We start from the raw sequence: 63,876 nt of genomic DNA on the forward strand, positions 1-63,876 counted from the left end.
TCGATTAGTATAACGTGGTGTTTTGTGTTTGCTGCGTGTTTTTCTCCTGTCACTTGACACTTCTGCGTTGCCAAAATAATCACAAAACTGAGACAAGCCAAGAACACCATCATGAAAGTGAAGGACTTCATTTAGATGGTTAATATCCGGGAAGTGCCCGTTTTGCGGTTATGCCCGTAACACTGCCGCGGTGCCGGGGTGTGACTGCGAGCTAAGGGCGTACCTGGGCTTTGGGCTCAGCGAGGATGCCCACACGTCGGCTTCCACTGGTGCCGCCCCACTCCCATACAGGCCACAGTGAGCGTTCATCAGCAGGGGAGTTAGTGCTGTAGGGAGTCAGGGAGACTTCTAGGCAGAGAACCATCAGACTGGGAGGTCATTCCCGGATAGAGGCCAGCTCTCAGCGAGTTCCCACCACGGCCTACTTTTCAATATGGGATCCAAGTTTTAATTTCGCGCAGGTAGAGGTCGGCTTTCACGCTGTGGGTCAGTGCGCAGGAGCGGGCTTCTGCTCGCCAGCAAAACTGAAATTTGAGTTCCTGGAGGGATCCAGGAGGCTTCCGGGGGCGCGGGGCAGCGGGGGGCGTGGGTGCCTGGTCGCCTCCAGCCCCGCTGTTGCAGAATCCAGGGGGTGCATCCCCCTTTCCCGATTCTTGACGTCAAGCTCCGACCGCCGCGAAGCCCGGCAAGGGCGGTGGAGCGCGGAGGAAGGGTGGCAGCGAGGAGAAGCCATTGCAGCAACAGCTTGGAGGAGGGAGCTGGACATCTCCGCCGAGAATCACAGGGGGCGGGAGCCCGAGGAGGGGAGGCAGAGGACCTGCCCGCTCCGGGAGCCGCTGGGTTGCTGCAAAGAGGGGCGGGGAGAGGCGGGGGCGCCGCCTGTACCGCGCTGGCTCCAGCGGTGCCCGCGGGGAATGTGACATCAGCAGCGCCGGGCGCTTGTGGCTGCAGGAGGCATCTCGCCTCGGCTGCGCTGTGCACACCTAGCCCCGGGGAGGACGCAGACCCGGGCAGGCGGCAGGGATGTCGGCGAAGGAGAGGCCAAAGGGCAAAGTGACCAAGGACAGCGTGACCCTCCTGCCCTGCTTTTATTTCGTGGAGGTGAGTTGGCCCAGCGCCTTGGCATAATGCAGATCCTCCGCGCGGCTCCGGAGCCAGTTCGGGTCCCGGACCGTGTTGGAGGCGCGCAGACCGCGCCAGGGTGCGCGCTGCTGCCCCCAAATGCCCGCCTCTCCCCCTTCCCCCCAGCTTTCTCGGGAGCTTCCCCGAGTGTGCCTGCGAGTGCCTGCCGGCCAGGGGTGATTACCACGAGCGATGCCGCTGCTCGGTGGCCTGCAGGCAGGAGATACCTGTGGGAGTGAGTGTGGGGCTAGTGCCCTGGCCCTTCTGCACTGCCTATGTGCACAGACTGGTCCGTGGCCCAGAGGGGCCGTGACGCTGATATTTCGAGATCTGTGTCCTCAATCTGCTAGTACGTTATCTAGAACTCTGTGAGCTTTCTGTAGGAATTGAAATACACACGGCCATGCCCCGGGTGTGTGTGTGTGTGGGGGGGGTGCATGAGGGCCGGAGATGTTTATACAGCATTAGGAGTATTGATTGTTTCATTACAAACAAAAACAAAACCGGAAAGCCCTTCCGCTTTTATAATTACTGTGGTGCTCACATCTGCTTCTAAAATTGGGTCCATATCTCTAGGCATCCATCTATTGGCCCTTTGCCATGGTTAACAAAAATTATATACATATACACATGTATATGTATATATGTATATGTATGCATAATAGTTTAAAACTAAGTGACATCATCTGATTTTGCAAGATTTGTACATGTGTATTTATTCTCTGCTGAGCAATATTATACATAAGCAGTTAAAATGCTGGTGTATTCATAATGAACCTCTAACTTACCAAAATGCAGCATTTAAGGGAAGAACAATTTATGGGAGGGCTATGAAGATTGACAGTTACAGTGATTCCATGCACTGTGGTCCATTGCATTAGGAAGACATTTTTAAGCAAGAGGTTTATTAAATCATAGGTAGAAAAAAGATGTGAAAAGATTGGTAGGTTTACTGAAATCATACGGTTTTAAGTATAAAACTATATTCTGTGTAAGTAGAGTCTGGATTGCATAGAGAATTTTAAGACTGTTGCTGAATTGTAAATATCCTTCCTTGGCCGTCTTTTCAGCTGAATATGGAGGTTTTGCACTTCTAAGTACAGATAGTAGGTTCTGTATTTGATGACTGCAAGGCTTTTCTGTGTTGAGGGATAGTCGTTGCCTTGAAACTTGGGACAAGAGACATTGTCAGATTGTTTTTATAGATAACAGTGTATTTGCAAGTTTCTCTTGGGTCTCACAATTTTACAAATGGTTTCAGTGTTAAGAAACATGTATGTGATTTGCATAAGTCTCAGAGAAATGATGGGTGACTCCTTCATCCATGACCCATAGAAAAGAAGGATAAAAAATTGACCTGTTTATTTAGTTAATTGATTTGCTAATTTTTGCTCCTCCTGTTTTCACAAGGGATTTTGAGGCCATGGTTTAGATAATTTCGTTGAAAGCAAATGAACAATTTTCTCAAGAAAAAACAAATGTGGCAGCAGAAGATTCCATGATAAAAAAGGTAAAGGGGTAGAGAGACAGGCTCCCTGCCTGTAAGTTCAACCCTGTCAGGCCACTTGTATGGCTAGTCTGCTGTGGTTTTGTCTGAAGACACTTTCATGCACGTCTAGACCTGTTACATCTGTTTAGGAGAAATCGGTTAATTGCTGGCTTCCACCTCCAGGACACAGCACATCTGAGGTCAGCTAGAAGCTGACCACATATGGATAGTAGCTATATGGCTTCAAGGAATATACTTTCATGAAAGAGGATGCCAGCCAGAGAATTAAGGATATGCCTTTAAAGAATCTATGTGTGGACTTTTCAGATACCTTTAACAGGAGTACATTACCTTTTAAACTAAAATTTTAAAAGAAAAAAGATGCCTCTTAATGCATTTTAAATGGGTCTCTAGGAACAAACATCTCACAGATGTGAGTTCTTTTCCATGAGTGTGGAAATAGCCCCAAATCATTACATTCACTTTGACCCATTCAGATGCCTTCTACAAATTCCTGAGCAGGGCAAAGTACAGAACGGTTCCTTGACGATCAGTCATGGAGTTGGAATGAGCATTTATGGCGTGATGTCTTAGGGGTAACAGATTTCAAAGGGAAAGATACAAAATTGGACTGCAAATTGTCTCTCTGAAACTTAAATGCTTGATGAACCACTGAAGAGCCTCTAGAAAATGGGAGAAGACATTAGTACACCAATTACTTAAGGGGTTGACAGAATGCACTACTGAACTCCTTTGGAATGACTCATTCTGAAGCCAGTGAGAATGAGCTTTGTATCTCCTTTGGAGGCTGAAGAAATATAGCAAGAATTAACGTGTCAGTAAAAATGCTGGAGAGTAATGGCACTTTGCTTCGCAACATATTCTCCTAGACCTTAGTAATTAAAATGCAAAAGTGAAACGTGAGTGAATCTTTCATCACATATCAACCCAAAGCACACATTTCAAGCCTTTTCTGTTACTTCAGACAATAAGTAGCAAAAAGAGGTAAAAATGACCAGAATTTGAGGAGAAAACCATCTCTGGGTCTCAAGTCAGTGACATCATGGACAAGTTAAACTTGGCCTTTCTTCCAGAAGTTCGAGCTGTTTTAAATTGCTGCTCATCATGGTAGGTATGAAATGTGAAGAAGTTAACTAGAAACTGAGGGGCAACTTTCATTCAGACCAGAGGGGGCTGAAGTCAGGTTACACTGAATGATGGCAGGAAAAACGGCACCATGGTCTTCTGGGAAAAGCCTGGGCCTTACAGACAGGTGGACCTGGTTCATGTACTACCTACGCCACATACTGCTTGGATAATTCTGGCCAAGGTACTTCTCTCATTCTCAGTGTCTGCATATATAATAAAAAACTATGTGATGCGATATCAAATATATATTGATGGGTAACAGAAATGATAATACTCACATCTTACAGTATCTTATGAGGTGAAAGTATGTAATACACCAGACATCATTTCTGAGCCAGAGTCGGCACTCAGGACGCACCAGTCTCTTCTGCAGTGTCAGGTATGGACAGTGTGGGCTGGGCTGATGTGTTTGGTCGCTAAAACCAAGTCTTCTTGGCCCGGTTCACCACCAGACTCCATGTTAAGCAAACGTTAAGGTAATGGATAGAATTAAGCTTTTCTTACCTCTTTGGTTTTATGCTACCAACTGTTTATGCTGATAAAGGGGTTTATGGTTGACAGTAATTAAATATATCAGTATCACATGGTAATTTGGAAAACACTAGATGATTTCCAGCACAGTACCTCACTTTATGAACAAGTTTGACAGTTCTGTTTTGCATTGTTCAACTTGGGAAAAGAAAGGTCAAGTTATGAACGGAACTCTCAAATAAGGTGAACAGAAAAGCTGGCTGTCTGTGTGCCTAATGCATTTCCTTTACGCAGAGCGTTACAATGGTCCCACCTGTATTCAGACTCACAATTCTGTGCTCATGAGTCATCCTGTTCCAAGATATGAGTTCACATTGATTTGGTATGTAATATAAACAAATTGTAAATTACCCTTTAAACCGAAAAGATGTAAGTTCTTAATAAGTAAATGGGGAAAAAATTCTTTTCATTTAAACATTCTGCTTTGTGGCATACATTGTTTATTACTAATCTAATGTTTACTTTCTGGGGGTAAAAGAACTATGTTTGACCTATATGCAGAGATATTTTTATAGGGCTAGAGATGCAGATGGTTTGAAAATTCTTGTTTTTCATACACACACACATAAACACAGACGGAGTAGGGGCATCCTCTCCCCATTAAATGCAAAAATCACTGTATCTGAAGCATTACAGCAGGCCTGAAATTATGCAGAAAGTTTTCATTAATTCAAATGTTGCACTTAACAATGGGTGTGTTTCAGGATTTTGTTACTGCAGGTTGATTACTACAGTTTAGGGTCAGTAACTAGACGGTGTGGAGGAGTAAAAGCCATTGTTTCTCTGTTACCATCCTGCCCAAAGAAGTTCAAAGAGTCTCTGTTTAAGCAGAAAAACCCTAGTTAGGTCAGTCTGAACATCATACCTAGACATTAGTGTGTCTTGACAGAACCTTAACATGATTTTTACTTTTTCCCACTGGAAAGTATCACAATATCTTAATTGTAGCAAACATGAATTCACAAGATTTCTGTTCCAGCTCAAGATCTATGTGAAAATTATATAACTCGTTTGATCTTCTTGCTGGGAAATCTAGCTAGCTGATTTTTACATAAACTTAACGTCAGTAGGAAGTACAAAATCACAACATTCTGCATCACACGTACCAAAATAGCAACTGCAGGTTTTTCCCTTTGCTGGATGGCATAGATAGTCTGCTCAAAGAGGTAGTCCAAACCCTGCCAACAGAGATGAGCTGACAAATCTTTCCTCCTCTTTTACAGTCACAATGTGCAAAGCTCTTTGGTGAAAAACAAAAAGGAAAGAGAGACGATAAAAGAGCCCTAAGTTTTAGGAAGACTACATGAGGAAGGACATTTCCACAAACACCACGACCAAGTGCTGAACATGGAACCTGCTGTTAGGGAATTCTGACTGTTCCTAGGTTCCATCAGGATCTTGCTGTGTCTCCACAGTCAAGTAGTCCTGGTCTGACTTTTCTGTAATAGAAAAAAAAAAAAAAAAAGGTGACTTCTACCAACCTCAAAGGGATAATAATAATAATTCTAGTAACAACAAGGAATGGTCAATTTCCAGCCCCCTTTATATGACAGACCCTGTGCGTACATTATATTTAATCCTGAGAACTACCTCAGAAGGTAGTATTAATTGTATTAAGGTAGTGTCAAGAAGGTAAAATCAAGAAGACTGTCATGATTTTTTAAATCAGCAAACTGTAACTCAAAGAACCAAGTATCTTTCTGAGGACACAGCGACTAAAGGAAGGAGCCATGATTTGGGTGCGGGTCCATCTCCAGCTCGCTCTTGCGTTGTGGTTCCATGGCTCCACCTCACACGTGATTCTCATGATAACACTGAACCTAACGAAGGAGGGGGGTCAGGAGACCTGCCTCTGCCGTGACTTGGCGAGCTTAGCTCTGCGGTATCTGCAGGCAAGTACTTGGAAGATGTCATGACGGGGTTCTGTCTGAGTCGTAGAGTTTTTCTCTTCATTCAGCTACTGAACGTGGCTTTGTTAGTGCCATCTCCTGCTTCAAGGAACTGACTTTATTCTGACACAGAGGTTCAGCTGGCACAATGACTGTCTACCTAAAAAGATGCTTCCCTTGGGAAAGCACGAATGGTACCCCTGAGGTTCTCGTGGAGGGAGACTCAGTGCAGAGCTGTGGGTGGAGCTGGAACTGGAATACAATTGAGAAGAGTAGGCTGTGTGGGTCTATGAGAATGATGGCGTTTGGAGAAAAGAACAGACAGACAGAAAGCCTGGGCCAAAGAGGATTAGGAGAAAAAGCCTGAGAAAAACGTAAGGTAGGAGTGAAGTACATGTGAGGGTACTGGGTATCTCATCTGTGAGCGAGCCATGGAGATTAGATTCCTTTAGGCATTTGAACTGTCTAAGTTGGCTTGTTAAATAGAAAGCATTTATGGCACAATTGTTACTGTTTGCTTTGGGAATGTGTTACAGATACTACGCAAAGGGATTTCCTCCCAGCATACATACACACACACACACACACACACACACACACACAACAGGCTAATTCTCGCGCAACCTCTCAACAACAACAAAAAGTGAGGCAATGTATTATTACAGAATGACGTCTAATCAAATCATGTAGTCCAGGAACATCTTGTTTGATTCTTCCGTCACAAGTGAGAAAATGGTGGCTTGCAAAAGTCAGCTGTGTTACCTAAAAACACTATGGTTCATGTCATATCAGAAATAGAACTCAAGTCTCCCGACTGCTGTTCTCAGCCTTGTTCGCAATTATACCATTTCTATAATTCCTTATATTAGAGAGTTTCCCCCTGGATTATAACACTTAAAATACAGATCATTCTAATTCTACATGCATACAAATTGTGCCTGCTGTTTGAAAGTTCCATCTAAATACCTAGGGTCCACATGGCATAGCACCACATGGCGTTAACACGTTATGAATGGATTTTCTGCTTTTCCAAATTGTTAGGCTCTTTGAAAAGCACGGTTACAGTTAAAGAGCACACAATGGGGAGTGATGTTTCTCTTTCTCATTGCCTAATTGTCCACCTATAATTTCACAATGACTTCTCTGGACATGGGGTCCCTGACAGACAGTATAGAAAGAGGAAACTTTGGGAGGAGTGAGGATGTAAGTCACACCATTAGTAACAAAATCACTTTGAACTTTCTATTATGGTTTAATATAATTTTTTCATACACATTATCTCATTTGATCCTTTAAATACAACTGAGGAGTAGCTATTAAGTCTATTTTACAAATTAACTGAGACTCATGGAGGTCCGAGAACTTGCCTGAAATCCAGGTGGTGCTGGCCTCCCCTGTGCTACAGTGAGAGAAACGTTTGTATTTAAGCTATGAAATGTCTAATTATGAACATCTCTAGATGGTCTTCTAGAATTAATCAGCTGAGAAATGGGCTTCCAGATAACTATAGAATGGAGTACTCTCCTCAGTCAAGTGGATTTTGGAATGTGAAAGCCAGGGACAGAAATGCTAATTTTGACATAATTAATGTTGAGGTGTTTTTGTCCTGGCCGTAATTAGACACTGAATCAATTGCCTCTTAGGTCCATCACTGTTTGGTTGTTTTTTAATCACAAAACATTTATGTTAATCAGCATAAAGGAGAATAATTGCTTTCTTATTTGCTATAAAAAGTTGGCTTCTGTACATTCTTCTAAAACTGGCATTAGACCATTTAGGTATAAATTAAAGACAAGGGGAAATACGAGTAATTAAAGTCAATGCATTTTCAGGAAAAGGTAGACAAGGTGTCAGTCCATCCAGCGGACTGTTGATTGGGAGTGAGACCCTGGAAGTCTGTGTGGATATGTTGTTTACAACTTAATGTTCTCACCAAAAGCTCGTGCTGTAGGAGTGCCTTGGAGGTAAAACTGCTACTTAATACAGTTCTAATTATGCTTCAGAAACGGGGCCTTCACGGATAGTCTAAAAGAGACCAGTCTTACACTAAATACACTCTAAAAGGGGGTGCCAAGATAAAAGCCAGGATGTATTCTGTTTGTTCTGTCATGGCAATTTATTGAATTTATTGAATAAATATTTATTGATTGCTTACTACGTGCCTTTTGGTTAAATTAATGGAAATAATATGGACTCATTACTGGTGTACGTCCTCATCTCTAGTAGAATTTCAGTAAAGATTCGCTGGATGGAGTAAAGCAGGACTCGTAGTGATGAACATATATTTTTCCTTAACTTTCTTTTCCCAGCCAGAGGAGACATTTGTATTTTTTTTTAAATTTCTACAACAACTTTATTTTGAAAAACCCGAGGGCACTACTCTGTCATCTGAAACGATAAAGGATTGAAATCAAGTTTTAAGTGTTCCTGAGACAGGTAGGAAAAGTAAACAGTCTCACCCTACAACCTTATGTATGTCACAAAGTGGTTTTGACCAGAATAAACCAAGTCAAAGACTGAATAAAACACTGGGTTTATAAGAGATGAAGTGAGGCCCCTAGGAGCCAAAAGACGGTAAATGAGTCTGCAGGTTATGTTTCCTCAACCTCAGGTTCCAAACCAGTAAGTACTTGTAAAATAAGCGGTGATAAAGGCTAAGATTAAGTCAATCTCCAAGGCCTATGAGTCCTTATGCCTTTTTTTTTTTTTAACATTTTTTATTGATTTATAATCATTTTACAATGTTGTATCAAATTCCAGTGTAGAGCACAATTTTTCAGTTATACATGAACATATATATATTCATTGTCACATTTTTTTCTCCGTGGGCTACCATAAGATCTTGTATATATTTCCCTGTGCTATACAGTATAATCTTTTTTATCTATTCTACAATTTCTTAATTATACTTACGCTCATTTTATCATCTAGAGCATATGCATTATGTGAGATTTGAGACTTCAGAGACAGACATCATTTAAACAAAGAACTTAGAGTTTTAATTTTCACAGAAAATTATTTTAGTTACACAAGGAACATATGACAGCAAAGACCATTTTTTGTGGGTATGGTAGGGCAAGCTATTAGATACTAATTTTTTAGTAATAAAATGTGCTTCTTTGTCATATGTACTTGTATTCCATGTTACACTGTATTTGTTTTGTATATTTGTTCATGAGTTTTGGATGCATCTCATAATGAAACACATAAAACAATCATGTTTAATTTAAAAATACTTTTAGGATGTTGGAAAATAAAAGTTATTAATGTCCCACATTAACAGCCCTCCTTCCATATCACTTTATTCATCAACCCCTTGCACAGATACATTCAAATAAATAAAGTCTTCAGCAGCCTTGCAAAATCTTTCATCTTAAAGGTGGGCTCATAATGTGCATTTAAGTATGATCTAAGCGTGTAGGAGTCAGGCTGGGAAGGAGAGAGTGATTCACGAGACATTGTTAAATGCTCATCTCCAAAAGTAGATTGGAAATCCCTTCTCTGGGTAATTTACAGCACACATGAAATATATCAGGTACATAGTATATACCCAATAAATGTTTGTTAAATAAATAAATTATTACATAATAGAAAATATAAACTTCTATAGTGCTTAAATGAAATGGTTTAAGGGTAATTTTGATAACCTGAATTTAGTAAACAACTCAAAAAAGTAATTTAAAAATACTGATGTCTCTAATTCAATAATTTGTATGTATATAAATAAGACTGTCACATTAAATATCAAAATAAGAAATTTATTTCTCTTATTCCACATCTGAAATATAGAATTTTTAGTTAATTTCATTTCTCTGACATTACTGCAATATTTCCCCCTTTCATTCCTATCTTTTGATATTAATAAATACGTGTCGGATCCCAAAGGTACTATATTCTTTTATAAGACTGGTCAGACAAAAATATAGATGTTTTTTCTGTGTGAGCAAAATAATCTCATTAATAGTGAAAATACTATTTAATCTGAGTATTTTAAAATCTTACTTTTTAGGAGACATCAAAAAATATATGCACAATACCCCTCACAGCAGAAATTGTAGACTGACAGTCATGGTATACAAAGAAAAAAATGTAGTTTATATTAATTTATTTTTTGCTATTTTTCAGTGTCTTTGGGAAGGTAAGCTCGGTGGTAAAAAATGTGAGCAGGAGGCAGTAGGTATAATGACTACAAACATGAACTCAGGTGCTAGATCTCTTGAGTTTATAATCTAGTGGATAAACTGTATAATCCTGCACAAATCATATAATTTTCTGTTTCAGTTACCTCGTCTGTAAAATGGGGATAATAATAGTACCTCCATCAAAAGGGTGTAGTGAAGATTGGATGAGTTCAGAAAAGTCAAGTATATACTTTAAATGGTACCTGCCAAATATTAGTAGCATTGAATTTTGATTTGTACCATATTTTTAAAACACAGGTATATGTTCTAAGGGTAAAGAAATTACAGCCGTAAGGAAAAATTTCAAAGCAAGTACTTTTAAGAATTGAAATGCAAGTCCCCAGCCTTAGGTCTTAGTCTCTAATTAGATTCAAAGAACAAAATGCTTTCCAAGACAATACACATGCTTCAGTGTCTAATTATATAAGAGGAGCAAATCAGGACCTGAGGTTAGAGCTGGTGACTACAAAGCTTACTACCCCAAGCCTAATGCTAGATCAATATTCAGGTGATGAAGCAGTCACGTACCATTATTTTAAACTTTACTGTTGGATCATTGAGTGACCGTAATTAGTCTTTTTAGAGCTGTAAAGACGTAATTTATACTTGGGCATGAAAACATAGGACACAATTTTCCCATTAAACTTAACATTATATTAGGTCTGTTTGCTCTTCTCTATTAATTACCATTGCTATTCCGAGGACTTGATTTGAGTTTCTTGTGTTTTTTAATGTTAAAAAAATATTAGAAATCTAGATATTCACAGAAGAGGGGTTTTCCATGGTGGAAATAAACAAGGATCTTTTTACTTGGGGATTGTTCTTTTGTCATGCTAATTACACTACAAGAATTGTGTAAACATTTGACATTTCTGTTCAAATCATCCACCCAGGCATTAATTTATTTTACACTGAAGATACCCGGTATGTTGGGTCCTTCCTGTGGACAGAGACATGAATGAGAGAATCCCCTGCTCTCAAGGGTCTTGCCATCGAGCAAGAGAGAAAAGTAAAGGAGCAACTGCCCACCCATGGCAGTTGCTGTGACAGAGGCATTCAGCGGGCCACCTCCGTGCAGTTGGAGAAAGCCGTCCAACGAAAACGCGACAGGAGAGCTTTAGATGTGCCCGATTCCTGACATTTGTATTCGAAGTCATTCACTAAGGGAAACAGAAGTGAAGATAAAAGCAGACCACATCCAACATATAATGAAGGGGTCTTCTGATATTAACAAAAAAAAAACAAATTAAAATAACATTGGAGAAAACTTCCCAGGGTAGAACGTCGGAGACCTTGGGCTACTATACAATGAGGAGTATGATTTGAAAGTGCCTGCCACCCCTTCGCTCTTAGTGTCATGAAACCCCATGTACACATGGCCCGCTCTCACGTCTGTCCTTTAAAGTGGCTTTTCCGCTGAAGCCTGGGGCCATCCTTTCCTGAGAAGCCCCAGACTGGTGCCAGATGGCGACATGTACCAAAGTGGCAGCAGGTGCCGTGGGGCTGGTGCTTCCAGGAATGGAACAGATCGGGTTTCAACGGCTGGCCTGTACTTAGACTCCAGGCATGCTGTTTAACTTAACTGGAGCAGGGGCTTCATCTTAAAATTTATCTAAAAATCCCCAGGGAGGTTGTGAGTATTAAATTAGGTGATTTATGGGGAAATGTCTAAATAAAAAGTCAATAAACGTTCTTTTCTTTTTACCTAAGAGTAGGAGCTCCATAAATTCTTTTGGTAACTGAAAGTCAAATGAGCTCTAGAAAGGAGAGATACTAGACTGGAGAAGCAGTTTCATGTTTGAGTCATAAGGAGATGCTGGCAGAGGAACCGTTTAAGAGTATTTAAGAATTAAGAGCAAGGGTGGCTTTTTTCAAACAGCACATACCCTCTGCAGCATCCTCTTCCTGTCTGGGAACCGCAGCCATTGTAGCAATGTCGGGAGGGAGAGTGGGTGGAGATCCATGAGCAAAGCAGCTTAGCTCATATTTCCTGGACTAGAGCAGCTGGGTAGGAATCTGGGCGCTCCACTCACCTGCTCTGTAACCTGTCTATGTCTCAGTTTTCTCATCTGTAAATTGGGCGTGCCAATAGATGCTTTATAAGGTGTAGATTGCAGTGAACTATTATCGAACTTAGCACAGTGTCTGGCACCTAAAACCTCAACACATTCTGCATATTGTTAAGAAATTGTCCATTTTTTGTTTATTTGATGGCAATGCCCTGATTTCTTTTGATTTAATTCAATAAATATTTTCTGGACACCTAAAATATTCAAGACACTGTGTGAATTACAAAGGTCTCACTTTGAAGTAACAGAGCTTAAGAGAAGGGCTAGTAATATGCAAATAATAATTACACTTTAAGGCAGAATAACAGGAGCTACAATAAAGATACGTATGGTGCCCACGAGGCAGAATCTTCAGTCCTGAATGGAGACCATGGGGAAGGCTTGTGGGAGAAAAAACTGTGATATCGACTTCTACAAGGACAGTTTTTGTGGGAAACAGACGTAAAAATGTAATATAAAGCAAAGACTAGAACATGCCTTTTTGGGTCATAAGTGTAATGGGGACTTAGGCTGTTTGTGGGTTGACAGAGTGCACGGTAGTTATAAAGCCAAATTAAACAAGACAGGAAGATCGACGCTGTAATATAAAAGGCCAAAGTGTCATTTTAGGAAATTTGCACTTTATTTTGTAATTAGGGGGGCACTATTAAAGGCATGATTAGATGTGAATTCCAAAAAAATTAGCCTGGAAGTATGGTGGAGGATGAAATGACTTGAGGGGAAATAGAGGTTAAAAAAAAGAATCTAGTACATTATATATGGTAGTGAGAGTGTGAAAGAAATGAAAGGAATGTTTCTTACACCGTGACAGCACCTGGAGAATTTTAGAACTAGCTGCAATGTAAGAAGCCCCTCTTTCCACTGATAACAAATAAGGCCCAGGAAGGTTAAGTGACTTGCTCCAAATCCCAGAAACTAGTGGAATAAATGAAGGGAGAATGGATTTTGCTGATTCTGAAGCCAGCGTTGGTTTCCCCCAAACACACTGCCCCGTTTTTACGTGTATCTGTGCGTGTCTCATCAGCCACCTCCATCCTATTTGTGAAAACTAGTTTAGATTTCTAAACCTCGAATAATGTTATAGACTCATTCTGCCCTACTCTCAGTGACACTACAAGTGTTAATGCGCTTTTTATAGACTATATTTTTGAGGTTGATTGTAGTTAATCCAAATATGCTACAGTTAGAGTGAAGACAGTTTAATAAACCATAAAGCTCTAAACTCTGTTATTATTACTACTATTGTCAATATTTAAAGGGAGCATTTATCTATATCAGCTAGAAGGCAAAAAATACTAAGGAATGTCATTAAAGACTGAGCTGTAGGAAATGGAAAATTCTGTCCTATTTCTTGACCAATGGCAACCTACTTCTTGCCATAAGCTTTAATAAAATTACTTTGATCTGTTAATATTTCTTCCGGTTTGAATTTCATTTCAATAAAACATATTAATGTTTTAAATGTCACATTTTATATGATGTGGGATTACTTATCAGGATTGGTTCCCAGTCCTCCCATTTGAAATTTGTTATTAATATAACGAATGTTCTTTTTCTCTGAGATTCTCTCTTGTACATGAATGATACGAAGAGACACAGTTACCTCCTTTGGTTCTTATGACATTATTCATATCAAATCAAAAAGTTAATTTAACTTTTGAACTTTCTTGAGCAAGTGTTGCTCTTCTGCAAGTGGAGGTGATGTTGCAATCATCCTGTATCAATGACTTGCGGCTTTCTACCTGTAGCCTTGGACTCCTTCAGAAGCCCCAGGTTAGCGTCTTACTCTTTTCTTAACAGCTACATTTGGATAACTAAGAGGCACCTCAGTTTTAATATTTCCAAAACAGAACCTTAGATTCCTCCTACTCAAGGATTTCCCAGCCTTCCTCACCCCAGTAAATGACACCAACAAGCCCCAAGTCCTCGAAATCAACCTTAACTGTTTTCTCTCCGATAGCCAACCTGTCAACAAGTGCTGTCATTTCTGTCTCCAAAGTTATATCCAGAATCTTCCAGCTTCTCTGTATCTCAGGACCACACCCTAGAGAGAGCCGTCATCGTCTCTTGCCTGGATTACTGCAGTTGCCGAGCATCCTCTAGCAGTTAAGCGTCAGGAGCGCAGGGTGTTTCCTCTGTTTTGTTTACTGTTACGTTCCTCACACTTAGAGCAGTGCCCAGCACATACCTGGCACTTGATAAGTATTTGCTGGGTTTTGAAGAGCCTGCTAAATATTTCATGCTGCTTCTACTTTTGACCCACCACAATCATTCTCAACCCCAAAGCCAGAGCGATCTCTTAGTAAAATATATTTCAAGGCTTACTATACCTTTCCAAAGTATTTCCAAACATACTTTGGAGAAAATACTAACTCCTGCCGTGGCCTGTAAGTCTGTGCAAAGTCTGGCCCCAAGTCCACCTCTCTGACTTCATCGTATATCACTTCTCCCTTCTGACTCCGCCTTTTACCTGGTTTTTATGTGGTTAGTTCATTCTTGCCCATCCTAGTCTCTGTTTAAATGACACCTACTTAGGTAGGACTTCCGTGGTCTAAAACAGCAAACTGGGCACTCAGTTACCATAGCCCCCCCTCTTTTATCTTCTTTATAATATTATAATTTGAATTTTTTTATCTGCCTTCTTCAGCAAGAATGAAATCTTAATCAGAATAAGGACTTTGTATTTGATCACAGCTGTATTCCCCAGGACCTAGAACAACGCCCAGTGCTAGTAGGCTCTCAATAGATAGTTGTTGAATGATTAAATAAATAAGCCATGAATATCACGTATGGTACATGACTCCTTGTGACCGTGATCCCACCAGTTTTTGAGTGTCTCAGAGGACTCTGAATTCATCAAGACTATGAAAAAGGAAAAGAATGGAATTGACGTGTCTCCCTGTAGGCTGGGAGCAAAGCGAACTACCCCAATGAGAAATAAAGTGTGTTCCTGTTATTAACATACTAATAACAAGTAAGCTTTCTGACCCAGATAAAATGTCATGATAGATTCCATACAATGTTTCTCTAAAATTGATGTATACTGTAGATTTGTCTCTTTCAAATTGGCATCAGAAAAATCAATATTATCTAGCAAATGTCATCTTTTGAAACACATTTCTTTTGTTTGCCCTGTCCTCTAAAACTGTCATAATCTTCTCTTTAAAAATTGCTCTATTATTTTTACTCACAAGTTTCCTGGCAGATGGTAATTATAAGAATCAATCTTTTCTTCTTGAAAACCATTTCCCTAATCTTCAGATAATTTCCCTCCTCTGTATTGCTGCATAAAAGTAGCATGGTTCACACTATTTTTTTGGCTACAACATAACTAGAAAATAAAAGTCCTAATGCTTGACTATGTAGACCTATTAAAATCTCTATTTAAATCTCATTTTAAATGCAGTCAAAAGATGTCTGTGTGATTTTTATTATATATATGTCGATTCTAAATCTATGCCAAAACTAGCACATACCGTCTGTTAAATTTCTTACGTTCGAAAGAAAGTTCTGTTGTTGAGCAATTCAAAAGACCAGAGATATCTCTGAAGACAAGATGTTGGGAGCAAACATATAATTTAATTCATTATACGTATGATCTTTGATGGCCAAGCCCACGCCTTGTTTGCCTTATCATAGTTAGGATCCACATAGTACCCAGCACACTGCTGTTTGAATGAATGAATAATTGAAACCAAAACACAAAATCTAGAAAGTAAATTGTGTCTAGTTGAGGTTTAGCAGACAAACTAGCGGACATCCAGTGAAGTTAGAATTTTAGATAAACAACAAATGATTTTTAGTATAAGTAGCTCCCAAATATTGCATGGGGCATGCTTACACTAAAAAATATTTATTACTTACCAGAAATTCTCATCACTGAGAAATTCACTGAGTGACCTGTATTTTCATTTGCTAAATCTAGTAACTCTAGTCTAGCTATTGTAATGAATTAATATTTACTAGTTTATTCAATTAGCCCTTTATCATCAAGTGTTTATTGCTTCATTAAATTACTTAGTGATGTACTGCATGCCTACCATGTGCCAGGGGCAATTCTGTGTCCTGGGGACTCAACAATAAATAACCCTGGCAAGCTCGCACTTCATGGAGCATGTATTTCAGTGGGAGACGGAGGAAGAAGAAAAATAAGTAAGTGAAGTATTAAATCGACAAAGTAATTTCAGTTAATGATAAATGCCATGAAGAAATCAAGCTAGATGATGAGGGTTCGGGGGGGAGGGTGGATCAATGGTTACCTTAGAGAGTACAGGAGATCATCACTAAATGATGAGGAGAAGCCAGTCAGACAGAGAGCTGAGGGAGAGCACAAAAGGAAGCAGCAGCAGCAAGTGCAGGAAACGCTAGATAGGACTGAATCTGACTGTTACCAGAATAGAGTAAAGACTGTAAGACCATGTCAGCCTAGAAAGCTACTGCCCAGCAGAGGAAGCCAGCACAGAATGAAAAGGCAGGCTACTAAATGGGGGAAGATATTTGCAAATCATATATCTAATAAGGAGTTAATGTCCAAAGTAAATAAAGAATTCATACAACTTAACAGATAAAAAAATTATAAAATGGGCAGAGGATCTGAATAGCTAAATTTCCAAAGAAGACCTCCAAATGGCCCACAGGTATATGAAAAGACACTCAGCATCACTAATCATAAAGGAAATGTAAATCCGCAATGAGATACCACCTCACAGGTGTTAGGATGGCTGTTATCAAAAAGACAAGAAATGATAAGAGTTGACGAGGATGTGGTGAAAAGGGGGAACCATTGTGCACTCTTTTGGGAATGTAAATTGATGCAGCCATTATGGAATGCAGTATGGAAGGTCATAAAAAATTAGAAATAGGACTACCATATGACCCAGTAGTTCCACTCCTGGGTGTTTGTCCAAAGAAAACTAAAGCACCAAATGGAAAAGTTCCCCCATATTCATTGTGGCATTATTGAGAATAGCCAAGACATGGGTGTAAACTAAGAGTCCACCAACGGATAAATAGGTAGAGAAAATGTGGTGCATACACACAATGGAATATTGTTCAGCCTTCGAAAGAAGTTAATGTTGCCCTTTGTGACAATGTGAATGGACTTTGAGGATATTATGCTATGTGAAATAAGTCAGAGAAAGACAAATGCCATTTGATCTCACTTGTGTGTGGAATCTGAAACAAAAGCAACGACAAAAACTGAACTCATAGATGCAAAGAACAGACTGGTGGCTACCCGAGGTGGGGAATGGGCAGAGCGTAAAATGGGTAGAGGGGGTCCAAAGTTAGAAATGTTCATTTATTAGTCAAATAAACCCTGGGGATGTAATATACTATGAGAACTACAGGTAATAATACTGTATTGTATGTCTGAAAGTTGCTAAGAGAGTAGATCTTGAAAGATCTTATCACAAGAAAAAAAGTTGTAACTGTGTAGTGATGGACGTTGATTAAACTTATTATGGTGATCATTTTGCAATATATAAAAATATTGAATCATTATGTTGTACACCTGAAACTAATATGTTATATGTCAATATATGTCAGTTATTTCTCAATTAAAAAAAAAAGTGAAGGCCAATTGGATTGTAGTGGGTAGGGGGCTGGGAAGTGATATAAACATGGTATAAAAAGATGTGAGAAACAGAAGCAAGAGCCAGATCATGTAGAAACTTGCGTTCTGTGATGTGACATCTGGATTTTACTCAAGTAAGATGGAGATTACTGGAGTGGTTAAGATAGGGAGTGATAGGACCTCAAATGTTTTCAAAATATTGGGGATGTTGGGGTAGAAAATGGATGGGTGAGGTGGGGGTGGTAAGAGCGAAAGTGGAACCGCATTTAGGAGGTAATCCAGGAGCAAAGGTGAGATACCACATGGGTTCAGAGCAGGCTGGTGACAGAGGAACATGAACTGGAGATTTATTTTGAAGGCAGACGCTACAGTACGTATGAATGGTTTCACCTCTGAGATCAGAGAGACGGGGTGAGAGAAGGAGAAAAATACACTTGTTTCCCACTTTGACGTGCACTGATTCTGCGCACGACCTGTGTACAAGAATAAGGTGATCTGTGTCCTTCATTCTCAGTTGCCGATATTGGCATCATCGGTGGTTAGCCTGTATTTCCTTGAACTCACGGATGTCTTCAAACCTGTGCACTCTGGATTCAGCTGCTATGACCGGAGTCTTAGCATGCCGTACATCGAACCCACCCAGGAGGCAATCCCATTCCTCATGCTGCTTAGCCTGGCTTTTGCCGGACCTGCAATTACGGTAAGAATTGCCCACAAATTGTGTTGGTCAGTCCCAGAAAACGAAGAAATGACCACATTTATGTGATAAATGGGTTAAAAGCAAACAAAAAATTTTCTGATACATTTCCTCCTTAACGTATTTTTGGTGTGTTCACGTTGTATCTGAAAGTCTGGGAAACTGTGGGGAATAAACAAATCTGCAGCGGACAGACTTTCTTCTCAAAAGTGCACGTTGCTCTCACTTTTGAGTAGATGGGCACTCTGTATTGATTCTGAGCACCAAGCATCAACTGTGAAGAAGGCACAACTCACATTCCTGACTCCCTGCTCTCCATGTGGGATTAAATAGATTCAGAACAAGCATTTGCATTTTAAAATGTGTAAGATAAAGAAATGCCCTAACCTACTGGAATTAGATTAAAAATGTAGTTGTGTGTATATATATATATATACACACACACACATACAATGTGAATAACACATTTTTTAATAAATCAATGAATAGATAATACTGGCCAAACCTTTATACCATCTTATGCTCCCAGAATCTACTCAAAGGACAAGAAACATGTTTCAGGGTTAATAATATTTATTTCTAATGGCAGGAACTCTTATTTGCTTTTATCATGCTCATGATTGTCAGAGGAAGTGGTTATTCAATAAAAAGCTGTCTTTGAATGGAGTTTTTATAAGATTCCCTAGTGAATTGGTCTGTTCTGGCTCAGTACATCAGCAGTTTTAGGAAAGTCTCTTCATAGACCTGTACTTTTATATAACTGTGGATTTGTGGGGTTTTTTTTTTTTTCAATTTCCCTATACTAAATAATCATAACATGCTACTTACCCTATAAATAAATTATATAAAATGTTCTCAGAAGATAAAACTGGAACTTAATTTTCCATAGTACTTAAAAGTTGTCAAAATACTTTGTCAATAAATGAGTTCTTTGAGCTCCAGTAACTCCAGGGTGATTGGAACTATTAATGAGTTACTTGGAAGTAGCTGGGACTCAGACTAACAAAACATATTTAAAGCGCAGTGTTGCTTGCTCAGAATAACTATTTTCTGGTCATTTCACTAAAGACGTATTTTTGAAACCCATATCATCCAGTCATTTGACATGAGCAAAAAGAGTATTTGCTTTAAATCTATTAGACCAAGAGCATTTCTCCCAATTGGAGTGTAATGTAGAAATTTATTACAATTGATATATTTGAAGTAAAAAAAAATAAAATAGTGTCCAGTTGTTCATGACTCTGCTGAAAAGACTGTGGTGATACTTAATCATTTAACTAATTTGCTTTTTATATGCCCAGAAGTCTTCCTTCCCCAGGGTGTTCTACCAAGGGGCTGGGAAGCACGTCTAATTGTGGCAGTCCCTGCCAGCACCATTTATTTCACCGTGACCCCTTTACTGACACTGTTATGGGTCCTGAGGACAATGACCTTGGCCTCCTCCTTGTCTTCCTGCTTCTCTGACTCCTTCATTTCCAGTAATAAATTCTCAGCATAAAATTAAGGATGCTTTCTGGGGGATTCTGGGTCGATGCTTTCTTTCCTGAGCCCTGAGGCGTGAAGGAACAAATCTACCGTGACTCCCTTCTACAAAGTTGATGTGGAGAGCCCAGGGCCAACTCATTCCTCAAAGATCACCTGAATTCCTGGGGCTTTCCAGGGCCTTCGTAGCAGCTGCATGCCTCTTAATGGAACCAGAGGCGAACTAGAGAAATATTTACACCACAGGGTCCCTGATGTCGCCCACATCACTTAAAGCTTAAGGATATTCCAGGGTGTCAGTGGCTCTTTTCTTCCCCACTGATTTCCTGGGTTTTGAGTAAATAACTTGATGGTAAAACAAATCCTGGCTTTGCCGACGTCAAATACTGTCTTTCACAACCTTTCTCTCCAAACATGCATCATGTATCTTCTAAATTTCTTTCTAAGTTCATTTTTCCTTCTGTTTTTAAGGCCTTTTCCCAAAACATTGGTGCTATAGTGTTTGGAGTCATCATGTTCTAGAACCATGAGTCTGTCTCCAGTCTTACCACGTATGCTACTGCTCCAACTCCTTTGCCCCCCATTCCTGAAAGTGCAAATAACAGACTCTAATCTCTGACTTTCAAGGATGCCGTCTTCTTTTGACGTTTATGGTGGCATTCACCTGTGCCAGAATGGAGCTGGGGGCAGGTAGAGAGGCAGGCTGAATCCTTCCTTTGCGGATGGCTTTCAGAGCCCATTTGTGTGAGAGGCATTTCCTGCTTTCACCCATCCGTGTGAAGACAAAGCCAAACAAAAGTCCTCATGTGGGCAATAGTCTTTAAAAGGACCTTTATATGAACAAAAGGAAGATCAGCTGATTTTTTCCATCTGGGCATTCACGTATAAATCATTTAATGTTTGCTTCTCAGATGTTCTTTATTCTTTGAGGGATGTTTTAAAAATAACTTGCCATCGTGATGTTGTTCAAGAAACTGTAAAACTTCCTTTCACGTCTGTGAAATGCATATTCTTATTTCCCAGAGACTGTCCGTTTTTAAATTGCAAAATGTCATCCTTAATATTAAATTTTCATTTACGTTAAGGCATTTTGTTCAGTCCTTTGGAGACCATTTCCCAGGGAAAACAACACAGAATATCTGGGCTTATCATAAATCTTCATAAAATCTACGTGAATAAAGAAATGTGTTATGTTCTCTTCCCGGGAAGTAAAATTTTATTACATATTATTAAAGGACAAGTGTATCTACTTTTATAGAAAAATTGTATCGAAATTTGATTATAGTAACCTTAGCTTTAGGAAACTATGCGGTCTCCTTCAGGAGGCCCTTCCAAGGCTTTTCCGAGGGCAGTGTCCATGTATGAAGCAATACATTTCCTCTCTGCATCTCCCCTGAAGCAGAGTCACTTCAGAATCTCTTCCAAAAACCTGTGCATGATATCTCACATGCAAAAAAAAAAAAAAAAAAAAAAAAAGATGCTGTTTCTTTTCAGGCATAAACAGAATATTGTGAAAACATACTTGCAGATACAGTTTGCTATTTACAAATGACAATGGCAACAAATAATTTTAGTTGTCAACACCTAATCCCTGAAACCATATTGCAGCACGAGAGCATGCCATTCAGAACGAGGAAACAAGCAGGCACATTTGGAAATACATCAGGAGGCGTCTCCCCTTCCCCTGAGGAGAATTGTGTCTTTAAAACAAATGAAATCATTTTTGAACATTCATGCAATGACATATAGGTTCAAGGTTAAATGAATAGAAGGTGAGGAGAGAATTGATGTGCTCCTTAGAGTTGGGTGATGTCAAAATACTGACAAGAAGCCTCTATCTATAATCAAGCCAAAGAGTGTGAAAGCACTCTCTTGACATGAGTTTTGAGCATATTAAACAACTAAAATAAAACTCCTGAAATCTCAAGGTCACTTGAGATAATGACTGTTGTGTTGTATGACAAGAAACAGCTTCCTAATGGCACTGAACAAATCAGCTCTTACATAACTTAGCATTCATGGACAAGACTGAATCACTATTTACATATATAGTTAAAAAGAAAGAAACAAAATTATTCCCAGAATTATCACTGAAGGAGTGAAGATGAAATCAATCTCTTTTAACGCACTTCAGAATGCATTTCATAGAGAGATTAATTTTCTTGAAATGATGAATTTGAGATAACCACTATATCATTCTTGTGTGTGGTGTGTCACATCATGTCTATCTGCTCGGAATATAGAAACAATTGTGTTTCTATGTCTAACTTGAAGCAATAATGTAGGATGATGTTTTCAAGAAGTATAAATAATTTACTTAGTATTCAATGATTTGAACAAATTCCTTTTGATTATTTCTTTGTGATTGACCATAAAGAAATCTATCATGCATGTCACAAGACTTTCACACATGTGTGGTTATTGGTAGAGTTTCATTAAGAAAATTATTTTATATAAATTAAAGTTCTTTACAATTGTACACACACTATATTACCTGCAGAACTAAATATAGCAGATCGAACAGTTAAAGCAGAAGATCATAGGCTTAACTTGATTTGTTTAAAAAAACATAATTTTAAGTACTTAGTAAAATAAATGCTAAGTTGGTACTGAGAACGGGAAAGTTTCCCGTGGAAAATCTGTTTCAGTGCATAATCATGGTTATAATCTTTAAAGTGACATGATCACTTACATCTAAGGGGCTGTCAACATCTCATATAATCCTATTTTTTATCAGCTCCACATTTTTGCACATATCAATTCTAATTTCACAATAATCTCTTAGGCCCAGTAACCCCAAATATTTGAAATTTTTTGCATAAATAAAACTCATAATTTCCAATCTTGCTTTCCTTATACAGAATAACTACCAGCCCAAGTTCATTAGTCAATGAGAACCCCACAGTGAAGGTAACGAAAGCAAATCCCAAAGTGTCAGGCACTAGACAGTGAGGATCAAAGGTAAGAAAGAAATGGTCTTCCCTCAGAGGGTCATGGTCTAGTGAGAGCTAGTCAAATGAATAACTGACGTACACTAATGAAGCTACGCTAGAGGAAAGGAAAGATACGAAGGGAGCCACAGAGAAGGTGACGTAATTCAATGTCAGGAAAACTTCCTAAAGAAAATGATGCCTGAATATATTGAGGTTCTTCACTCATGTCCAATGTCTTAGACTCCTAAAGCAAGAGCACTGGTCTTTATCTAATGACAGTCCTTCTGGTACCACAGTGTTGTTCTCTGTCCACTGTAAATACAGTTTCTGAATATCTCACACCTAAGAAATACTACCCAGTGTGATTGGATAACTCTTCAGAAATTACCACATTGATTCCATTTCTATTGTCCTGGAGTGTTTTCATCCAGAAGTTACTCTTACAGTCTGCATTCTCCAATAGGAGAGTTACTAGCCACATGTGGCTATTTCATTTTAAATCTGGTGGATTGACATTTTAAATAATTAATTAAATACAATGAAATGAGATTAAAAAATCAGCTCATCAATGGCAGTAGCTAAATTTCAAGTGCTCAATAGCCAGTCGCGCTAGTTCAAGTGCCCAGCAGCGGCTACCATATTGGACAATGCAGAAAATCTATCTATCATGGCAGAAAACTTTAGTGGCTAGCTCTGCTTTAGATAGAACCTTTCCACCCTCATGCATGCTTTTCATGAGCTGATCCTTCTGCTTAGTCCCAGATTGGTTTATTGAAATAATCTGCTGATAAAATGTTTCGAATCCTAACTTTGGTTTATTTTATTCTCCCCCCAGGCATCTTGTTTTTGTGGTTTTAAAGATAAAACGCCAAGATTCTGCGAGTTACGGCAGAATCGGTCACCATGTGATTAATCAGTTAGGTGTCACGGGGTATGGTTGGGCATAAGGCCACAGTCTGGGTGCTCCAAGCACATTAAAATGCCAGGATGCTCTCACACCCTTGACTGGTTTATAGGAGCAGAAAAGATCCAGCCAGTGCTGGTTACAGGGCCCCCATTGCTCACTTCTCATTGCTTCCTCAAATAATCAGGAGAAATTGCTCACATCTCTAAAGCTCTTAAGAAAGATACATCTTCATGTCATTGAACTGCTGGCATGTTAAGAGGTAACTTATAACTCATCTGTGCCTGTTAAGCCCGTTTTGAACACCCTCTTGTCTTTGCAGATTATGGTAGGGGAAGGAATTCTCTACTGTTGCCTGTCCAAGAGAAGGAATGGGGTTGGACTGGAGCCCAACATTAACGCCGGAGGCTGCAACTTCAACTCTTTCCTTAGGAGAGCCGTCAGATTTGTTGGTGGGTGTGGGAAACCACAAAGAAAGGAAATGTTGTTTTTCAAATAGAAATGTTATATTTAATTACAGATATTAAGTCCTTAAGGCTATAATTTAGATGTATAATTTCAGGTACATGATGAGTTTTACATTACACACACACAAAAAACTGATCCAACACCCAGATTTGAGCTTTGTATCTAAAATGTGTTATTTACAGTTACAGTCCTTGTTTTGAGAGCTAACATGCCATGCATTTCAGTATATTTTTGTCTTCGCTCTGGTGGAAGCATGAATTTATTTTGAAATGGTTTCACTGGATCTGTGTTCATTTATTAAAGTGGAGAATAAATGTCAGCAGGCCAGGATGGATGGATAACTCTTCAGAAATTACTGTAGCCACATCCATGGTTCCATTTCAATTGTCTTGGAGTGTTTTCCTCCAGAAGATACTGCCCATGGAAATGTGACCACAGAGCACTGCATCAAGGCTGTTTTTCCTTGGTTATATCTAAATTTAGCTCCTGTTTTTATGAAACTTACAGAAAAATCCATAGGCCTGCATCGGAATCCAACCAGCATCTAAGCCTGCATCTCTTCTGATTAGCATGTGATTATCTTAATATTATTTGAGTCACAGGCCTTTTTTTTCCCCCCTGAGTTGAGAAGTCCAGCCATCACACCAATGTGAATGTTTTACATTTATTCCTAGTAAATTAGTAAAAAATGATTTTCACCTTTAACCTCGAAGCTCAAAAGAATAGGCGGTTTCATGTAATACCGAGTAGGTAATTAAATACAACCATCTCTCCTACTAGAGGAAAAAATCTGGTCTCAGTCGTGTCCTAGACTCTGCCTGCTAAGAAAGGCCCATCAGGACTGCATGGTGAGAACAATCCCCTTACCAGGGTCACGATCTAAGACAAGGAGGCAGAACTTCAGGACATACAGCTGATCTCGGAGAAATTTTTCCTAGTGAAACAAAATGCTGTGGCAAAGGGGCACATAACCCCTCTGAAAAGCCTCCCGACTGTGAGGATGGGCCGTCCTGCCCTAGAGAGCAGTGACCCAGGGTCAGCAATGCTCATCTGTGGGGCCTGGAGATTCTCATCCTCCGAAGGTGGAAAGGAGTGGGTTCCTCACTTCTCCGCAATCCTCCCCAAGGGCTTGCTTGATGCTGGGAATTAGCATGAAGAAAGAAAGGTCCAGAGCCATGAACCCCAGGTGCCTGGGGGGCGATGGAATTGGAAGAGTGGTTGCTAGGTGACAATAAGCAGAGAAGGAAAATGCAGAAGAGGGTAACGTGCAGGCCAGCGATCTCGGTCCAGAGGGGTCCCCGACAAGCCACCCAGGTGCCTCTCACAGTGATTTCTATGAGCAGATCACGAATCAGAATCCAGGCTGTCATGTCAGAGTGGATCCAGGGTGTACAGACAGTGTAGACGGAGCAGGCGGGTTCAGACCGTGCTTATGTGAGCAGAACTAGACTTCCAAGGATGAGGCCGGGGACTTGAAGCAGTGGGGGAGGTGGAGTGTACAAGCCTGCGTCAGGGTCTGTGAGTTTATGGTTTAATACTGGCCCCAGGAGACAAAAGAGAGACAGAGTTTCAACTGGGAGGTTTAAGAATATCGTCTCTGAATTCCAAGCTTGCCGGAAGCGCCCCCGGCCCTGTGCTTGTGTGATTACCGTGCCCACGACAAGGCTGGCCTGCCCGCTTCTCTGTCTTAATTAGCACTCCCGGCGTGACTACCAGGAGTTAGACTGATTCTGATTCCGTGGCTGGAGTCAGGGACTGCTGGGGAGAGAGAGCCCTGAAGCTCAAAATGCTGAGCAATTTACGACGGTTTTGAATTTTGCTTCGTTCCCATATCTAGTCCTTCTCAGCCACACAGTGGGTCACCTTAACACGTTCCAGGTGTTTGTCACATGACCTCTGGTTAATAATATGAAGAGTCGGCCCTATTTAACCAAACTAACAAAAATACCTCCAGTTACTGCTTTGGAGAGCCTCATTGCCCTCATTCTGGCCTTCAGTACCTGCTCCGAAGGTTAAGAATTGTCCTTACCGTCTTCTCGAAATAAACTTGGAGAGGGTGATCACAGCGGTTTGGCGGCTGCAACGTTAACGCGCTGTGAGCGCGGTCGGTGATGTTACGGCGCCAGCGGCAGGCGCTCGCTCGGTAACGGTTTCCTTCCGCTCACAGGCGTCCACGTCTTTGGGCTCTGCTCCACCGCGCTCATCACCGACATCATACAGCTGTCCACGGGGTACCAGGCGCCCTACTTTCTGACGGTGTGCAAGCCGAACTACACCTCTCTGAACGTGTCTTGCAAAGAGAATTCCTACATTGTGGAGGACATCTGCTCAGGGTCTGACCTTACAGTAATCAACAGTGGCAGGTTAGAAACGGGGATTTTGGAAATTTCCGTGTCCGTGTTTTCATGGCTCATGAATAGCTTGGGATATCATCGTAGGCACACATTTCTCAGTCGTCATGATTTTATTTTATTTTTTCAATTCAGTGAGCTCTTCAGCAATTATACCACAGAAACCCAGTGGTGACTCATTCCAAATCCTTGTCTCTGTCTCCAGATTTCAGCCTCACAGTCATGCCACTGATTGTCATGTGATCAAACCCCACTCGTGTTCTGTGATCTACCCTATACTCATTACGGTTTTAGGTGATCACAATTGGTTTGTTTCAGATATTTACAGTTAGTTGTGGCTTATAGTCATGTGTCATGTATTAACTTAAGGGGAAAACTAAATATCTATGATATTTGCAGCTCCATTATATATTTTATTAAAAAAGAAATCATGAATTTTCCTTGTGGTAGAGTTTTTAAAGGGGTACAACCTAGAATCGCATATGTCCTCTTTGAATAAATCCAGAAGCTCTGTAAAGTGTCTGACCTTGCGTTTCAGAAAATCAAAGACAGGAAAACTTAAGAAACTGCCAATGTATTAAATTATTAAATTTTCAATCAGTAAAGTAAAAAACAAATTTGTATGGCAAGAGATAATATTTTAGAAGTGTAAAAGAAATAAATTACAGAAGGATGAAGGGCAATAAATGATTGGTATAAGAATTGTGTTTGTCATTCAGTGAGTCCCAAAGATCGATTTGGGTCAAAATCAAAACACTTGAAGAATCAGAACCTGATATTGTGTAATTATACATATTCAAGTTCTTATGGACTGTTTTGAATCTACATTTAAGACCTATGTTCTCTATTCTTTCTCAGTTCTTTTACATTACTTTGTGTTGAATGGTAGTCCTTTTTATTGGGTATCAAATAATTAAGAGGGCATTAATAAAACTGAATTTTATTTTTTCAATTTTTTTATCCATTAAAAGAAATCTCTCTTCTCCTTCTGTCTGTCCTTTACTGTGTTCCACCTCTCCCACCTTGTCTCTTGAATTATTTAACTGAACAAGATGTTCTGTGAGTCTTGAGATAATCATTATGTTAATGTGGGATAGACAGAGAAACATTTTGTTAAAATTAAACTTTTTCTATGCTTTCTAGAATGTAAAAAACACATCTAGACTCACTACTGTGAGAAAATAATTTTGTCTTTTAAATTTTTATGTAAATGAAACCATATACTTAGGAGCATAGAAAAAGTTTAAAAGCTTTAAAATTTTAGGTTTCATAAACTTTTATTTTAAGCTGATGTAATTATAACACCGATGAACAATTTTAATGCTTTCCATTCCATTTTACTTTCAACCATCATTCCAGTTGGTGTAACGAAGTGATCCTTACAAAGCTAATAGTGTATATTGGAAAGTGCATCACTGCTTTTCTTTAAGACTAATGTGATTAGCAGTGTTTACTTTATCACTTAGATCTTTCTCTAGAAAACTAAACAGAAATTAAACTTATTGCTTATTACCTTGCTGCTTTTAAGTTGAACATTTTAACCACCCAGTGTTCTTGAGATGATTGTTAGCAGTGTATCAGAAATAGGAGGCATAATTTGACTGTCTTCCTTTGGCAGAAAATCATTCCCTTCTCAACATGCAACTCTTGCTGCCTTTGCAGCTGTGTACGTTTCGGTAAGTAACCGGGTCTTTTTCATCAAACTGTGTCCTAGAGAAAATTAGAGAAATGAGTGTTGTCTCTAATGGCTAATTACGTTATATAGCCATGTAATAGCACAACAGTACACTTTCACACAGCACTCTCTCAATACAATGGCATCGAGAGTAGAAATTGGATGCTGCTGTGAACAATACTACAGTATGATAATTTTTGACACAATCATGATATTTGTTTAGCTTCATGTCTCTTTAATGGAATAGTATACTTCTTGGAAGGATATTATGAACTACATGAATGTTATATGTTCTAAAATTGAAAGAACTGTGTTAAGTATACACACACCCAGTTTTGTTTCAGTATTTATGTTAACAGTGAGTTCTAAATCAGTGTAAAGTTGATAAATGCTGCACAATGAATTGCCATCCTATCTGATTATTTAATAGAGCATTAGATCTTAAGTGAGAAAAAATGGATTCAAATTGTGTGACAAGTAACACGAAGTCTAACCAGATATCTGGCTAATTCTGCTGCTTCTATTTTTTTCAAACTTCTATGCAATTATGTGAGAGATCTGTTATCTATTTGATGACTTTAGTCATATATTTCCTTTCTTTCAGGTATAGAATGTAGCCATAGCAGGGGGAATGGGACAGTAAAATTGATGTTGAGCGTATCAGTTAGACTTTTGAGTTTAACTTTTTATTTGATTATAATTTCATAGTAAAATGACCTTTCTAACATACCTAACCTAGTTCTTTCATTCTTAAGATGTACTTCAACTCCACACTAACGGATTCCTCTAAGCTTCTGAAACCTCTCCTGGTCTTCACCTTTATCATCTGTGGAATCATCTGCGGGCTGACGCGGATAACCCAGTACAAGAACCACCCCGTTGACGTCTACTGTGGCTTTTTAATAGGAGGAGGAATTGCTCTGTACTTGGTAAGTAATGCATTATTATTTGATAAAGTCTAGCTTAAAATGGAAATGCATAGAATATTTCACACTGTAATAATTTACTTGCAATACAGTTTGCATCTATGAGAAAATTTCTGGCTGCGTCTCCATTCTAAGCCAAAACACGTAACTCACTTTCAGCAAAATAATTTATTAAACTCTTACTGTGGGCCAGAATCTGTAATTTTGGAAAGATTATTGCATTTTATCCTCACTCTCCTCCCCAGAACAAGTCAGGAGCTACTATTACAAGTATAAATTTATAGATGAGGGAAATGAATGTTAGTAGATGTGAGGTTAGTGAAAGTGAAGGTTTAATGGAAAATTGTATCATTTGCCCAACAACACAAATGTAGCACCTGAATAGAACTGTGATCCAACTTACACTGAATTCTTCGGCAGGACTCTATTTTCAAGCCTGATCTTCCTTCAAGAAAATATCATCAGTGTAAGGAAACTGAGATTGGCCATTTCATTCATTCATTCATGCATTCATTCATTTATTTTACATTTATTCAAAATCTGATCGTGCCAGGAGTAATAAGATATATCCTTAAGGAGTTTACAGTGCAAAGATTAATAAAAATATAAAGTTACAATATGTTGAATGATTTAACAGGGTATGAACGAAGTACTTTGGGAATAGCCAACTGCCTAAGGAAGTTAAGAAAGCCTTCATAGAAGTGACTTTTTTTTTTTTAAATGAGAGTTTCTTAGGGTAACGAAAGAAAGAAGGCATCTGAGCTAAAGAAACTGCATTTGCAAAAAGAGGGATATGCGAAAAGAACACGTAGAAGTGGAGGGTGAGGGAACAGGAGGAAGGAGAGTGTAGATCAGCATTATTTAGAAGAAGAATTGAAGTACTTGGAGAGGCAGGAGCTTGACTTTATTCCATTCCTGTTTACACTCTAAGCCTTGAAATTTTAAATTGATCAGTTCTAAGCCACTGCTGTTGTTCATCATTAGGCACTCCGTAAATGTCAAATCCATGGAATTCCTTCAGGTTGATTTGAAAAGAAGACAGCGCCTACCTTCTGTTGAAATTAGCACAGAATAAGTATCTGCTGCTTGCTTTCTTCTCTAAACTAAGCATCTCAAAAAATGAAAATCCAGCAGGGATTAGCTCTTCTATGAGTAAAAAGAATAAAAGTGCTGAATCTGAACTTCAGCCTTTTTCAGATTTTTATGCCCCAAATCTAAAATAAACAAAAAATTGATCACTTGAGCACAAAGACAAAACTAAATAAAATTTGGATCATATTTAGTGTAGTAGTGATGAGCAGATCAAATATTACTCCCCAAATTTAGGACCTGGTTTAAATCGAGGAAGAACAGGGGTGCCCCAATCTAGGGACAGCCTCTGCCCTCCCTTCCCTGAACGTTCTGAACACACTGAGCAGCACTCGTGTGAGTTGTAACAGTATGTGCCCCTGGCCTCACTACAAAACCTGACATCGTGTTTTATGAAGGATTCATTGTTCTGTATTTCCACATCTCTTCTTTCCATCATGAAGTATGATTGAAAAGGGAAGGTAAAATAAATCAGCTAAGCCAACTAAGGTGTCACTCAGCAAATGGTCCATAAATCCAGAGAGATAAACTGCTTTGAAAGTGGAAGAACCCCTAATTTCTCTCATTGTCTGATTTTCCTTCTCAAAACACACAGAGGATAAGATTATCAAAAACATCCCATGGGCTGGAGAAAGGAGAGAAAATCCAGTGAATAATAAAAAATAATGGACTCCATATTTCTGAGTGATTAGTTCTGTGATTTACGATGTAACTTACAAACTATTTCCTGAGCAATTGTACGTTCAGTTTTTGATTATCTGTATTAGTTAGTGGTACCCAGAGAACAGACTTGTTTATGTGCTTCAGGACATCCTCTAAGGCAAACTCTTAGCAACCATGTCTTCTAGTGCGTGATATTTATTATTTCTTTCGACACTAGGGCCTGTATGCTGTGGGGAATTTTCTGCCTAGTGAAGAGAGTGCATTTCAGCACAGAGAAGCCCTCAGGTCTCTGACAGACCTCAACCAAGACCCCAGCCGGGTTTTATCTGCTAAGAACGGTAGCAGCAGTGACGGAATTGCTCACACGGAAGGCATCCTCAACCGAAACCACAGAGATGCCAGCTCGCTGACAAACCTCAAAAGGGCCAACGCTGACGTGGAAATCATCACGCCGCGGAGCCCCATGGGGAAGGAGAACATGGTCACCTTCAGCAACACCTTGCCTAGAGCCAACACCCCGTCCGTGGAAGACCCCGTCAGAAGGAACGCCACCATCCACGCCTCTATGGATTCCGCTCGGTCCAAGCAGCTCCTCACCCAGTGGAAGAGTAAGAATGAAAGCCGCAAGTTGTCCCTGCAGGTTATAGAGACTGAGCCCGGACAGTCACCACCCAGATCCATAGAAATGAGGTCGAGCTCAGAGCCATCGAGGGTGGGAGTCAACGGAGACCACCACGGTCCCGGCAATCAGTACCTCAAGATCCAGCCTGGCACCGTCCCTGGCTGCAACAACAGCATGCCTGGGGGGCCAAGGGTGTCCATTCAGCCCCGCCCCGGGTCCTCACAGTTAGTGCACATCCCCGAGGAGACGCAGGAAAACATAAGCACCTCCCCGAAAAGCAGCTCCGCCCGGGCCAAGTGGCTGAAAGCGGCGGAGAAGACGGTGGCCTGCAACAGGAGCAACAGCCAGCCTCGGATCATGCAGGTCATAGCCATGTCCAAGCAGCAGGGCGTCCTGCAGAGCAGCCCCAAGAACACCGAAGGCAGCACGGTCTCCTGCACTGGCTCCATCCGCTACAAAACCCTGACGGACCACGAGCCCAGCGGGATTGTGAGGGTCGAGGCTCACCCGGAGAACAACAGGCCCATCATACAGATCCCGTCCACCGAAGGCGAGGGCAGCGGCTCCTGGAAGTGGAAGGCCCCTGAGAAGGGCAGCCTTCGCCAAACTTACGAGCTCAACGACCTCAACAGGGACTCAGAGAGCTGCGAGTCCCTGAAAGACAGTTTTGGGTCTGGAGACCGCAAGAGAAGCAACATCGATAACAACGAGCACCACCACCACGGGATCACCACCATCCGCGTCACCCCCGTGGAGGGCAGCGAAATTGGGTCAGAGACCCTGTCCGTTTCTTCTTCCCGCGACTCCACCCTGCGGAGAAAGGGCAACATCATCCTAATCCCCGAGAGGAGCAACAGCCCCGAAAACACGAGAAACATCTTCTACAAAGGAACCTCCCCGACCCGGGCTTACAAGGATTGAGTGATGGCCACTCAGTCACCTGGGAAGCCCCCAGAGGACCACGTGTCGATTCTACCAGTGCTCTGTCCCAGCGCTTCAGGAAGCCTTCCCATCACACGGGACTATCCACCATCAGCCCGGAACTCAGCGACTCTTGAGAACTACCACACTCAAGCTTGTAGGTTGCACATCGAGGGGAGGGAAAAGCACAAAGCAAGAACTTAACCAACGTGATCCTGTGAGGACTCTTCTTAAGACCTACCTTCAAACTCAAAAGGTGTGCAGAGGGCAGGATCAAGAGAAAGCGGTTTCCTTCAGTGTATACTATCTTAACTTCCTGAATGTGCCAACTTGAGGGGTCTTTCTTACAATTAGCTGTGGGAATCCAGAACACACGTCTTTCCCTACAGCAGAGGCCATGCAGTATTATATATTTCATTTTGCAGAATCTGCACCAAAAGCTCCATATGGGTGGTGCTGATTAGTATAGTAAATATACCATGTAAACTTTCAAAGTCTACTTAGCTGTGAAATAGTGGTGTGCAATTCCTCGTCAAAGAAATGCTCCTGTATTAAGAAGACGCTGGCTTCTTTGTGTTAGAATAGGACACCCGCAGCTTCTCTGTAGTGGCTCTGTCACAGTCAAAAGATGAAAAGGTTTTGTGCATTTCTTCAAAATTATGCTTTTTGAAGGAAAAAAATTGTAGAAGTATTTTCAGTGGAAGAGAATAACCAGTACTTTTCTTCATAGCTTTTTGCTGCTTACTTTTTATTTATGGTTCCTGCTCATGAAGAATCTGTTTTTAGTAAGTAAATTTGCATAATTAAAAATATATTGTTTTAGAGTCTTTTGAAATCATTGTGATCATATTTTGCATTTTATGGCTTCTCCTTTATTTATTGATTTTTTGAGGTTATAGATATGTTCTATTTTTAAAAGCAAAAATAACAGTTGATATTCCTTGAGCAAAATATACTGCTGCGAATTTTTGAATAAGAAATATGAGCCAAAACTTGACATCGTGGGTTCCAGTGCTAGCAATGTTGGTCAAGTCTATGCTTAGATGCTTCCAGCCAGCTGGCATAGGTTGCTATCTTAACAAGTAATCCAAAAGTTTCATTTTCTTCCAGATTACTAACTTTTTTGGTAACCTGATAACCAGTAAATTAGAGCCACAGTAGGTGTGTTTTACCTTCTTCTCTAAAATATTTTTGTTAATTGGACACCAACAGGAAGAATTTGAAAAAAAAAAATGCAAACTGGTAAGTGAAAGTATCTCACAGTATAAATTAAGACGGTATTTCTTCAAAATATCTAAATAGGCACAATTTTTGTGCTTAACATGCAAACAACAGTTTTTGCTACCTATCCTGAATGAAGCCTTCAGCCTAAATCAAAGGAAACCAGTATTATCAATAAAAAAATAAAAACATTTTGAGCCATTTTCCGACTTAAAATTTTATTTTAAGTATGAAGAAATATTTGGTTCCTGTAATTTAGTATTAAACCTTTTTACACCATTACTTAAGAATTCTAACATACACTTGATGATTGCCAAGGGGATAAAAGGTAACAACAAAGCTGGTTGATCCAATCTCAGTTTAGTTTTCAGTGGAAATAGAAGTAGTTGTTTAGAGATGGATAGTACCACATCCTTATCAACTCCTACAGGAAAAAGGCAGAGCTTTCTAAGTAATCAACCTACTAAAGCATTAGGGTTTTAGCTGAAACCAGCAGAATTGAACACTCTGGCAATAAAACACAGATTCAACTATATCCCTTCTGGCAATTTCCTTCTCAGAGAGGGGAGTGGGAATAAAATGTTGCCTTCCCCACTTCTCACCTCCACCACTGTCATGACACTCCTAATGGCTTTTGCCAGTTTATAAAGAGAAAGGTGGACTGGTTTTAGTACTCTGAAGAAAAAAAAAACCAAAAAAAACTGCAGCATTTCAGGTGCAGTATGATATTTCCTAATCTTTCCTATTTCTTAACAAAAGATTTTAAAGTACTTCTCTAGTCATTGAAGTTTTGTTTTTCTTTACATAAATATTGATATATTCTTTTTCTACTCCAAGTGCCAAAGGCTACAGTTTTTAATGACTTAACAAATTGTACCACATTGTTAAGGAAATATAATGATAGTCGTTAGAACTCAGACCTCTGCATGTATATTTGATAAGACATCTTTTGTAAAAAATTACAAAAAAATTTGTTTACATTCCACTGGTACCTTAATTTAAAATAAATGAGACTAACAGGTGGTGTCTCTTCTTAGTGTTCTATTGATCTTATTTGCTAATGAGAGCACTTCTTCCTTCGTTAGGCTGTGCTTTACTGATAAAACCAAGTATTGAATAAAGAGAGTTAATTATCTTTTTAAAGTAAATAAAATTATGAAAATATATATGACATATATAAAGTATTGTGTTTAATAAAATGTTATGCAATGTTTTCCAAACTTATAAAGTTTGTAAAGTGCTATAATGTATTTTGTTAAGTACAGATCAAAGCTATCGTGTGAGTATATTGTGCTAACATCTTAGAAATAAAGAGTAGATATCTTCATCAATATTGGAACATTTTGGTCCTTTCCTTCAGACAGAGTATGAATAGATAATAACACGGCTTATAGGAAAACAGCTGAAGCGATAGGAATGAATGAAACTGTATTCAGAATGATTTAGAAGAAAGGGTATTGCACTAAGAAGGAAAAGCTTGTCAAACTATGACATGTTTCCTTATCATTTAGAATTTTTATTTTATGCTTATTAAAGGAGCTCTTTTAGATTTATTTAGACATAGATTTTTCACACATCAGTGTTACGGAGTATTAAGAAAGAAAATATGAAAGAGTCAAGAGTCAGGGTCAGTTGTTCTGAATTAATTTTTTACTAAGAGTAGCTGATGTGTAATAATTATCCTCTGAGCCAGCTTCTCTTAAAGGGAGTGCTTTACTATTAACTCCAAGATTATTTTCCAAGCCACTAACACCTGTTACATGAATTGTACGGCTGACACTTTGCACATCTCCCTGGAAGGTATTAACACACAAGTTTTTAGGCCACAGCCAGGACTTATGCTTTAATCAAACTATCCTTAAGTGGCTTGTTCACTGAAACATGAAGTGACAGTTGTCCAGTGATGCCACCAAGTTCATGCATACCATGCAACTACACTGTGACAGTCACCTAGCCAACAGCAACTGCGAGATGCTATTAATTGTAGAAAACATACTGGTTTTAGAGATGCTAACATATGAAAAATTAGTATATATCTTATAATGGTTGAAATACAATATTACACCTCTCTGGGTCTTGATTTTCATCTCTAAAATGGGGAAATTTAGCTATGTTATCTTTTCTAAAGCTTCCCTAACGTCTTTTCTGAATTTCTATGGATTAGTCTTGTATATTTTACCCAGAGAGCAGAAACTACTTGTTACCAAGTCCAAACTCATTCTGCTCACTGCACAACAGGCCAGTAAACTGGGAGACGAGGTGTTGGGGCCAGGAATAACAACTTTATTCAGAAAACCAGCAGACTGAGAAGATGGAGGACTAATGTCCTAAATAACCATCTTCCCAAAGTCAGAATTCAGGATCCTTTTATAGTAAAAAGGGGGCGGGGTGTGGTTGGTTGTTGCAGACTTCTTGGAGTTGGAATCCTTTGTCCTTGCAGCTCCACGTAGGTCAGGTCACGATGTTCCTATAAACCTCCAATGAGACAAATGTTATTCTCTGTTCTGCAACTTTTTATTTCTATATGAATAGAAAAGTGTTATACCCTTAAAGGTCAGAGCCTTGAGAATAGGCCATCCCGTATATTTTAGGCTCTAGGCAACATTCTGTTACAAAAGGCGCAGAACCAGCAGGACTAAGCATAGGAAACAGAGCACAGGGTTAGAGCTAAAGGCACAGATCCAGTATGGAGTCAGGTTTTTGTCTTTACTAAATTAAATAATCACAGATATTTCTGGACGTACATGCTGACAAAGAAAATAGGAAATAACTTGCTAGTCTAAAATGACTTACAAGTATTTTCATCTTTGACTTAAAGTTTATGTAAGCAAGCCAAGGGAATTGCTAAAAATCTATACCAACCATTTTATTACATAACAAAGTAAGTGATTTGTATACAAGTACCCCTGATCCTAGTACCTTTCTCATGAGGTATCAGGTGAGTGGATTCTGGGTTACACACATTAGAAACTATCCTAAGAGGCCATATCATTTCTGTCTTTTACAGCTCAAGTCTTTACTTGGTATCTATGGGTCATACTGAAGTTCAAACAAAATACGGAAATTTATGTGTGATTCAGAGAGTAATTTAATTAAAATAATTGAGGGAAATCAAAAAGAATTTAAATGGTTTAATCTAAAAGGAAAATGGGGCCTGAAAAAAATGGATAAATGGCCTCTTTGTGACTGGATATTTTATTTCCTCTGCTTATTAAATGTCTCTTGCCTTTATTCTGTAGAGCTTCTAAAATGCTCTAGGATCAAACACTACAGCTCAGAGAAAGTATAGATTTCAGTAATAGTACATGATATTACAGGTTAAGAACCAACCACACAAAATCCCCAGAATGTGCTTTCTAATTGTAAAAAAAAAAAAAAAAAAAAAAAATTCCAGATGAGTTCTCTGATACAGAAATGACTTTTATTTCACTAATCACACAATTATTAATCAATGAAAGTCCTTAACTGTGTGTTTGTGCACTACGGTCAATGAAAAGAAGGGGCAGTGAGAAAAGCTATATTTCTGCCACCAATTCTTTTGAACAAACTTGTTGAGTGTCCATTTTATCTCCTTTACTCCCCCTGCCTTAAGATTCTCAGTCATTGCCTATGAGAAAAAGATCCATCTAAACCCTAATGTTAGCTTTTAAAAACAGTACAGTTGACAAGTAGATGAATGAGAATGAAGAAGAAAAAAAATGAAAATTGCATTCATATAAAATCTCTTTTTCTCTTAATCACCTTGGGACACTTTGTTACCCAGTGACTACCTTGTAAAAAGGAAGCTAGCTATTCCCTGTGCTAGGAACTGTTTTCCCTCTGTGGTAGTGTTAGTAACTTCTAGCTTATGATGTCCTTCTGAGAAAAGATACATTATCTTTGAATATCAGAAAAAACTAATTCACTTTACCCCAAGCCCAGTCTTAATCATTCTGCATCTAAATTAAATAATCACAGATATTTCTGGATGTATAAAAAAGAGGTAGTCTTAAAAACAAATTCAAAACAAGTCAAGGACTTGAATATAAAATGTGAAATTTTTTAGTGAAAAACACAGGAGAAAATCTTTCGGCTAGAGCAAAAACTAGCTGCTGGTCCTTGGTTGGATATATTGTCTGCAAATATTTTTTTTTTCCAGTCTGTAGTGTATATCCTTTCATCTTCTTAACAGGATCTTTCAAAGAGCAACGTTTTAAAATTTTGATGAGTTCCAATTTATTTTTTCTCTTTATGGGCTATGTTTTTAAAGTCAAAGCCAGATACTGAAAAAAAAAAAAAAATCCTCAAAACTCAACAGTAAAAAATGAATAACATTAAACAGTAAAGACTAAAAAAGAAAAACAGTAAAATAAAAAATGGACAAAGATATGAGCAGTCATTTCAAAAAGGATACACAGATAGCAAATAAGCATATGAATAGATGTTCAACCCTTCTGAGAAATACAAATTAAGACCACAACAAGATATTACTACACACCTATAAGAGTGTCTAAAATAAAAAATAATGATAATACCAAATGCTAACAAGAATGTGGAGAAACTGCCTTACTTATACATTGCTGATGGGAATGTAAAATGGTATAACCACTCGGGAAATCACCTGGAAATTTATCTGAAAAAAAAAAACACCTAAATATACACTTATATGACCCAGGAATTGCACTCTTGGGCATTTATCCCACAGAAATAAAAACTTATGTCCACATGAAAAATGGTACCTGTATATTCATCCTCAGTTCTATTAATAATAGACAAAAACTGGAAATAATCCAGATGTCCTTCCTTGGGTGAATGGTTAAACAAACTATTACACAACCACACCATGGACTACTACTCAGCAATAAAAAGAAATGAACTATTGTTACCCACACTTGAATGAATCTCCAGGGAATTATGCTGAATGAAAAAGCCAAAAGGTTGCACACTGTATGATTCCATCTCACGTAACTGCAGATATGAGCAGCCCGTAGTCGGAGAAGTGGCTTTACTATCTTTAACTCATGGCTTCCAAAGTTGCTCTAGTTGTCATGACTCACAGCCGGAGTAGGAGTGGGAAGGAGGAAGTCAAGAACAAGCAGCTTCGTCTTGGGGAAGATGACATCAAAGTTGCATCTGTCATGCACATCCACCCAGCTGGAGCAAACTGCACCCCCTTGCTGCAACAGAGGCTGGAGGACGTCGCCTCTAGCTGAGAGGCACCATTACCCGATAAAATTGTGTGTCTTCTCTAGCCAGATGGAAAAGGATGAGAATGATCCTAGGTGAGAACGATCAGTCTCTGTCCTACCAGTTTCAAGACTCTTTACAACACTGCCTGTAGCTCCTTATAGTCCGCAACTTCTCCATACAAGCCTATTGCTGCAACAGGCTTCACTTCTTCATTTCTGTGTGTGAGAGTGTGTGTGAGTGTGTGTGTGTGTGTGTGTGTGTGTGTGTGTGTGTAGTTTATTTTTAACTCTCTTGTTGGAAAGTCTTTGCCCCTCTTTGTCCTTCAGGACTAAATCTCAGTCTTGCCGTGTACAACTTCAGAGCCAGAAGATACCACTTAAGGTATAATTACTGTAATTATCTACATTTCACACATTGAAAAAAAAGGGAAACACAAGAGGAGTGATTTACTTGAAGTCCCACAACTGATAAGTGTCAGAAGGGCACTGAGGGCAGGAAATCACTGCCTTCTGTTCACTCCGGAATCCCTAATGTTCAGCACATTGCCCACCACATAGGTTAGACACTCCATAAACACTTGGAACGAATGAATGAATGAAATATTATGACACCAGAGTTCGTATCTTTTTCAAAAAGGCTAAACTCTCTTCCTTTTGAGAATATTTATAGATCTGTGCTCTCCATGGCCAATCTGTTCACTTAATTATACAGTTTGAACAATCAATCAGCTTAATTAACAAGGCACTGAGTGTTTACTACATACTAAATTGTGAGCCTCTCATCAGCAGTTCCTAACAAAATAGGTGCTCATTAAATACAAGACTAATTGAATGAGTACAGTGTATTCTACCTACTATGAGTGAAAAAAAATATGAAAATAAATAAATAACAGAATTCATTATCTAAAGAAAAAAGCATGAGAAGACTTGGAAGAGAAATGGTTGTCTATCTGATTGTTCCCTGAAGTCCCACAGTTCTCAGAAGTGCCTCCAAGGCTTTGAAGCCAAATGTATTTATATTTTTATCTTTTTTCTTATTTGAAGTATCTTTTTAAAATGTTGACATGGTGCAAGCCAGATTTCTTGGAACAAGCTGTCTCCTCACAATAGATATGATTTTGCAACAGTTGTTTGTTCAAATGTTCCCACCTCCACAGCACTCTCTGTAGAGGCGAGTGCCAATAAAGAATACTTACTTACTCTATTATTTAAAAAAAAAACACAAACAAAACAGAAAGCACTCTTTATTGTTAGCGTTCAAGGTTATTTTTCAAATTCAAAATCAGACATTAGGGTCCATGGACTATCACAATTTATTTTTATCTAGCAGATCCACTGGTCTCTTATTCCCACCCAATCTGCCTCAAGGAGATCACAATTATTTTCAGGATTATGGACTTGTGAAAAGGTCTTTGGGGTCAGGCTGACAAGTATTCAAATTCCAGCTCTACCTACTGTGTGTCTCAGTTTTGCTTTCTGTAATAGGGAAAATAATTTAGAGATGTTACGGAGATTTTCTCATAAACTCCCTGCCCCAACACACGCGTAGCCTCTCCATTATCCATGTCCCCTAGTAGAGTAGTACCTTTGTTACCATTGATGGCACATCATTATCTCTCAGTCTATCATTTACACTAGGGTTCACTCTTAGTGTTGAACGTTCTATGGGTTTAGACAATGTATAATGACTGATATCCACCATTCTAACATCATACAGAAGAGGGTTCCATCTAGTCATCCTGCCCTCCCCCTATCAACTCCTGGAGACCATTCCTTTTTTTGTTCATTTCATATTTTTATTGCAACATTATTGAGATATAATATTATATTAATTTTAGGTATACACTATAATGATTTGATATTTGTATATTTTGTGAAATGATCACCCACTGGTCTTTTAACTGTCTCCATAATTTCACCTTTTCCAGACTGTCATATAATTGGAATCATATCATATATAGCCTTTCAGGTTGGCTTCTTTCACTTAGTAAAATGCATTTAAATTTCCTCCATGTTTCTTCGTGCTTTTTCAACGCTGAATCATATTTTATTGTCTGGATATGTCACAGTTTATTTATCTGTTCACCCACTGAGGGATATCTTGATTGTTCCTGAGTCTGGGGCAGTTATGAACAAGCTGCTATAAGCATCCATGTGAAGGACAACAGTTTTCAAGTCCTTTGAATAAACACCAAGGCGTGCGGTTGCTGAATTACAAGGTAAGAGCATGTTTAGTGATGTAAGGAGCCGCCAAACTGTCTTTCAAACTGACTGTGCCATTTGCACCCTCACCATCATGTATGGGAATTCCTGCTGCCCCACATCACAGGCAGCATTCGGTGGTGCTGGTGCTCTGGATGTTGGTCATTCTAAGAGGTGTACGTGCTGTCTCTTTGCTGTTTTAATTTGCATTTCACAGGTAACAGGACATGATGTGGGCATATATTTATGTTTGTTTATCACCCGTATGTTTTCTTTGATGAGGTACCTGTTAAGATCTTCGGCCTATTTTCCAATCAGGTTGTTTGTTTTCTTATTGCCAAGTTTGAAGGGGTTCTGGTACAATTTGGATAAGGGCCCTTTAGCAGATGAGTCTTTTTAAAACATATTCTCCCAGCTCATGGCTGGTTTTTTCATTCTGATACTTCGAACATCCCTACCATGTCTGGTTTTGATGCTTGGTCTGTCTCTTCAAATTGTGCTTTTTTTTTCCCTGCCTTTTGATATGCCTGATAATTCTTCTTGATAGCTGGACATTGATTTTGACAATCAGATGGATGATATGCGTACAATTTCTAATAAATAGCATGAATATAAATTAGCAAAAACTTAGGGCTTGCTTGTTAAGAAGCTTACATTTTAACTTCCTCATTATAAACAGCTGATGCTATAAACCCAATGAGCTGTAACATAATCAAGTAAATGGTTTCAGTGAATGATTCAAGAATTATCTATGGACTAACCAGGCATTTTCCAGACCTGAATGTGTCCACCTGTAATTCAGCTGACTGCCACCAGGAGACAGTAGTGCCATTTGTGTTATGTATTAAAATATCTCAATATAGTAATTGAAATTATGATGAATAAGCTACTTGATATTTATTAAAATAATAATAAATATGCTGCTCGAATATTAAATACGTACATTACTATAATAACAAAGTGGCATTTAAAAATATAAGATCCAGCCAGAAAGCAATATTGATTTGAGCTAACCTTAGTCACTATATACAGCAACCGCTGGGGGAGAAGATAGTGTAGGTTCCATCTGCATTTGGAAGGAGTTGCTTTCTGTAACCCTGAAGCCACTGCTGCCACCTTAACGTGGAACTAGAGCGGTTCCTTCCTCTCCTCCCTTCAAACCAGGGGACTGGGGGCTGCACGGGCTGCGTCACAAGCATTGTCGTTGCGGTTGCTGTTGTAAGCTGTGCTCAGCGCTGTGCTCAGTGCTGTGACAAACCAGAAATGTGGTATCAGACATTCTCTGTGCCCATGCAGAGCTCCATCCAGTACCAGCTCAGTAGGTGCCTACCAGCTGCAGTCCTCAGAATAACCTCCCAAAGTAGACACTGTTATTCTTCCCACTTTACAGATGAGCAAACTGATGAACTGTAAGATTGAGAACTTGCCCAAGATCATGAATCAGGACTCAAACACAGGCTCTTTAGGGGCAAAGCTCGCCCCGCAACCGACTGCTGTACCTAATGCATTCCCTATTAGTTTTATTATTATTGGTTTATTATTAACTTTAAAAAGGTACTCTGTCTAAAAACAGTAAGATAGATAATGCTATTATGGAAAATTTTCAGCCTCCAGTTCAAGTCCTAAAAATTGAACTGTACTCAGTTTACATAGGATTCTGAAAATATTATGACCTCAGAGTCATTTGAAGGTCTTTAGCTTTAGTTTCTCAAATTAAAAAAAAAAAGTTACATAGGGTCTCTTCTAAACTAGGCTGTACAGAAAAAAAAAAACGTGAGTAAGAGTGGATCATTGCCCTCAAGGAATTTCTTATTTTTCCTTCACTTATGAAAGAATCTTGTTAAATGACCTTTTCTTCGTTAGTTCTAAATGAGTTATTTTGTGTATTTGATAAGGAGATAGATTTTTACTTCCTGACTAGGTTTTCAATCTTTGTTTTTAGCCTTGACTATGCATATTTCAAATCAAGGGAGAAAACTATTGAGAAAAATACATGCTGCACAGCTCTCTTCTAATGTCAAAGTGTTCTTTCCCAATTCACTTTCCAATCCATACATGCTACTGAAGCAAACATATTTTTAAAGGAAACCCTTATTCCCTTGTCTCTCTAATGAATCCTTCCTCCACCAGGCTTTTTCTTCTCTTTGCATTTTTAGTCAGTTTCCATTGATCAAATGCCTTGAATCTTTCAGTTTTAAAATTTTAGTCCATGTCCAAAACACACATAATATTACTGATAAAATTTTGTTTGAAAGGAGCCATTTTTTTTTCATTAATTCACAACATAAAGAAAATGGCATTTAGAGCAGGACTTTAAGAAATACAAGACCCAGCCATGCATCTGAGGGAAAGCACTGTAAATAACTTCATACAAAACAGCTGTTGTTTCATAAGGGGAAACTGTAATGTGGTCTACATCTTAATGATTATATATTTTAATAAGTACCTCAGTTGATAAGGATTCACACTAGCATTTGGAAAACATTGTATTGGAAATTATTGACCAGGAGGACTGTGTGTTTCCATTGGATTTCTAGTGCCTACTCCAGTGCCTGGTGTTGGAGAAACTCAAAATCACTCATGTGAATTTATTAAATTCTCCCTACAACTTAATAACTGTTATTATTTCAATTTGACAAATGGGAGACAAAAACTCTAAGTAAAGTCAGAAGATGAGGTCAAGCTCACTAACTAGCTAACTGACAAACCAGATTTTTAAATCCAGGTTCTGGGATTGCAGCTATGTCCATGAAGGTACACCACAAAAATTTTGACTTTTTTCTTCCTTCTTGGTGAATATCCAACTCAAAAACGTACAACCATTCAGGCTGGAGAAGACATCCAGATTCGGAGAGAGGTGGGGCAAGGGATTTAACCCACCAAAATCTCATCAAGGAAATTTAGCTTGGAAAGTTCCTTATCAATAGGAGAAAAAAAAGTATTGATTCTTTCAATAATGGACTTTTGAACAGAGGCCTTGTTCTAATATCAGTTCAGTTTATTACTTACTATTTTTTCTTGTTTTTTTTAAAAAACACTACAGTTTATTTAGAATCCCTTGGAAGTAGTAGTCGTAGGGAGAGAAAAAAAAAATAAGAGACTCTTCCAAAATCCATGACTATCCAGGTCAGGATTCCTATCTCTAAAGTGAGCTTTTAAACAATTTCTAACTTTTTCGTTAATCTGCAGACACCAGGAGCACGGCAGGAGCCTACGCATTCATGGTGTCTCAGAACCGAAATATTCCCAGTGAGTAACCACCACCTTTCAGCTCTGTTATCCCTGCTCTTCCGGTTTCACACATGCCTTCCAAGACCCCGGAGCATCGTCATTGAGTAGTGTCATTACCAAGTCAGAGAAATTCAGTTCTTGTGGTCTAGACTGTTGGACATAGATAAATACTGGGCGTTTGGGTTTGTGTGTGTCTGTGCGTTGCCTTTAAGAGAAAACATATACCTGTTAGTATGTTAGTCGAAGCTTCCAAGCAGTGGCTGCATGAATATTTCATGTTTCCTCCTGGCTGTTGCTTCTGTAACCTGTTTCTAAAGTGATAGAGAGAGAGAGAGAGAGAGAAGACTACAAGAGAGGTCAGTTTCCATAGGAACGAATGTAACTATAGAAAAACCCTATTAAAGCTGGAGTATTGCCTGCAGGGAAACTGAACGCACACCGCACACGACACATTTACCTAATGCAATTGCATTTTCAAAAGTCGTATCTAAACACCTTCCATAGGTGATGGGCTGCCATACAAACATGAACTATCTGGCCTCTGAAAGTACAAGCATTTTAAATCAAAACATTAACTACATTTTAAAATTTGGGTTGGCACTATTTGAATATGGGGTGGTGGGGGGAGCCAGCTAAAGTGTAACTATTCTTGGAGATACAAAACAGTTACTTTTTCTTAACTGTTAACTTTGTAGTACATCTAACTGTAAAACACACTAGGTACTTGTGAGAGAGGCTGCAGCATCAAAAAATAACAATAAAGTAATAACTTGTGAAGTTTTTCTAAATTTACAAGCTAAATTGATATGGAAGAATTCAATTTAAAAGAAAAATTGGTAACTTACAAATAACTTCTCATAATCAATATAAGAAAGCAAGGTTGATCTGTATTTTAAGGGCTTAGAGGAAAAATTCAGTTTTAGAAAAATCTATAATTCTCATGTAAACTCTAAAATTTCTGCTTAGAGCTTTTGAAGAGGAGTTTTAAGTATGAAAACTGTGACAACAGTTAAGTCTGGAAACCTCAGAATTATTCTTCTTTCCTCTCTCTCCCTTCCCAACTCATCATAAAAACTCTGGGTTCTCTCAATTCTCATCCTTAACCCATGACCTCACTCTTTATCCCAACGGCTGTAAGTTTCTACCCTACAAGCTTCCAGTGCTCCAGGCAGAACCGCAATTCCCTCTTGCACTTACTTGCCCGCACTCCCCGTCCTAATGGGCAGGTTTCTCACTTGTTTGCCAGAAGGACTCGATTAAATTGTTTTGCAATATAATGTAAATGAGCGATGGAGAGGTCAGTGTGTTACACTTCCCAGGGTGATCTGCATTTACAGGGGAGATTTACAATCCAAAAAACAATTAATTTGTCAATTCAAATCCTCTGGAAATGGGAGAAGCAATTTTTTATTTAAGTAAGTAAACAGATGAATATTCATAGGAAGAATAAATCTATGATAGAATTTCAGCAGTAACACAGCTGTAGACCGCAATGGTCTCTTATTTGCATACTTTTGGCAACTAGCTACTTCATGGCGTATCTTCTCTGCAATAAACTTTTGGAAACTTAGAAACAACCTAATTTGTTCTTCACCACCTCTCTCACAATGCTGTGTTTGCAGCACCAGGTACCTTTAAAAAGGAGACAAGGTGAAGCTGAAAACAAAAGGCTATTTAAGAATCAGCAAAAGCCACCAAATACTCTTTCACTGTCCCTTCCTCACCTTTGCAGAAGACTAAAAATTTGTCCTTGAGATGATGAGACAGAGGCTTATTTGAGAGGTTAAGAAGTCTGTCCCTTGGAAGCACACACCTCAGATGGGAGCAGGAATTCATATTAAAAGCTCAAAGTTAAAAAAAAAAAAAAACCCTCAAAGTTAAGTGAAAGTCCATCAGTCATATACTGAATTTTGAAAAGCCAACTCCTTCCCTCACTGGGATCTCAGAACGACCTCAGGTAGACTAATAATCTCCAGGTCAGATATTGAAAAATTCATTTTGAGGAATTTGGCACAAGAGAAAAGAGCCAAAGGTGCTGATATAAGCCCTGCCAGATGAACCAGGTCAGAGATCAATGAATCAAGAAGACATAACAGCAAAAGTTAACGGAACTAAAGAAAGAAATGAACAAACCCACATTCATAGGTGATGATTTTAATTATCTTTGTCTCTGTAATTGATAGAACAGGCAAAAAATAACAATAAGAACACTGAAGATTTGAATAACACTATCAAACCTTGACCTGTTTCTTATGCATTACAGAGAACTGCAGGATATACATTTCTTAAGCATACTATGAAACGCTAAGACAGACCATATGCTGGGCCATAAAACAAGTCGCAACAAGTTTAAAGACACTGAAATCATACGTTTTCATACCACAACTACATTTAATTAAAGAATCAAAAAGATACCCTAGAAAATCTTCAAATATTTGGAAGTTAATTCACTTACTTCTAAACAACTGATGGAACAAAGAATAAATCACAAGGGAAATCAGAAAATGTTTCTTATTAATTGGTAATAAAAACACAACATACCAAAACTAACAGGATGTGACTGAAGTGGTGCTGATGCAGTATTTAGAAAGAAATGTACAGTTTAAAATGTTCATATATAAAAAGAAGAAAGCTGCAAAGCCAATTATCTAAACCAGGGCACTGTGCTAGAGACCAGAATACAGTGGTGACTTAACTGCAGTCCCTGTCCTGATGTGAACACAGCCTGTGCAATATATTAGCATGAATAATCAATCGCCACCAGGGGTATTCATTAAAATGTAGAACCATTAATATGTAGACCGAACTGTAGATTTTTCTTACAAAGCAATCGCTGTTGTGGTGTGCCCTTCACAGAGAGGAGCCCCATGTTGGTAACAAACACCTGCAGAAGTCTTCAATTTCATCACAAGTTAGGAAGGTGTTAATTAGAATCGATGAGCATTCACTACACACCCACCAGAATAGCTAGATGAAAAGGACAGACGGAATGCCAAGTGTTGCAAGGACATGAAACGACCAGAACTCTCACCTCCTGTTGGTGGGAGTTTAAGCTGGTTTAAGCACTTTGAAGAGCTGTTTGGCAGTAATGGCTGCAGCTGGATACATGCACAGTGCATGACTCAGCAGTTCACTTCCCTAGTGAACACCTGCAAAAACGCTCACATATGTTGACCAGAAACCATGTATATATAATCATATCTGGAGTGGCACTAGTTGTAAAAGCCAAAACAAAACCCACCTAAATGTCTGTCAGCAGTAGAATATCTTTGATTTAATGCGACAAAGCCACACAATTAGAAACTATACAACAATGAATATGGAAAAATACAAATACATGCTAAAGTTGGATGAATATCATAAAAGTAACACTGAGCGAAAGAAACCCCATAGGCAAAGTAGTATAGACAGAATGGTTCTATTTACGTGTATTTCAAAAACAGGCAAAACTATTTCATGGAGGTAGGAGTCAGAGTGATGCTTAGCCTTGGGAGTGGTGGGTAGTGACGGGTAAGGGGCATTAAGCTGGCTCTGCTGTTACTGGAGAGTAGGTTCTTGTCTCATCACAGTCAGAAGAATTCAGAGATGAGACATGGAGGTCAAGAAACCAAAGTGAGGATTTATTAAGGGATAGGATGCGCCCAAGTGGCGAGTGAGCAGACTCAGGTGAGTAGCTGCACTGAGTTTCCTTAGCAAGCTGGTCACATGGGGTGTAAAAGTGAAAGGGCAGAATATTCATCGGAGAGGGAGGGGTTTGGGGCCATGCTCCCCGAGTTTCACCTTGCCGAGGGGAGGAGGGATTTTTGTCCTTATTGAGTCTTGGTCAAAGTGTCATGGCTGTGGTGCGTGCCATGCTTACCTGCAAGGCCAACTGTACTCTAAAGAGGACATAAGGAGCAAAAGGTTACGTTTGGATGCCAGAGATTCCTGACTTTTCCCACCTTTCTTTGCCTCCAGAACGCTTATCACCCCAAATGTATGACTTCTTATCAGTCCGGAGGTTCCTGCTTCTCTCTGTCTGCCCGAGGGCCCCCAAGATGTTAACACCATGCCCACATTTCTCAGCTCATATCTAGCTATCTGTCTGCTCTAACATTGGGATGTTGGCAATGTTCTATCCTTAACTTGTGTGCTATTGAGGTTTGAGGGTTCACTTGGTGAAAGTTCACTTTGGGCTATATACACTGAATCTGTTCACAAAATTATCTGTTCTACTTCAATTAAAAACTCAAATAAAAGCAGAAGAAATATTTTCCTTTGTTTTTAATTTGACTCATAAAAGTAATCACCAAAGTATCTTCATTATCAGGATTTCTTATGCCAAGAATCACCAGCCACTGTCTTTTTCTCATTACACTTAGTTAAAATGGCCTCTATGGTCTGTTAGTTCTTATACTTACTACGTACTAATTGGGTGTTCAGATGAACAGCAGACCTTTAACATTTTCAAAGTCAAATAATAAGTTTACTATTTCATTAAGAGGATTATTTTTGAGGTGAATAATTAACTATGAAATCCCCTCTATGTAATCCTTTTTGAATCAGGGTAATGTGGTTTATAGCTCCCTGAGTGTGATGGTACATGAGCTAGTTCCCTTTGGGAATGGAACGCATGGCTTTCTGCAGCTGAACAAGTCTGTACTGAGTCACAATCCTACTCATGGCCTTTGGAGATACCTGATATAATTTAATATTTATTCTTGCAGTTGAATCATTTTCCTTTTCCTTAGGAGACATATGGGAAAGCAATCACTAGTCACAGGTTTTCCCAAGTCAGCTTCCGTGAACCCTTTAATTAAACAAAAGTATATTCATAGAAATCTGAATTATCTTATGATCCTTAGAAAATTATAAACTTTCTTTGTTATTAAGGAAAAAAAATCCAGTTATTCATACTGATTTATGTGAGGTGACATTCAATTACAAATTGCCTTGGAATTTATGGTGTAACTGATATTGACTTACTAAATAAAGAATCTAGACTCTCTGACATTCCCTTTATGCAACTCCATTTTAAAGCACCAAATACCCACAAGGGAGAAAAGTCCATTCATTAAACCATTTATCAATGGAATATTTGATTTCTTTTGTTTTACCTTTTATAAATTAAAATATATTTTTTAAAGGGGAAATAAATTCCATTCCCACCAGAACTGGCTATAATTCTCACAGCAGTCTTATCAGTGAGTCACAATCACAAGATCAGGAATGACTTAATGCACCAAATGTGCCAGCTGAAAATATCTGTGCAGTTAATGGGAAAGGGATTTTATCCCTTTGATGGTGGTATATTATGATTCTTGGTCTCTTCTTCAGTTTCACCCAGTAAATTTAACACAAAGTTTGCATAAATGGTAGCTATCAAGTATGGGTTTGAGTCAAGATACTTCTCCACCAAATCAAAATCATTTGGAGGAAACTCCATACTGTTTTCCATAACAGTGCAATCCCACTCCTGGGCATATATCCAGAGGGAACTTTAATTCAAAAAGACACCTGCACCCCAATGTTCACAGCAGCACTATTTACAATAGCCAAGACATGGAAACAACCTAAATGTCTATCAACAGACAACTGGATAAAGAAGTTGTGGTATATTTATACAATGGAATACTACTCAGCCATAAAAATAAGGCCATTTGCAGCAACATGGATGGACCTGGAGATCATCATTTGAAGTGAAGTAAGGCAGAAAGAGAAGGAAAAATACCATACTGATGTCACTTATATGTGGAATCTAAAAAAAAGACAAATGAACTTATTTACAAAACAGAAACAGACTCACAGACATAGAAAACAAACTTATGGTTATTGGAGGTAGGGGAAGAGGGTGGGAAGGGATAAATTGGGAGTTCAAGATTTGCAGATACTAACTACTATATATAAAATAGATAAGCAACAAATTTATACAGTACAGCACAGGGAACTATATTCTATATCTTGTAGTAACCTATAATGAAAAAGAATATGAATGAATATATGTATGTATATGTATGACTGAACCATTATGCTATACATTAGAAACTGACACAACATTGTAAACTATACTTTAATTTAAAAAAAATCCTCCAAGGCAATTTCAAAAAAAAAAAAAAAAGAAAAGTCATTTGGAACTTGCACTTGAGATAAGTCTAATATTGAAAATTAAGAGAGAGGAATAATAATTGTTGACCTTAAGATATAGGTCTTTCAAAGCACAGTAGAGTTTTATATTTATCCAGTTTCTTAAATAACTGATTTCATGACAGCATCTTAAAATGAGAGCATGCTGAACTTCATTACAGTTGTACAAATTTCTACTGTTGGATAAACCATAGCTGTAAACTGTTTTTCCTTCTGTTATCATCCTTTGGGGAACAAATTCTATTTTGCATTTTTCTAATAATTATGAAGGATTTTGTGTTTTATTGCTTTCTGTTCATAATACTTACATCTTTACTTACACTTTCATGGCTTCTGAATTGATTACTGTTTTAGTTTCTATGGTTACTCTGCCAGTTGCCTACCTATAAATAGATATTTTATAATAGAAGGCTTATGAAAGTTCATTTTTTGAATACCCTTCTGCAATAAGAAGAATTGCTAGAAAAATAACATATGAATCAAGGTTTAGGGAAACTGATATCTTATACCTTTCAGGGTGTAAAAATAGAAGACTAAAATTAAAAATTCATGTAGATACAGGCTGCCAAGTACATGGTGAAAAGAGAATATGTGAGTATTTAACAAGAAAATGTACAGTTGGAATATACTACTAACTTTAGCCCCCACTGAACATTTCATGATACCTTTACAATAACATTTATCAACCACATATAAAGTATCTAAGCAGTATTTCTTTCATTGGCATCTTAATACTACTCCTCAACATGATTTTTTAAAAACTTTTTTGTATGAATTTACCCTTTGGAATATATATATATGTATGTATGTAAAATCTCACAATCTATTCTTCATGTTTAACTTTCTTTGTAGTATGGTTTTATTTGCCATTTAATTATCTTAATTTATGTAGTCAAAATGGGTCAGTTTTCTTTTGTGGCTTCTGAATTTGTGCCTCATTTAGGAAGTCTTTCCTAATGCAAGATTATAAAAACATCCCCTTATATTTCTTTTTTCTTAAATAGCCTTTAAAGTAGATTATGCTTTTAATCTACCTGGAATTTAGGAATCTTTTATATAGAAAGTCAATTGGATTTCAGCACTTATCCCTTTCCTGATAATTTTAAGTTCCCTATTTATCATGCATTAGATTCAATTATACATGGATATATTTTGGGACTCTGTAGTATAGTCCCTTCATTTGTTTTTCTGTTCCCACGCTGATACCCCTTAAATAATATGTTTAAATATAAGTATGTTTCACATATGTGTTGGTATTCGGTTTATTTGCTCTTTAGAATCCGTTTGAAGTTCCATAAAATCCCCATTACTGTTTGCATTCAGTCTACTGTTTAATTCTGGAACAATTTACATCTGTATAAACATTTAGTCTTCCCATTCAGAGACGTGGGACGTGTCTACATTTCCTCTGCTGAGTTTTACATTCAATAGTACAGTAACATTTCATTCCCTGTTCAGATGGGAATTGTGTAGTTTTTGTGCTCTTGTACATGAGATACAATAATGCTAGCATGTTTCTCTTGTATTTCATCACTTAAATGTACTGTCTTATTCTGTTGGCTTTTTGGTTTTATATATAAATATTTAAAGGCTTATTAAGATATGCTTTCCTTTGCTACCCACATATCTTATACATCTTACAAATCATTTTTTACAGTTCTCAAGTTTTTAAGAATAATCAAAAGTACTCGAATCTTGGAGAAAAGCCAAAGTACATACATACATAAATGTTCATGAGTCTGTATGTATCTGTCCCAATAGTATGTGACTATCTAGAGATAGGGTGAAAACTAATTCTACAAAATAAGTAACATATTATCACTTTTTCTTATAAAAATTATTAACATCAACTTTTTCCCAGAGTTACGGTGTATTATAAGCTTTCATGTGATATAATCACCACTGGATTGTGAACTCCTCAAATTCTGTGGATCTACCTTATCATGTTTGTGTCCACAGGCCCATCCAGAGAACTCATTCAGTGTTGCTGGATACATCAATCAGTCTTTACAACCCTAGTTACTGTTGGTGAGCAAAGACAGCCACAGTGTGATTGAAAGCCTATGAAATTGTACTCTGCTTTGAAAGAGCTGTATTTTTTGTATCACATTTGGTCTTATTCCTAAATGCTTTTTACATACCAGATAATTGTGCATTCAACTGAAGAAGAGGATTTTTTCACTGTAATCAGACTCAGAGGGCCACCTGTAGGTAGGTGTCTTACACAAAAGGGAACAAGGCCAAAAATGACTATCCTGAAAAATGTCTAGTTTTCTAGAAAAAAGTATTTGAAACAAAATAGCATTTGAATATTGATCAAGTTTTCCTTTTCTTCTGAATTTTGATTGTAATCATCATTACCATTATACTTACTAGGTAGATTCATGACCCAAATAACATGTGGTATTTCCTGTGAGCTTTTAATATAAAGAATGACCATTAGCATAGACAAATATAAATTACTCCTAACAGTTAAGATTCACATTAATCACTCCTCTTGAGGTTTCTTCACAGAATGATTGTAACAGCATGAAGAAGCTGAAAAAAAGCACCCTAATTTTATTGTATTGAGTACAATGTTCCATTAATGGATGCGTTTTTGCATTCATTTCAGGGAAGACTATGTAATGAAATGCATGTCAGGAATTTAATGTCTGTTAGACATTTAAGCATCTTCGTATTTAAAAGCTTAATTTGACCTTATCAGATGCCTATTAAGTGAAGTAATTGTATCTTGCACTAATCAAAATATCTTCTATCATAACAAAAATGAGATTCAATTACACCATGAAGCTATTATTTCTGAGGTTCAGTAGTTTACGATTAAATACGTATTTCTGGGAGTGCTAAGGAAACCCAGCCACGTCTCCGCATAGTTATATTTGGTGTGCCTGTAACATACAACGTTTCAAAAATAAATAGTTGTTATAAGTACGGGAGGAAAAACATAGCACCAAAAATCAAACATCAGCAATGCCTTCCATTGCCTGACCTGTTCAAACAAGCAGTATGCACCTAAAGCAGAACTCATTCCATCCATATCTTCACCAACGGTATTTTGTTTGAATAAATCATCAGAAAAACAGTGATTTACAAAATGGGCTGTGGTGCTAAAAAGCAGACCTTAATATCTATTAGGAAATGGCTAGTTCTAGACGCTAGAAATCAGAAGGCACGTCACTGCTGCAAATTAGAGTATTTCCCGAGTGCTCTGGTTACATAAATGTTATCGCTGATGCCATATTTGCAACGTTGTCAAGTTCTAGGTAGATCTAAAGCCTCCCGTTTGCTTTGTCTCCAGTTCCCTTTCTGATTGACTACACCCTACACCTGGTCTGTGTACGTTCCTGTAAGAGTAGCCTTTCTGCGACTGTGAATTGCTGGTGCTTCTTTTAGTTTTTAGATTTATTATATATTTTTAATTGGAATATAGTCAGTTACGATGTATCAGTTTCTAGTGTACAGACAGCATAATGTTTCAGTCATACATATACATACATATATTCCTTTTCATTAAAGCTTAATACAAGATATTGAATATAGTTCTCTGTGCTTGCACTTCTTTTAAAGTTAGACATACTCTCCTTTGTATAAGGTCCAATCCTTTATTTCTATGAGGGTTTTAAAATATAGAAATATTAAATTCTCATTGAAATAATAGTATTCTCACTGGTACAAAATTATATTCTTGAGTATGGGAACGCTTTTTAAAAATATGTGTCCTGTGAGGGCTTACCTAATGTTAGGCAAATTGCCTCCTATAAGGCATAGAAGTCTTAGGAAGCTTACAACATCTTTCTCCAATAGCTTTAAGATGCCTCATCCTATCTGTGTTTGTCCTAAGGGCAAACTTCAGTTCCAAGATTTATATTCCAGTCCCTGCCTCAGTCCTTTCAACCCTACTCTGTCATTCTTCCCTACAGGACAGATTTCGAGTCTTGACCATCAGAATCCATCCTACACTACAGATGCCCTTTGACTTGTCAATGTCCAAGCAGGACGTACAGAAGTGAGGTGACAAGTTCCATCTTCACCCTTCCTTCTGCACGTACAACTTGCCATCTTGTTTCCTCCTGCTCTTCATCATTTACTCCTGTTACTCAGGCTGCCTTCTCACTCACCCACCACCTTTGTAGTTCAGGTCCTCTAACCTCTCCCTTCTCTCAAGATGCCCCCAGTCTTCTCTAAAAGAGAGGTCTTCTAACTCTGGTTGGGACCCCTGGATTCTGCTTCTGCCAACACGTAAACCCAGCTGGCTCTGCTCAACACATCTTTCAGATCCTAATTTCCCCAGGGACTACAGCCCTGGTTACATTGTATGAACGTGGACTCATTGTAAGTCCTATTTTGGACCTTTTCACATGGCTCACATACCTCTGGTTTTTAAGACTTATTTTCCAACCTGAGCATTGCTTTTATTTCTGGTATGCTCTCTCCCCTCCAACTGTCACACCCTTTCCCCATTCTTTCTATTTACTTAAAATCAAGAAAGGTTCACTGAGCAACTTAACTATGTACCCAAAATGTGCTTAATGCAAAGACATGGTCCCTAGTCCAAGAAGCAGACTTTTCAAAACTTGTGTCTTCTTCAAGGCATTCTAAAGTCCAGCTTATGCATGTTTCAAGGATCAGCGTAACAGAGAAGGAAATGGAGAGGTGAGAGCCAGGAATGTTTTTCTTTTTTAAGTAAGACTATCATATACTCAAGGGCTGAACTTTGAGACTGGGGAACCATTCATGTATCCAGAAGGGTTTGAAGGTAAACTATTTTTAGATTGCGCGAAAGAAGTAGAATTTACTGCAAGCTTTGTCTATAAATGTCTAATCTAAAGTTATATTTTATTTTACTTAATTTTAAGCTACTGTTTAATCTGAGTCTGCATACTGTGTAAGCCTCTGGAAACACTGAGATGAATTACATATAAGGGAAAATCAGAAACTCCCTACATCAGAAAGCTCCAGTAAGAATAATAATAATCTGTAAAAGTAAGGGGAGAGTCTACAAGCAATTCAAATTACAATCCAAAGAAAAGATGGGAAGCCTAGTGGCTAAGAGGTTCACAGAAAAGTGAATAAAATAAGTCAGATCGGCTTCCAGCCGTCATCAGGTAGGAGATGAGAGACAATCCTAAATTACTGTGCAGCTCTTATTGAATACTGGCGTTCAAGAGATGTTCACTGACACAAATGAGATAATTTTAAATAAAGAATAATGAAATCTCTTTCCATATCTGAACCACTTTTTAAAGGGAGTTTCACAACGTGGAGGGGAGAGCTCAGTGGTAGAGCGTGTGCTTAGCATGCACAAGGTTCTGGGTTCAATCCCCACTACATCTATCAAAAAAATAAATAAATAAACCTAATTACTTCCCCCACAAAAAAATTTTTTTCAAGCAACCTATCATTGAAAAAAATTTTTTTTTAATTTTAAAAGCCAAAATAGAAAAGTTTAAAAAAATAAAAAATTAATAAATAAAAGAAGTTTCTCATTTCTTATGACATCTTTACAAGAATTTTAACTTGGACTTCTTGTGTCTTAATGTTCATCTTATAGGATCCAAAAGGGAAAAATGAACTGGAAAATGGTTTGAGGAAGAATGGACACAACCTTCTCTGCCCTCACAGTTATAACTAGAGATGGCCGAGCTATAACATAATTGCAGGAAAACCTTCGGTAGGACCCACCTAAGAAGCAAGCAAAATACTGATATCGATCAAGGGATGTTTTGAACTAAGTGAACTTCCACGTGGACTTCATAGACACTTATGCACAATTAACGCCTCATATTTGCTTAACAAGTGTAACATATACTTTCCTAGTTTACAGGGTGCTTTGGGGCACAAACCTATTTGACTGTTCTCTCGACAGGTCTGTGAGGAAGGAAACATTTGCCACCTTTTAAGCAAGAGAAAACAGAGCTCAGACGAGCCGGGTGTCTTGGCCAAAGCTACTCTGGTACCAAGCAGTAGGTAAAAGAAGCAGTAAATCCAGGGATCGAACTTCAAAGTCATGCTTTTGGCTACTCTGCCAAGGACTGGAAGGAAAACACAGAAGACATTGTGTTAGGTTTACAGCCCTGTGAACTCATGATTTATTGAACTGTTTCTTAAGTCATATAGTCACGAGATTAATTTTCTTGGTGTCACAATAATGGAATTAGTTGAGTCTATAGTTTGAATCCTTCTCTTCTTGTGACTAAATAGTTTTTTGTCATTTAAGCAATAGTGCCAAAGCAAAGTTAAACAATATATTTAGAATTGACTAAAAATGTCCACTTAATTTGCTAACAATTCTCTCTCTCACTTTGGTCTCTCTTCATTATTTGATTATAGATTGTCTTTGCCTGGTTTAAAATATAGCCTTTCACTTTCTCCCCTAAGTAATTCAGCATTTTTGTTGTTGTTGTTGTTCCAGTATAGAGTAATGTGGGAACTATGTAAATATTGTCTGTCCTGGTCTCTCTCTCTCTGAAACCCACACTAAGCTAAGTGACCTTCATTCCTCTTTACCAGAACTTCGCCATAGTCCATGGAAGCACCAGTTTGGGTCTTTTACCACTGTCCTCCTTCTCTTGACAGCCAGTGAGACAACCTGACCTCTAATCAGCTCATTTAAAGTCGATCAGGAACTAACATAAACCAAATTTCGCAAGTGACTAATTGATAAACTACAATGATCAATTCATAACTTACAACAGAGGACTTCTACTGTATGTGTGCTGGGTTTAGTATTCTTTCTGATGAATGGATTCCAGGAATGAATCTAAATCAACTCAATTATCCCAAGATTGCAATGGTCAACGTGCTTCGGTGAAATCGAGAGGTTTGTATTTATGAGGTATTTTTCAAAGTCAAACAGTTTTTCATATTTAAGAACCTACCTCCAGTGCTGTTCCTTCAGGTATCCAGTTAGTTCACAGCCAGCCAAAGCTTGTCACCCAAGTAAGCCCTTTTAACCCCTTATTCTGGAATGCCCACAGAAAATTGTTTCTTTTCTTCAAAAATATGGATTTCTCCAGTGAGTAAATGAGTACCAAAAATACTTGAACACTTCGGAGTGAACATGTTTATGAAGGAAAGTCTTTACACCACGCTTTGAACCTATACCTGCAGCTACTGAGACTAACTTATAAACAACCACATTTCATATTTATTTATTCATTTGAATGTGGTTATATTAAGCACAATGAACAAACATCTCCCAAGGGACTGTATTATTAAGTGGTTAAAGGCATCAAAGTACTAAGATGATAAAATTTCTAATAAATTGGTCACTTGGGTAAGAATACCCAATAATAAATGTACTGGCTTGTAAGATATTTACCCATAGTTTCTACATTTCTCTTTATAGCGGTTTTGAAAGTCATTTAGGCTATTGCTGAAGTTTTAATATGCGTCTGAGCTACCAGATAAGGAAGATCAAGAGGTTTCTCAGACTGATTATTATCTGGAAGATGAAGGAGGTTATTTATCCACTATTTCTTCCTGTTTTGGACTCTAATTCCAATTAATTGATAATATGCTTGATTCTTTTGTAAGTTTAAGGTTGCAAGTCTACAAATATTTTCTTACCTTTAATTTCTTGGAAGGGTTTTGATGAGTCATTAATTTTTCAAATCTATACAAAAACTCAGATAAGAAAAAATAATTGTAACTAGGACTAAGAAGGTATACCCTTGCCATATTCTACCTTTAATTAATATTTGACATGAACTGTTTATATATGTTGGATGTTAATCCCCTATCAGTCATATCATTTGCAAATATTTTCTCCCATTCAGTAGGTTGTCTTTTTGTTTTGTCGATGGTTTTCTTTGCTGTGCTGAGTTTTAAAGTTTAATTAGGTCCCATTTGTTTATTTGCTTTTATTTCCTTTACTTTAGGAAATCTGATTGTGAGTATTTTAAAGTTTCTTTAATATCTAATAGCAATGCTAAGCATTATGGGGTTAACATTATTTAAACAGCAGTAGCATACATCAACATATACAAATAAAAATAAGATTTTCAGCCTACCCTGAAATACTAAACAGGATCAATTTAAGGTATGAACATATTTTGAAACAATTTGACTTTCAAGAAGTAATTTTTATCATAGGGACTAAATTTCAATTAAATGTCTCTGCATTTTTTAAATATCCAACAATAGCTAGATGACATCTTACAGAATATGAGTGAGAGCCAAGCAGGACCAAAAAAAAATGTGGTTTATTAATGCTGTATAGATTCGTATTTAGATTCCCAACCGCTGCAAAGTGCCTGGGAACTTGTTTTCAAGTTTAATCCTTTCCTTAAAATACTTTTTAATGGAAAATTTTCAACATAAAAGAAATCTAATTATATAATGCACTCATAACCATCATTGGGCTTCATTAATTTCCAGCATTTTGCCCAGTTTTTTGCACCTCTTTCCTCATTTTTTTCTAAAGCATTCTAAAGCAATTTCCAGACATATTTCACCCATGACAGATTAATAGTTATATTTTATTGTCTTTGCATATTTTCAAAGTAGTGCTGTCAGATTAGAATTATTAAGGTCTGACACATGATTAAGAATCAATAACTGAAGACTTTAGCAAAAGATCTTAGCAGCAGGAAGAGCAAGACACACTCTTCCTTTTCCCCCAAACCCAGCTCACAGGTTCCCCAGCCTCCCTCTGCTGTCTAGTAAACCACACACAGGTATCTATTTATATTCTGCCTCCTACTGTCTATAATGTCTGATGAATTGTAACAACCCATGATGTCTTTATTTATAGCCATAGTTTCTCAAGGGAACAACATCAAATATATTCAATTTACTTCTTTAGCATAAACATTCAGAAAGGACAAAGGACATAAATGCAAAACAGTTCCATGATGAATAATACGAAGAAAGGTTCATAAGAATGCAAGAAGGGAAATGTTATTATGTATTAATTAGTGCATTTAAGCAGCCGTTATTCTAACGTATTGTTCAGAAACACTTAAAAATGTATTGCTCTTTATTATGACCTAAATCCAAATGACTTTGAAAAGGGATTATACTTAATAAAAATTAAATTATTTCCTACCCAGCAATGAAAAATGACTTAATTGCCAAACAGGGTAATGGTCTCTAGGGTTGTTTTATTTCGGCCTCTACCCTCCTTAGGTTTGTTTTCTTTTCTGCCATATTCAGGACTTCTTTTCTTTAAAGAGACATAACAACAATTAAAAGGAAGAATGCAGTTTCTTTAAATCCTTGACCATAAGGGTTACTGGAGGTTCTAGCCCATTACATCTTTCTATAAACACAACTATTTCAAAATGCAAGAGCTGTGGGCTGCCAGCTTCTCCCGTAGGAGGGGTTAATGAAATGGGTTTACTTGAATCCAAAATTTCTAAGATGGGAGGCTGGAAAAGAGAATAGAGAAGCCAATTTATCTTATCCGCAAATACATTACTTTTTTAGTCTGCCAAAGCCAACTCAAAGTCTAAAGAAAAAATTTCAATAAATGTCAATTTAACTCCTACTCTATGCCAGGATCCTTTCTGGGAAACATGGTATTTAGTTTGCTAACATTAACATGCACGTGGCAGGCACTGGAAAGTCAGAAGGAAGTAGGAATTAAAACATCATGGTATGGATGCAAGAAGAGACAAATGGATTTTTGTAACAGAATAGAGCCCAGAAATGGACCCACAAATGGATAAATATGCAATAATTGATAATGGAAGTAAAACAACTCAGTGGGGAGATGATAGACATGTACTGAATTTTTTCTCAAATTGAGAGAAAATTATTAAGTGGAATCTCTATTTTATATCATTTGCAAAAATAAATTCCACTTGGAGTAAAGATATAAAAAGGTAAAAGCCAAACCCTCAAATGTATCATAAGAAAAATTATACATTATTGAAACATTATAAAAACTATGCTTATAACTTTGGATGGAAGAGGATTTTAAAAATAATACATAAAACACAGAAGCCAGAAAGAAAACATTTGTAATTTGAACTACATCAAAATTTAAACTTTAAAAATTTGAAAACAAAGCTACAGGTTGGGAAAATGTACTGTCAACCCATACAACAGAGAGGGGATTAATATCCAGAATAGATAAGATAAAGATAAGTATAATATATTTTCAGTGTTTATAATGGGAAAAAGATTATTTCCCACAACTGATACAGAGATCATACAAATCAATTTGGAAATATTAGAAAATTAGAAAAACACTTGAAAGTTTGATACTATTATATGTTGGGTTTGTGGGATATTTGCTATTGTCATACACTACTGCTAGGAGTGTAAATTGGCACAGTTCGTTTCAGGAATAAATTTTAAGTACCATTAGACGTCAAAATAGACTCTCGCCTGTCCAACGCTATCATTCAGCAATTGTACTCTTCAGTATCTTCCCTAAAGAAATAACTATCTGTGTATAGATGGCAAATACAATGACATTCTTTGTGACATTGTCTGTGACCCTAAAAATTGAAAATAACTTAAGCCCCCATCAACAAAAGAATGATTATGTAAAATCATGCAATGTAGTTCTTGAAAAGAATAAGATGTATCAACATTTACAAACGTGGAAAGGTCTCCAAGGTGTACTACAAAAATGCAAGTTGTAGACCAATGCTCGTATTATAGCACCATTTATTTTACAAACTAGTTACTCAAAACTATATATTCTTTATGTATATGTGTAATACATAGAAAAATAAACTAATAATGGCAAATGAAACTATTATTTTATCTGAATTTTTGAGCATTTATAAGAATGCATTTATTTAATATTTTTATGATTACAACATGTAATTTTCAAAAGATCAAAATGATTATAAACACAGGAATTTTAAAATGATATATTAATATGAAGCTGTCAGGGCCATCTTGCAAATTCCACTAAATTAAATAATACAATTTCTACTCAAATATAACTTTTATTATGCCAATAATTAGAATTCTTTTTGCTAATAATACTATTTAGAAGCTATTTCAACAGCTAACTGTTCTTATTTTCCATTTAATTTTTATTTTTACAATACTTCTCATACTATGAAATTTTCTAGAACTGTCTGTCCTTGCTCATTACCTTTACCATTGAACGAAAGATTTTTTGCATGCTATATATAAGCAGGTATATTACTCCACTTTTCAAGGGATCATTTGTATTTTGTTCTCAGATTTTTGTTCTGTCAAATGAGATTTTTAGACATTTTCCTTAAATAGTATGGTAAGCACTAAATTAAATCTCTTGAGCATAATCCCTAATTAATCCTATTGGTGACTTTCTTACCCTAGAACATGAAAACTTTTCTAACTCTTCCAGCGGTTTTTCAAAATTCCTCTGATATAATACCTACTTAATAAATAATTTGGGATGGATGAATGGGTGTGTGGATGGATGGATGAATGGATGAATGGATGACTTGGTATCTGGATGCTTTTGAAAAACAGTATGGAGATAAATATATTTTACCTCAGTCTTCTATTCTAAACCATTCCTTAAATCCTTTATAAGCACCAGGAAAGCATTCACTCCCAATGAAATAGTTTTATTGCTTCCCTGGAAGACATTAGGGATGAGGGTACAGCAATGCTTGACGAGCACACAATGCTTCAATAGGCTGTTCTGTCCCCTCGTACATTCTTCATTACAAAATCACGTGTTCCTACTGTGAAAAACAGATGCCTTTATTGTGATTCCCCCACCCAATAAGAAAACCCTTAACCTCTGTATGATGTTTTACATATAAAAAGTGATCTTACATACATACATATACGACCTGGAAGAACCCTTTTTAAAGATTGCAAACCACTTCTCTACATAACCCTCATCTCCCAACCCTGCTTTATTATTTCCCTAGAACACCTATCACCTTCTACGGTATTATATAATTTACTTACATATTTTGTTTATTATTTGTCTCTTCTCTATCTCCCTCCCCCAATCCACCCACACCCATAATACTAAATATAAGCTTTATGAGAGAAAGGAATTTTGTTTATTTTCTTCACTATCCAATCATCGGTGCCTAAAATAGGGCCTGGTATGTAATAGGCACTTAAATATAATATTGTTAAATAAATAAATGAATATAGTCTTCACAATATCTTTACGCTGCTTAAAAGGATGAAATTTGAGAATGAGAGAGTTTGACTCTTTGAATGTTAAGAGGATTATTTTCCCAATTTTATTAATGATGTAATTGCTTTGGCAAGTAAATGAAATGGCATAATAATAATGCTAGTAAGTCTTCGAGTCCTACACAGACAGACAGTTCTCTCATAAGATGAGCAGCTCTTAATCATGAACCAGGCTGTTCTATTTCACTTGAACCTTTGTCTGCCTCACCTGGGGCTCATCAGAGAAACTGCGGGCAGGAACGGGAAACTACGCTGTATATGGTGAGTAGAGCTACCAGTCTTCATTGGAGAGTTTTTAAAATCATGGTACATTCAGTTGCAAAGGGAATTTATATAACATGACGTGTAGTCAATACTCCCACAAAACATGTTCTGCCCCGGCTTGTTTTATGAAATGCTTTTGCAGCATCTCTGTGTAATCAGATCTACTTACTGGCAGTATTCCATAGTAAAATTGATCCACGTTCTTTTAAGTACACGATGCCTTCTTAGGAGAGAAATTTGAACTTTCTCTCAGCTTAAGCTGGCTCAGGATAGTGTGAAGGCACTAACGTGAGAAATAGGTTGGTCTTACCCAGCCCATCTGCTCTTGCCCTCATTCTGTCCCTGCTCCCCACCAGTCGGCCACCTCCCCCTACTCGCCCACCTCCCCCCACTCGCCCCTACTCCACGTACAATTTTGCTCTCATTACATCTCTTATCAGTGTTGGGATGGGCTGGAGTAGGAAACATATTAGAGAAAAGGAGACACTTTTCAAAAAACACCTCTTGTTATTAAACACCTCTTGGTCGTCACTGTCCTCTGTGCGCCCCCCCCCCCCCGCCCCCACCAAGGGGCACGTGTGCAGTTTCTTCAGGAAAAACGCGTAGAATCTGCCTCCACAGTGCGCAGTCAGCTGATGAAAATACCCTGCAGCTCCACCTCCCTGGTTCTTTCTCCTGTCTCTGACTTTCTGGAGCTCTGCATCGGCAGGTCCTCAGCCCGATCTCCCTCCGCAGGGTCGGCCTAGCCGCTCCCCCGGCCCAGCCGCCCCCCGGCCCGCTCCCGGCCTCACCAGGCTCTGAGCATGCCGGCCCT

General features: G+C 38.1%; 1 protein-coding gene across 1 annotated transcript; it reads left to right on the forward strand.

Annotated features, from left to right (window-relative positions):
• Positions 1–280: 280 nt before the first annotated feature.
• Positions 281–34,979, forward strand: PLPPR4 (phospholipid phosphatase related 4). Its single transcript, XM_014564565.2, has 7 exons — positions 281–1,101; positions 18,520–18,705; positions 24,344–24,473; positions 26,657–26,852; positions 28,459–28,516; positions 29,271–29,444; positions 31,411–34,979. Exons 1-7 carry the CDS (start codon positions 1,024–1,026, stop codon positions 32,734–32,736), a joined length of 2,148 nt encoding a protein of 715 aa, XP_014420051.1. The 5' UTR covers positions 281–1,023; the 3' UTR covers positions 32,737–34,979.
• The last annotated feature ends 28,897 nt before the right edge of the window (positions 34,980–63,876 follow it).

This window comes from Camelus ferus, chromosome 9 (genome assembly GCF_009834535.1).
Source record: "Camelus ferus isolate YT-003-E chromosome 9, BCGSAC_Cfer_1.0, whole genome shotgun sequence".
NCBI classification, from domain to species: Eukaryota; Metazoa; Chordata; class Mammalia; order Artiodactyla; family Camelidae; genus Camelus; species Camelus ferus.

What these genes read in the sequence shown, in the direction of transcription:
- PLPPR4 (XM_014564565.2), top strand. Translation starts at nt 1,024, where the DNA reads ATGTCGGCGAAGGAGAGGCCAAAGGGCAAAGTGACCAAGGACAGCGTG. An exon ending in CCTGCTTTTATTTCGTGGAG is followed by an intron (nt 1,102 to 18,519) that starts GTGAGTTGGCCC and finishes CTTCATTCTCAG; the next exon opens with TTGCCGATATTGGCATCATC. An exon ending in TTGCAGCTGTGTACGTTTCG is followed by an intron (nt 28,517 to 29,270) that starts GTAAGTAACCGG and finishes TTCATTCTTAAG; the next exon opens with ATGTACTTCAACTCCACACT.